General features: G+C 38.3%; 4 protein-coding genes across 7 annotated transcripts; 3 read left to right on the forward strand and 1 right to left on the reverse strand.

Annotated features, from left to right (window-relative positions):
* The first annotated feature begins 4,163 nt into the window (after nt 1–4,163).
* On the forward strand, nt 4,164–12,235 carry LOC143881845 (uncharacterized). The gene is made up of 5 exons (XM_077385151.1): nt 4,164–4,337; nt 5,905–6,158; nt 6,261–6,472; nt 8,364–8,628; nt 11,749–12,235. The coding sequence occupies exons 1-5, from the start codon at nt 4,247–4,249 to the stop codon at nt 12,043–12,045; spliced, it is 1,119 nt and encodes a 372-aa protein (XP_077241266.1). The 5' UTR covers nt 4,164–4,246; the 3' UTR covers nt 12,046–12,235.
* Nucleotides 12,236–15,946: 3,711 nt separating this feature from the next.
* On the forward strand, nt 15,947–27,984 carry LOC143881846 (uncharacterized). Of its 2 annotated transcripts, none has more exons than XM_077385152.1 (5): nt 15,947–16,150; nt 18,319–18,572; nt 18,675–18,886; nt 19,497–19,761; nt 27,419–27,984. In XM_077385152.1, exons 1-5 carry the CDS (start codon nt 16,090–16,092, stop codon nt 27,713–27,715), a joined length of 1,089 nt encoding a protein of 362 aa, XP_077241267.1. In that variant the 5' UTR covers nt 15,947–16,089; the 3' UTR covers nt 27,716–27,984. The 2 variants fall into 2 exon arrangements, with proteins under 2 accessions (XP_077241267.1, XP_077241268.1); XM_077385153.1 differs by lacking the exon at nt 15,947–16,150 and adding an exon at nt 17,151–17,286.
* A 1,445-nt stretch (nt 27,985–29,429) lies between these two features.
* Nucleotides 29,430–42,062, reverse strand: ACR12 (ACT domain-containing protein). Of its 2 annotated transcripts, none has more exons than XM_077385155.1 (10): nt 41,856–42,062; nt 37,457–37,511; nt 36,460–36,579; nt 34,394–34,488; nt 33,878–33,962; nt 33,720–33,779; nt 31,036–31,091; nt 30,343–30,448; nt 30,205–30,273; nt 29,430–29,750 (listed from the first exon to the last, which is right to left on the reverse strand). In XM_077385155.1, the coding sequence occupies exons 1-10, from the start codon at nt 42,008–42,010 to the stop codon at nt 29,688–29,690; spliced, it is 864 nt and encodes a 287-aa protein (XP_077241270.1). In that variant the 5' UTR covers nt 42,011–42,062; the 3' UTR covers nt 29,430–29,687. The 2 variants fall into 2 exon arrangements, with proteins under 2 accessions (XP_077241270.1, XP_077241269.1); XM_077385154.1 differs by having other exon boundaries at nt 36,460–36,582.
* A 5,409-nt stretch (nt 42,063–47,471) lies between these two features.
* Nucleotides 47,472–59,606, forward strand: LOC143881849 (uncharacterized). 2 transcript variants are annotated; one of them, XM_077385156.1, is made up of 16 exons: nt 47,472–47,704; nt 48,875–49,394; nt 50,284–50,527; nt 50,949–51,226; nt 51,954–52,139; nt 52,371–53,144; nt 53,459–53,553; nt 53,656–53,718; nt 53,801–53,889; nt 54,020–54,085; nt 54,609–55,316; nt 55,816–55,890; nt 56,198–56,268; nt 56,348–56,405; nt 57,770–58,043; nt 58,586–59,606. In XM_077385156.1, exons 2-16 carry the CDS (start codon nt 48,976–48,978, stop codon nt 59,284–59,286), a joined length of 4,101 nt encoding a protein of 1,366 aa, XP_077241271.1. In that variant the 5' UTR covers nt 47,472–47,704; nt 48,875–48,975; the 3' UTR covers nt 59,287–59,606. The 2 variants fall into 2 exon arrangements, with proteins under 2 accessions (XP_077241271.1, XP_077241272.1); XM_077385157.1 differs by having other exon boundaries at nt 50,284–50,521.
* The last annotated feature ends 265 nt before the right edge of the window (nt 59,607–59,871 follow it).

Consider the following 59,871-nt stretch of genomic DNA (forward strand, 5'->3'; position numbering starts at 1 on the left):
TCCGAGGGCGAAAGAGAAACAGACAAACTTGTCTCCTTTTCATCTAGAAGTTCCACCTGTCTCACCCATAATGCTAAATGCATTACAAAGCGATTACGTGATTAAAATGCAAATAAAATTATTAGACACAACTTTAAGACTATTCGGGATCGCAAATATCTAATGCTCGCAATCATAAATTTTAGTTTCACTCAAATATATGAGATTCACGACACTGACTGCATGACTGCGCGTGCGCTCGTGTGTGAAAAGTGTCATAAATGTTGGGCAGTGATGAATCAACCCCCAAATATCTTAAATCGACCCCTATGTGTCTATCTTAAATCGACCCCCAATTATCTTAATCCAAAGGAGAGAGATAGACACATAGTGGGTCGATTTAACATATATGGGGGTCAATTTATCACTCCCCTAAATTTTATGTTCACTGAAATGAGGAATGATAGAATGAAGGGCGCCCTTGCAAAAACCAACTTCATGCTCAATTTCAGGCCACGACAGTCCCTCTTCAGTGCCCTTGATTCTATCATTCCTCTCGCTGAAATAAATGAGATCTAGCACGACTAGATGTGCGTGTGAAAATTGTCTTTCCAAGCGTGTCTTAGTCTTCTTTAGATTCCATCTCTTGAGAATCAACTTATCTATATACATGTTTTGTGCACAACCAATATTGGATTAGAGATTTTCATTGAGACCGTGTTTGGATTGCAGGAATTTTCAGAAAAAGTATGGAGAGGGAAAATTTCCTACTTTTGTTACACATGAAAAAATGACTTGAACCTGCATCAGATTAGAACTTTTGACCATATTCATATCATTTCATTCTAAATCTTGGAAAGAATAGAACTTTTGAAGAAAAATTTCCCTTCATAAATGTTTTTTCTTGCAATCCAAACGGGGACTAAATACAGTATTTTGTCCTACATAAAGGACAAAATCAAACAAAGAATTTGAAATTTATCACTTAAAAAAGGGAAATGATATCACCACTACCGCACTCCTCACTTTATTAAAAAGTACGGTATGGCCCGCACCATAGGATGATCCAAACCGTCCATTAGATGGGCCACATCCTAAATAGGTTGTGCCTGAAAAATCATTTCAATAGGTTGATCCTAACCATCCGATCTATATAGGGTTAGGATCAACCCTCTAATATAACCCTCTGTAGGTTGATCCTACCAAAGTGAGGAGTGCAATCATCAATACGGTAGTGGAGATATCATTTCCCTTAAAAAATTATTAAAAGATCTATAACCCATGTGCCTTTTCACCTGAATTTCTTCTTTAGTGAGTCAAAAGTTTTGACATCCAAAAACTATTAGGAAGGGGTTGAGATTATGAGGCTACCAATTTGAACATCTGAAGAAAGAATTTTCTTCTACCGAAAAATTGAGCATGGATCCATCTGAGGCCATAAAATCTTTTAGAAATGAGAATTGTGATTTTGTGAGAAGATCAAGCAAATAAGCAATTCATTCGCCCAATTTGTCTGCTCTTAGCTGCAATCATTTTTTAAGGGAAATGATAAATTCAACCCTTTTCTTTCCCGGGCCACCCCCTTTCATATAAAAGAGTCATAAATTCACTAAAGGGTGGTCCGGAATGAAAAGGGAAGTGATATATCTGCCCCCTTTTTTACTTGGGACAGCCAGCTGCAGTGTATCTACGATTGTAGAGAGGCTGATGTACTTCACATGGGAAGGATTCAACGGCTGATTGCCATGTGCACTGCAGCTGGCTGTCCCATGTAAAGAAAAGGGGTGCATTTATCATTTCCCTTTTTAAAATATGGTAGAGCCCACCTTGTTCAAAGATCTAAATCATCCATTGGGAACAACATCATGTATAAACCTAAATAGATCGGACAGTTATGATCATCCTACGGAGATGATTTTTAAGGCACAATCTATTTACATTGACGTCCAACAAATGAATGGTTTGGAACTTTAAACAAAGGTCGCAACATTTTTTAACTCATTTCCAAGATCACTTTTTTTTTTTTCAATTTTTAAGAAACAAATCATGTTCTCCCATCCATGGTTTAAAATTTCGACCGAAATCCGAAATTTTGGATACCGGTCGGGACCGAAACTGAAAAATTCCGAAATTCAATTTTTCGCCATTTACCAAATTTCGAACCGAAATTTCGGTTTTTGGTGGGGTCCGAAACGGTTACCAAAACCGAAATTTTAAACCTTGCTCCCATCATCGAAAAAAATTAATTCTAGAATGCTAATTTGTAGAATATGCATGCCAAACATTTTGTAAATAGGAATTTATGTCTCAGTAGCGTGCGACATATAGAATAGACGGATCGGGCAAATCAAAGGTCGGCCCTTATATGGCATAGTCAATGCCATGCATTGCATTAACATGATGTTGTGCTCAAATGAAGCACACCGGGTTTAGTCTAATTGGGCAATGATTGTATGAATACATATTGTAAAAAAAGTCTTGATTCAACATTGGACGTCAATGGTACGCATAAAAAATTATCAATCAAACTGAAATGATTTTGTGAGCCAATCAAAATAAAAGTGGGTTTTGAAAATTATCAGATTTATGCCATGTTTCAACATTAATAAATGTTACAATACAGAGTGAAGAGGGAGGAAGAAAGAAACCAATAAAGAAAGAGGATATGAACAAACCTGTTTCGATTGCAGGAATTTTCTAGAAAAGTTTGAAAAGGGAAAATATTTGCAAAATTACCTACTTTATGTACACATATAAATGATGAATTAAACCAATCCTATTCAATTTTTTACTTAGAGGGAACCTCAATTTATGATGATATCCTTCTAATTAACCATAATCATATTATTTCTCTCTAAACTGTGAAAAGAAAAAAAAAATCCTAAGAATTTTTTTTCCATTAGAGGTGCTTTTCTTGCAATCCAAAAGGGGCATAATATAGCTCGAAAAACCTGTCTCACGCAGCAACAAAAAGAATGAGAGAGACGTGCAGTCAGCGGAAGAGGCATTGAGTTCAGATGGTCCTCTTCTTGAGGAAAAAAATGCAAAACAGGGTTGTTCTTCATTATAGTCCTAAGTGGGGGCCTGCCTAGGTGTGGGACTAGGTGGGACCTGGCTTGGTATGAGACAGGATCCTAGTGGATTCAGCACGGCACGGCTGAGCAATCGATTAACACATTCAAATACTTATAGCGAAAGGAGTTTTGATTGACTTTGTAGGGTAAAATGCGGACTCAAAAACAAGGCCAAGATTAAAGTAAGTCGACTCGGGCAAGTCAACGATGACGCGTGGGAGTTTTGGAACTATGGTAAAAGAGCATATCGTAATGCTTTCCATCAATGCTTTTTTTTGTATGAGTAAGCTGGGTTTTGGCGGTGACCTGTACCGGTTTATTAGACAAAGATAAAGATCTTACATTTATGGGTACAGGGCGAAATTCCCAACTCGGAAAATATGAGAGAGGGAGCTCCAAAAACTCGGGTTAGATAAAGACTAAATATTAAACTAAAGAGTTAGAAGTGCTCGATGCTCTCGAGTTACATAATCAGCTAGCTTGATGGGAGCATGTTGGGATCTTTGGAAGCCTCTAGTTCACCTTCGAAGAGCAATACATTTGATTCCTCCTACTTCTGGGCCCTCTCCTTCACCGTCCTCTTGCTCAACTGCTTTCTATCAATGCTAGTGCTTTTGGTGTGTCTAATACTTGGTATTCAAGTCAAGAAAGAGACCATCTGTAGAGAGGATTACTTAGAAAAGGTTACCTCTTAAAAAAACCAGAGTGAAAGCCATCATAGTAAAAAAAAAGCCACTGAATATGCCATACGTGCACATGGGATGCAGAAATGCGGTGGAATGTTACAAAGGATTAGGTGGACAGTCTCGGGCTTTGGGGGATTGATTAGGTAAATGCATTATAAAATGTAATAGGTTCGAGCTCCACGATTCATGTAATCTATAACAAGTTTGTTCACGTCAGATAGTAAACTCTAGAATGAATCGTGACAAACGTTTTTTTATGACAGGCGAAATTTTTTAATCCCTTTATCTTTTTTCCCCCTCAGAAGATCATATTCCTATCTATATAGGGGCCAAACAGAGTGAAAATCTAGAACGTGACAGTACAGAAATACAGGGACTGAAAATTTCTAACTGGGTCCACCTGATTGGATGATCTAAACTTAACATCTGTCTCTCTATCTCTCTCTGGTCTGTTTACATTTCCCTTTGTGGGTTTTCTCTACAACACCCGCAAAAAGTTCTGCAATCATGGCAGGAGTAAATAGAAAGATCTCAGCTTCATCAGCTAGGGCTCACACAAGAAAAGCTAAGCAGAACAGCTCTTTCTCTTTTTCTTCAGGTGGGTCATATTTCTCCTTTTATGTTATGGGTTATAGAAATATGAATGGTCATTGTTGACTTCTAGTCTTAGACATTTTCAAGCCATAGTTTAGAGTTATTTTTTATGTAAATTAGATAAATTTCTCCCAGTTAAGAAACCTAAGGCCCTGTTTGGATTGCAAGACAAAAAAATTGGCTGAATTTTATTTTTTCTTTCCTGAATTTAGAGGGAAATGATATGATTATGGTTAATTTAGAGGAATATTGTCATAAATTGAAGGTCCCTTTTAAGTAAAAATTTTTAAAAAAAAAATTATGGGTTATAGAAATGAATTGTCATTGTTGACTTCTACTGTTAGACATTTTCAAGCCATAGTTTAGAGTTATTTTATATGTAAATCTGATAAATTTTGATCATGTTGGGAAACCTAAGGCCCTGTTTGGATTGCAAAAAAAAAAAAAAAATTGGCCGAAAATTTTCTTGGGAATTTTTTTATCCTGAATTTAGAGGGAAATGATATGATTATGGTTAATTTAGAGGAATATTATCATAAATTGAAGGTCCCTTGAATAAAATTTAAAAAGAAAAAATGGTTCAAGTTATATTTTTTTATGTGTAAAATAATAAGAAAATTTAGAAATATTTTTCCTTTCCATACTTTTCCAAAAATATCCTGCAATCCAAACAGGGCCTAAATGATTTTTTATCTTTCTATGCATTTTTTGCATTTCATTTCTTTCATTGTAATTAGTTTCTGTACATTGCTGCTATAACCATTCAAGATTTTTTTTTTCATTCTTGCAACCTAGCTCTCATTTTTTTGTTTCTCCTTACATATATGCTTTGTTTTAACCTTTTTTTGGGATTGATTTTGATTTATCCTTCACTTATGTGTTCGAAAAAACTTATGAGTTTGATTCTTGTTTTTATTGTTTTTCACATATTTTCGGCCTTAGTTTCATATGAGCAAACCTTTGTTGCTTCTCTTCTTCTTTTTCTTTTTTGTTAGCCTTTCCTAGAGTCGATTGTGATGTAAGTCTGAAATATTTTCAGCAATGTAGTTTCAACATGCTACAAAATGAATGATTTGGATCCAACTTCGTAGTTTGTCAGACTAATCAACCCCCCAATTTCATGTTTCTCATCTATCCTTTATAGCTTTTTTTACTTAGTAATTTTGATATGAACTTCACTTATTTTTAGCCATGATAATGATTTTAGATTTACTCACATAAGAGTAGTCCTAGTTTTTCTAAAAAGTTCCATTATTTGTATTTATTAGAAGCTTTTTCTGGAGATGAACTTGATGTGAACTTCAAACAGATTCAGCCATGTAAAACCTGTCTTCAAAAATATTCAGCCATGTAAAACCTGTGCAGCCTTACTTTCGTATTCTTTGTCGTTTACTCGTTTTCTATCCACCATTTGCTTTACCTTGTGGGAATTATTTTGTTGCAATTATATGAGTATTAGTCATGGTAGGTAAGTGCACAGATTATCTAACATGTAACCTTAGTTCTGTGTTAGCTGTATTTATGTTTCCCCATTTTAAGGAGATGGATATGATGTAAATTTGACATTTCAGGGATGCTTAGAAAAGTATCAGTGGTTTTGTTGATGGGTTTACTAGCATGGGCATACCAGTCCATTCAACCTCCCCCTCCTAAGATTTGTGGATCTCCAAATGGCCTTCCTGTTACATCACCTAGAATCAAGCTCAGGGATGGAAGGCATCTGGCCTACAAAGAACATGGTGTCCCAAAAGAAAAAGCCAAGTATATGATTGTTTATGTTCATGGTTTTGCCTCTTGCAGACATGAAACATTACTATTATCTCCGGTATTGGCTGTTTTATTGTAATCACTTTTATTCATTCTCTTTGTGTTTTTATTTCTCACTCGCCGACTGGAGGGTGTTGGCTAATTGTGTGGTGGATTTCAGGAAGTGGTCGAGGAATTAGGAATCTATTTGGTGTCGTTTGACAGAGCAGGGTATGGAGAGAGTGATCCAAATTTGAAAAGGACTTTGAGAAGCACAGCTTCGGATATTGAGGACCTTGCTGACCAATTAGAGCTTGGCCCAAAATTCTATGTCATTGGGAATTCTATGGGCGGACAGGTTGTTTGGACCTGCCTCAAATATATCCCTGACCGGTATGATGTAGCTGATTTTCTTTTCTTTCCTACATTCCCATTTCTGTTAAGCTTCTCAAGTACTCCAAATTTGACCTTGTGCTTTAGTAATTTTGAGATAGAAATATGAAAATGTAAGGATTTTTTTTTTCTTTTGTTTGTTAGTTTTCTCTGTGTGTGTGTGTGCGTGCTTGTGGTGTGTCCGTGTGTGTGAGTTCATTAGAACAGTCCTAGGCATCAGTTATAGTATAACTGGTATGACCTGCCCTTGCATCTGTGTGTGTGTGTGTGTGAGAGAGAGAGAGAGAGAGAGTGTGGCATAAGTATCTTGATTTTCAGAATTGGCAGAACCCACTTTGAGAAGCTCCTCCGATTAAATCAATAATTACAGAAAAATCACTAATGTTTGGTTTATAGTAGTAGTCGTAACATTTCCATTTTATGAAAGAATAAGGTACTTCGTGTTGGAGATGATCTGTGTAGTGGTTGAGAATGAAATGAGAAGATGCTTCAAGGCGCGTAAACGCTCTCCTTAAGACGATATTCGCCCCCACCAGTAGTGTGCAAAGGGGACCACGAACTCGCCTCCAAGATACAATGAAGCCCGGTTCCAAACCGATTGCTTGACGACGTTCTGCACTGAACGGAATCAAGCCCTGAATCACCTTTGAATTTTGCAAGTATTTGAGACACAAGAGTTCTGTTTCTGCAGAAAACAGAATACTTGAAATGATTTCTAAAAACAGTAAAACAGTAACTTTGCAGGGGATTAAAGAGAGAATTGTGCTGGAAATAGTAATTTTCGGTATGCCAAAGTAGAAATCCGAATTCTGTTTAGAATGAGAATTTTCTACTATTTTTATACAGCTTCTGGTAACTTTTCCCTTTGGAAAACACCCTTTCAGCGGGTTTGAATTCTGACCGTTAGATCGTGTCTAATAACGACTCTACGATTCAGATCAATCTTGGAGTGACCGTTGGCTTATGTAAAAACCATTCCAACTCTGTAACCGCTAGATCTCCCATCCACGGTGCAGATTGCACCCTTTAGGAACTTGACCGTTGTGTAGAAGAGACACAATCCAATGGTCATCATCCACTAGCTGTTACACCACGATCCGACGGTTCGGATCGCACCCGCTTACGCACTATCCATTGGAGCCCCTAGGCCTGCTCGGCCAACCGTTGGGCCCGAACTCAAGCCCAACCTGACCGAACCATTTGGTCTACCCACTTGACCGATCCAAGTCGATCTTGATCCAACGGTCCGGATCAAATCGGAAAAAATGAAAGGCTCCAATGAAGTGCCCTATAGCCCATTGCCCATTGCCCACGCCGCGCACGTGCGCGTGTGCGAACGGTGCAACAAAAAAAGGTAAAGCTTTATAAGCCCAATTTTTCTTTTCTTATGAGTCGGTACGGGACTATCTTTTTCACACTATTTTTGCACTCTTCTCTTTCTTTTGCAAAAAGCAAATCTTTCCAAAGAAAAGTTTTTCCTTTTCCAAAACACACATAGAAAACATTTTTCAAACGCTTTCTTTTGACCAAAAAATCAGATTTTGAAAATCAAAATCTAACACTTCGGAATATTGGAATGGTGTTTTTCGTTGATTTCCTTGTTCTGGCAAGTGACTCATTTAACGAGATAACAAGTGCTGAAAGTTCATTTTTTAACATGAGATTGCATCATACCCCTTCTTTAAATGGTATATCCCGTAAAAACAACACAAGTATCTGTGCCAATTTCAAGACTATCATGTTCATCCATAAGAAATGCATGTTATTTAGTCTTTATGGATATGTCAAGTTTGTTGTTCACATATGAAAGGTCTATTGTTGTATCAACATCCTCCTTTTAGGGTTTCTTTTATTTTGTCTCATCTCATATCGGGAATTTTAATACTGACAGGCTTGCAGGAGCAGCACTGATAGCCCCAGTCATCAACTACTGGTGGCCAGGTTTTCCTGCCAATTTATCTAGAGAAGGATACAACCGGCAACCTGTTGCTGACCAATGGGCAGTTCGAGTTGCTCACTACGCTCCTTGGCTAACATACTGGTGGAATACTCAAAAGTGGTTTCCGTCTTCTTCAGTCATAGCTCATAACCCTGAGCTTTTTTCTCCCCAAGATAGGGAGCTGTTTCGCCAGCTTATGGGAAGAAGACACTATGAGGTATCTGGTTTCCCCAAAGACCCACATATTTTTCTCTCATTAAGTTGAAGATGTTATAATGCGGAAGCAAAATAATAAGCTAGCAACCTCTGATTTGTGGACACGGACACGAGTGTCGCGTGTCGACACGGACACGAGTGTCGCGTGTCGACACGGACAAGGAGTGTCGGACACGGCAAACTCCCAAAAATTAGAAACGGAGACACGGTTAAAATGGAAAGTACATGTAATCATTATTTGGGGACACAGATTCATGTGCTGAATTTCCACACGGCACAGATACAAGGTATCTGACATGGCAACCCCTAAAAAGCTAGAAATAGTGACACTCATACACATACATACATATAAAGTTACTGACACTTATAGCTGTGCATTTAAAATTGTCTAAAGGAGTGTCGACAGGTGTGGACATGGGTGTCGTGTCGGACACGATACGCGTGTCAGCAAATTCAAAGTGTCGGCTAAATCATAGCTAGCAACTAATAACATAAATGAATAATTATGAGTACTAATATAGTTGACAAACTTCCTTTAAAGAAGAGTGCTTGGCTGGAGAATATGTTTCATGCTTGAATTGTTCTTCATTGTGACATGTATATGGCTTGTCTTGATGAATGAATTGAGTTTTTTATTCCATAAGATTTCTCTCCTTGCTATCTATTTCTACTCTATTTGATTACTCAATAATTTACACAAAATGCCCTTACATGTATGAGCAACTTCTAACACTCCGCCTCAAGCTGACATGTGTCTTGCTATGACGTGTTCAGCTTGCTACCAAGTGGTGGCGATGTTCGGCCATGAGTCCTTTAGTGAAAATGTCAGCAACTTGCTCTTGACTTGTAACATGACAAGGATAAGTGTCATCATCTACTTACCATTCAAAAAAAAAAGGTCACCATCTACTTCTCATGAACAAAATTGTAGACAATTTCAACATGCTTAGTTCTAGCATGGAAAAGGAGATTTTGTGACAATTTAATGGCATTATGATTGTCACGGTCTAGGGTAGGAGTTATGACCTCATATGAATCTTCTGGAATAGATGTCTTAGTCACACCAACTCAACCGATGACCCAATAAATGAGCTTCTGCCCTTGATCTAGCCACATTCTTCTCCTTGTTGTTCCGTGAGATTAGAAATCAACTTAGAAAGACACACATCCTATCACGGACCTGCGCATGTTTGGGTCTCTTGCCCAATCAATGTCGGAGTACCTAGACACCTCGATAGACCTATTAGTCAGTGCTCTATAGTATATGCCATGATGATGACATTCAGTTCACAAGTGTTTTGTAGCACCGTAGTGGAATGGTGATTTTTCTATTCTGCTAACCCATTTTGAGCTGGAGTATGCAGACAGGGAATCTGCTGATGAATACCCTGCTCATGGCAAAATTGTTACAGTAACCTAGATGTGTCTTAACCCCATCCATCACATCTAATTTATTGTGAATAAAATAAATCTATGTATACCTAGAATAATCATCGACAAAGATAACAACATGAACAAGATTTAGAAAAAACAGATGCAAGACCCTATATATCAGAATGCACAAGTTAAAAAGGAAATGCGATCTTTATATTATTAGATGAAGCAAAAGTAGGGTGTTCATTCGGTTATAACCGAACCGTACAAACTGAACGAACTAACCAAACATATTTCGGTTACCTATTTTCAGAAACCAAAACCAAATTCTGTAAAAACCGAAATAACCGAAACCGAATAATGATTTCGGTTAAAACCGAATAATGAACACCCCTAGTTCAATAGACTAAGACAATGGATTGAAGCATTGATTGGAGCATGACGTGTATACAGGCCCCGCACATATAAAAAGGGAAATGATAATTCACACCCCCCTATAGGATAATTCACACCCACTTGTTTTTATCTCTCGTTCGGTTGTTTGGTAAAGCCAAATTATTATTTTTACGAAAACCGAACCCGAACGAATTCGGTTCGGTCGGTTATTTCGGGTATAACTGAATAAAGAACACCCTTAAGCAAAAGAAAGTTCACAATATTTGCCAAGTTGACAACTGGGGACACAATTGCGAGTCGGCCAACTTATTACACATAGAAATAATAGACTTTTATGCAGGACCAGTTATAACACCTTTGAAGGACTAGTCTTATTTATATTTCTTACCATAAAAAAGTTCTTTTATTTAGTGGGGGTTTATGTTTTTATTTTATTCACGTGGTTTCCTCTTTAAATTCGTTTTTTTTTTTTTATTATTGACTTAATATGGTGGGAACCACCCACTTATGCCATTGCAACTTTGAGTGGGGACTATCATTTTAAGTTTGTGTTTTATGTTTACTTCACACAACAATTTCCAACCGATGACAAACCCACATGACCCAGAATGGAAAACCCAAGAGCCGGAAATAAAATGCAAGGCTATCTTCACTATAGGTGTTATGGACAAAGTTCTTATAAGTTGCTTGCAGCTTGTCATGGATGATTTCATTTTAAAAAAACAGCTCCATTCGCTTGCTTTTTTCTTTTTTTTGATGAATTCTCTTGTTTGTTATTACTTATTTGTTATTTCTCATTCTCCTTGGATGCACCAGTCATTCTCATCACAATCAGTGGGCCCATATCAGCTCCCTATAGAATATAACATTAGCATATACCTATTTGACACAGAGGGCGCTTATCATGTGTTTCTTGACAGTTGTCACTAACTTGTATATGTCCAAGTTACATAAGCTATACTATTTATATAAGAAATTCCAGGTATTCCTCACTTTCCTTATGAGTAAACATTCTTCCCTCAATTATTAATGTAAAACATTTTCATAGAACAACTGCTAGCACAATGTGAACCAATTATTTGAATCATAATGTTGCTGTGTATGTGATACTTTGTCATCTGGTTTCACTCTCTTTTATGGTTTTGGCAATGATTGTCTACCTTTAAGAAAGCTCGAAACCGTGAAGTTATTTATGAAATAATGCTTGCTGTTATCCAATTGGCACGCTAGAAAAAAGTGTTGGCAGTTCCCAAGCACATCCAGCCCACACCCATACCTCAGCCTTCAAACTAAATTATTTATGACTTTCACTTAGGTTGTGATACTCATCACTTGGTTTTCACATTCTCAGGCACAGGTAAGACAGCAAGGTGATTTTGTGAGCCTTCATCTAGACATGATTATTGGTTTTGGGAAATGGGAGTTTGATCCAATGGATCTTGAGAACCCATTTCCTAATAATGAAGGTTCTGTCCACCTATGGCATGGTTATCAGGATTGGGTAGTGCCGGTTACCCTGCAGAGTTACATTGCCCAAAAGCTCCCTTGGATTCATTACCATGAGCTTCCTGGTGTTGGTCACCTGGTCCCAGTGGCAGATGGTTTTAGTGATGCTATAGTTAAGGCACTTTTACTTGGAGAGCAGTAGCTCTATGAAGATAATTAGGTGAGGTCAGTTAAAGTTTTTGTTTTCTGTTCATCATTTTAGTTTTTTCTTCCTTTTGGGGCCTCTTATTTTTTGGTTTTGCTTTGAACTTTCTTTCAGCTAGTGTAACTTCACATAATAATTTTTAATGATGATAGAATTTAAATAAAAATGGACAATATGAATTTTGATTGTTGAGATTCTCAGATTATGTTCTCTGGGCCAAAATGCCTGGGGGAGATGAGATGGTTTTGATATATTATCTTTGCATGCTTTTCATGAGTCATAAGAATTGAACATATTTCTTTCTCCAGAGAGGTATGGAATGATGGGTTCATAGGTGTTATAGCTTTTCATAATCTCCAAATGCTCCACGCCAGTTGAATTATGTGGGCCCTCATGCATTTCCCCTCTTTTATTGACCCGTATTTGCCTTCCCATTGAGTACTACTGCAACACATTGCATCTCTAGCCCAAAGTGGCCAGTAATTTGGGGGGTCAACGGACCCAGACAGATGAAGTGGATCCACAGGGTCCATAGGTTAATGGACATAATTTGGGCACAACAGTTGGGACCGACCCGTGTCCAATGGATCCTAAGGTCCGGAATTATTTCTGATCGTGACCCAGAGCGGCTTAGATCCGAGTGGAGGGTGCTGATGTATGAAAATACCCTTTATATTTGCCTTGATTTATGTCTACTAATTGAGAAAAGTGTAGCTACACACTCGTGTAGCTAACTTAGCTACACCCCGGCTTAAAATACACTTTTCTCAGTTGAGGAAAGTGAAGCTACACAAGGTGAGGCGTTAATAGAGAGGATCTTCTACAACTACTTCCAACGCACTGCCATGAAATTATTGACTAGCGCTAGTGATCTCTTTATGGGGGCCTCTGTTCTCATTAATGAGTATGGTAACTCTGTACACGAATGAATCCATTCAAGTCTACTTTGTTCTCCCTTACACTCGTAACATGGCACTATTGTTCTCCGGTGCAAGCATATTCCAAGGGAAATGATATATTTGCCCCCTTTCGTTCCCCGGGCCATCCCTTTTGGCATAAAAATTTAGTCATAAATACACTAAATGGGGGTTGCCCGGGTATGAAAAAGGGTGGATGAATATATCACTTCCTTTTTTTTAAAATATAGTATAGCCCACCTTGTTCGAGATCCAAATCATCTCCATAGAAAGATCCTAACCCTCCGATCCATTGGGAACAGAACAATATATAAACCTCAATAGATCGGACGGTTATGATTATCTTATGGAGATAATTTTTGGAGCACAATCTATTTACGTTGAGGTACAACAAATGAAAGGTTTGGAAGTTGGAATCTCAAACAAGGTAGGTCCTACTTTTTGTTACAAAACAAATTACTTACTCAATTTTCTATTTTTCTAAGCACAATGAATTTCTGGATGTGGTTTACTTCATGTGACACTTCCGTTCCATGGCAAACCCACATGGCCCAGAGAAGAAAACCTTGGACCCAAAAATTAAATGCATATGTAAGTAAAGATTTTAAAATAGTATATATAGATGGAAAAAAAGGAAAAAGAAATTTCAATTTCTGTCATGAGGGAAATGTTATCAATACTACTGTAATTTGATGAGGGCACTCCTCACTTTATTAAAAGTACAGTATGGCCCGCACCATAGGATGATCCAAACCGTCCATTAGATGGGCCACAGCCTAAATAGGTTTTGCCCCAAAATTTATTTCCATAGGTTGATCCTAACCCTCCGATATGTAGAGGGTTAGGATCAACCCTCTAACATTAAGATTGGAGGGTTAAGATCAACCTATGGAAATGATTTTTGGGGCACAACCTATTTAGGATGTGGCCCATCTAATGGGAGGTTTGGATCATTCTATGGTGCGGGCCATACCGTACTTTTAATAAAGTGAGGAGTGCCCTCATCAAAATACAGTAGTGTTGATAACATTTCCCTATTCTAATTGTGGAAATCAGAATCAATTCCCATCCTTTTTCCCTATTCTAATTGTGGAAATCATAATCAATTCCCATCCTTTAGAATTCTTTTAGAATCTGAATCACATTTTCAACTCATTTCTAAGATCATTTTTTTGCTTTTTTAGAACCGAATTATGTTCTCCTGTCAATAGGGCTGCAAACGAGCCGAGCTGAGCTGAACATTGGGTTGTTCGTGCTCGGCTCGGGTCGTGTTCAGCTCAGCTCGTGACTAGCTTGTTTTTTTTGGGCTCGTGCTCGTGTTCGGCTCGCCAAAATTCCACAAAGCTCGAGCACGGCTCCTTTTTCCCTATTCTATTTTTTGGAATATATATTTCAAGGGAAATGGTTTCAGCACAACCAAGTTTTAATACATGTGTTCACCTTGCTTGTGTTGTAGAATTTTATTGGCTTGAAAGTGCTTTTTGGGAACCGTAATAACCTTTTTACAGCTCTTTAAATACTAAAAGACAAGCAAGTGAGTATGTTTGTGCTGAAATCATTTCTCAATTCTCATAGTGCAAACATAATTTAATAGGAATTGATGTCTCAGTAATGTGAGACATACAGAATAGACAGATATGGCATAGTCAATGCCGTGCATTGTATTACAATGATGTCGTGCTAAAATGAAGCACACTGGTCTGTTTCTAATTGGGCAAAGATTGTATGAATACACAGTCTTTGGATATTCTAAACTCTATAAAAATGAATAGTACAAAACTCTTGATTCAACCCAGGCGTCAATGTCATGTATAAAAAATTACCAATCAAACTGGAATGGTTTTTTGTAGGCCAATCGAGATAAAACTGGGTTGAAGTGAAATTTTTCAAATTGTTTTCCATGTTTCAAAGTTAATAGATGTTACAACTTACAACACAGAGTGAAAAGGGAGGAAGAAAGAAACCAATAAAGAAGGCTTTTAAAACTAGATGAAGGCTAGACTCACAGGCACCCTTGCAAAAAAGGGGCCAAAGGGTGCCCCCATTGGTCACAATCAATTTAAGATGGCACAAAAAAGTACAATCATAACTCTCTTAAATAGATTTTGACCAATGGGGCGCCCTTTGCCCCTTTTTTTTTTCAAGGGCGCATCATGTGAATCTAGCGTTCCTAATATGCCTTCTTTAATCTTTTGATCTTACGCATCTTTAATGAAAACAAAAAAAGGGAAGTGATAAATCCGCCCCTTTTGATCACCAGGAACACCCCTGTCAGTGTTTGTGGCAATCAGGGGCATTGAATTCTTCTGACATAAGTATAACAGCCCCTCTTAGTCATTGATACACTGACAGCGGGTGTTCCTGGTGATAAAAGGGGCGGATATATCCTTTCCCCAAAAAAATGGGGAGTGATAAATCGACCCGATGTTTCTTGCTATCTCCACTTTCTCTCTCTAACTCTGAGGAGAGAGAAGGACGCATAGGTGTCAATTTAAGATATTTGGGGGTTGATTTATCACTGCCCAAAAAGATTCCCCTCAGTACACAATTTCTTGTTACAATTCCTTCATCTCATGTTAGTGACCATGAAAAACTGTAAAAGGAAATATGATTAGACATAGGAAAAATTGCCAATGGGGACATCAAAATACGAGAATTGCCAACGGAAGACACTTATGAAAAATTGTTAAAGAGAGTTGATAACCCCCTTTTGAGAGTTGGATAACCCCATTTAGACCTTTTAGAGACTTGATAACCCCATGTCGTCCTTCTCTAACAATTTTTCAGAAGTGTGACCCCCAGTTGGCAATTCATGTATTTTGATGGCCCCCATTGGCAAGCTTGAAAATCCCAACCCTGGCAAAAACGAAAAGAATGAGAAAGACGTGGGCAGAAGAGGCATTGGACTTCGGATGATTCTCTTCTAAGTGGGCCCTCCCTAGGCATTGGAGTACTAGGTGGAACGCGTTCCACTCGTTCTGTACATTTGGCGTATTGGTTTAGATCATGCAAATAGGCCGGACTGAATATCTCTCTCTCTCTCTCTCTCTCTCTCTCTCTCTCTCTCTCAGAGCATTTTCCCTTGTGGGTTTACTCTAAAACACCCACAGGAAGCTCTGCAGTAATGGAAGCAGTAAATAGAAAGATCAAAGCTAAGCAGAGCAGCTCCTTCTCTTTTTCTTCAGGTGCTTCCACCTTTACTCCTTCATATTTCTTTTTATAAGAACTCTTCTCTTTATGACATTATTATTCTAGTTTACTATCACATTCCATCTTGCCCATTTCTTTGTCTATGCTTTTGCCTTTCTCTTGTATGGTTCACATTTTATCACATGGTTTATAGAAAGAGAAAACATTTCCTACACACTTGTGTTGGGATGATGAATGGTCCTCACAGAGATAGGGTGTCCACAAAAAATCAGATCCATAGGATCATCCCAACCCTACGATTTGTGGAGGTAAAATGGACGTGTATAAACCTTCACAAATTAGTCCATTTTTTGCCTCCATAGTTTGAATGGTTGGGATGATCCTATGGATCTGATTTTTTGTGGACACCCTATCTATGTGAGGACCATTCAAATGAATGGTTTGGATCACCCAAACAATGTGGGCCCCCACTGTATTTTAAGCTAGTGTGTAGGTAACTTACCTACACAAGTGTGTAGGAAATGTTTTCTCTTATAGAAATGCATGGTCATTGTTGACTTTTAGTGTTACTCAGACATTTTTCAAGCCATAGTTTTAGTTAGCCTTCTCTTTCTTTTGTTTGTCAGCTTTCTTAAAGTTAGTTTTTATGTAAATTCGATTTTTAGACCATTTTTCAAGCCTAAATGATTTTTTTTTAAATCTTTTTATGCATTTTTTCCATTCAATTTCTTTCTATTGTAATTGGATTCTTTACAGTGGTGCTATTATAGTTCAAGATTACTTTTCTCATGGTCATTGCTTTTGATTTTAACCTTTTTGGGATTGATTTTAATTTAACCTTCACTTTATTTATATCTATTCAAACTTTGAAAAAACATATGAATTTCATTCTAGTTTTTAGTGTTTTTTCACACATTTCCAGCCTTAGTTTCAAATTAGCAACCTTTATTGTTTCTCATCTCACCAACCCCCCCAACTTCCCCCCCCCCCCCCCCCCCCCTCTCTGTGTTAGCATTTTATAAAGTCAATTGTGATGTAAGTCTGAAATATTTTAGTTTCAAGTTTCAGCCATGCTACAAAATGAATGATTTGATGCCAACTTTGTAGCTTGTCAGCCTAATCAACCCTCAATTTCATGCTTGTCAGCTGTCTTTTACAGTTTGTTTACTTGGTAATTTTGATATGAACTTCACTATTCTTGGCCATGATATTGATTTTAGTTTAAGCTTCAGATTTAGTCACATAAAGATTAGTCCTAGTTTTATGCTTCCTAGTTTTTCTAAAAAGTTAGATTTTTTGTATTTTTATTAAAAGCTTTTCTAGAGATGAACTCGATTTGAACTTCAAACATATTCAACCATGTAAGACCTGTGCAGCCCTAGTTCCGTACTTTGTCGTTTTCTATTCACCATTTGATTTACCTTGTGGGAATTATTTTGGTGCAAGTATTTGAGTATTATTCTTGGTAGGAAAAGTGAATGATTTTGATGGAAAGTACACTGATTATCTAACATGTAACCCTGGTTTTGTGTTAGCCATATTTATGTTTTGACCACAGTAGCGAAGAGTTCTTGGGCGGGTGGGAAACTCTTTTCCCCTAAAACACATTTTGGAAACGTTTCCGAAACATAATAGGAAAAATGGGAGAAATGTTACCGAAACACATGGGAAACATATGAGAAACTTATGTGAAACATGTGTGAAACCTTGAGAAACGTATGGAAAACTCGTAGAAAACATATGTAAAACGTGTGGGAACATGTGTGAAACTTCTGAAAATCTTTTTGAAAAAAAAAAACCAAAAAATTGTGGAATAGATATTAAAAAGGAAAACAATAGCAAATATTGTAATAAAAAATAAAAATAAGATAGATTCAAATAGAAATTTTAAATTTACAAGAACATATATTTTGTATTTTCCTTGTGTTTTATGGGTTTTTATTTGTATTTCTCTATCGTTTCTAAAATGTTTCTAATGTGTTTCCTAAGACGTTTCTCAAATGTGTTTCTCATGCGATTTTCAATTGTTTTCCCATTTCTCGTTTTCTCTCTATTTTTTCTCTTTGTTTCCCATTTTTATTTCACATTTCACTTCCCGAATTCATTTCCCTCCCTTGTAACTATGGTTTCGCCATTTCCCTCCCTTGTAACTATGGTTTCGCCATTTTAAGGAGATGGATTTGATGTAAAGTTGACATTTCAGGGATGCTTCGAAAAGTATCAGTGGTTTTGCTGATGGGTTTACTTGCATGGGCATATCAGACCATTCAACCTCCCCCTCCTAAGATCTGCGGATCTCCAAATGGCCCTCCTGTTACAGCACCTAGAGTCAAGCTCAGAGATGGAAGGCATCTGGCCTACAAAGAACATGGTGTCTCAAAAGACAAAGCCAAGTATAAGATTGTTTATGTTCATGGCTTTGGCTCTTGCAGACATGAACCATTGCTATTTTCCCCGGTATGAGCTGTTTTATAGTAATCAATTTTATTCATTATCAGGGTGTTTTGATTTCTCTCTTGTCAGTTGGAGTGTGTTGGCTAATTGTGTCGTGGATTTCAGGAAGTGATCGAGGAATTAGGAATCTATTTGGTGTCTTTTGACAGAGCAGGGTATGGAGAGAGCGATCCAAATTTGAAAAGGACTCTGAAAAGCACGGCTTTGGATATTGAGGACCTTGCTGACCAGTTAGAGCTTGGATCCAAATTCTATGTCATTGGGTTTTCTATGGGAGGACAGGTTGTTTGGACCTGCCTCAAATATATCCCTCACCGGTATGATGTGGCTGACAATTTTCTATTTTTCCTTCATCCCTATTTTTGTTAAGAGTCTCAAGTACTGCGAACTTGACCGTTTGCTTAGTAATTTTGAACTAGAAGTGCGAAAATGTACGGGTTTTCTTCTGTTGTTCTCTCTCTCTCTCTCTCTCTCTCTCTCTCTCTCTCTCTCTCTCTCATTCATTAAGAGTGTGAGTGGCACAAGTACCTTGATTTTCAGAATTGGCAGAACCCACTGAGAAGCTCCTCCAATTAAATCACTAATTGCAGAAAAGTAATTAATGTTTGGTTTATAGTAGTAGTTGTAACATTTCCATTTTATGAAAGAATGAGGTAATTCCGAATCTTGGAATGGTGTTTTTCGGTGATTTCCATGTTCTGGCAATTGACTCATTTAACAGAGCACCCAACGCTGAAAGTTCATTTTTTAACATGAGATAGCAACATATCTTTCTTTTAAGAAATACAAGATATTTGGTCTTTATAGAGTTTTCAAGTTTGTTGTTCGGTTGTTCCCATATGAAAGGGTTATTCTCATATCAAAATCCTCCTTTTAAGGTTTCTTTTATTTTGTCTCATCTCATGTTGGATATTTTAATACTGACAGGCTTGCAGGAGCAGCACTGATAGCCCCTGTTATCAACTATTGGTGGCCTGGTTTTCCTGCCAATTTATCTAGAGAAGCATACAACCAGCAACCAGTTTCTGACCAATGGGCAGTTCGAGTTGTTCACTACGCTCCTTGGCTAACATACTGGTGGAATACTCAAAAGTGGTTTCCGTGTTCTTCAGTCATATCTCATAAGCCTGAGATTTTTTCCCCCCAAGATAAAGAGCTGCTTCTCCAGTTCATGGAAAGAAGACACTATGAGGTATCTAATTTCCCCAAAGACCCACATATTTTTGTATCATTAGGTTGAATATATTATAATGTGGAAACAAAATAATGAACTAGCAACTAATAACATCAATGAATAATTATGAGTAATACAGATGACAAACTTCCTTCAAAGGAACAGTGCTTGGTTGGAGAATATGTTTCATGCTCATTGTAACGAGTAACTCTTAGAATTCTCATAATATGCTTGGTTTCATTGAAATGTTCCTCTCTGGTTTCATGTATCGGCATGCCTGATTCACCGCATAGGTGATATCTGGCCTGGTAAGAGTCAGGTTCTGAAGTGCTCCTTCCACACTTTGAGAAGTGAGAATGTATTAGACCTTGTTGCCCTCTTTTGGGTTTGCCTTCATGTTGTACATTGCTAGTGCCTTAATAGGTTTGCAATTCGTCATATGAAACTTGTTGAGTAGATCGGTGTCATACTTCTTATATGACAACTTCATTCCTTCTTTAGTTCTCTCAATCTCCACACTCTGGGAAATATTGAAGTTGTCTTAGCTCCTTCATATCAAAGGTCCCTTTAGGGTATTTCGATACCATGTATCTCAGAACTGTCACTTTTTTATAATGATAATATCATCCACATACACCACATACACCAAAATCAGCACCATTCCTGTCCAAGTTGTTTGATTAAAGGGGAGTTTATCAGTTTCATTTCTCTTGTAGCCACTGTTCCTAAGAGCTTGCTGGAGCTTATTAAACCATGCTCTAGGAGCCTGCTTGAGTCCATAAATCTCTTCGGTAAGTCTACAAACAAAATTACGTCAATCTGCAACTTTGAACCCTTTTGTTTGCTCCATGTATGCCTCTTCTTTTAGTGACTTGTGAAGGAAAGCATTTTTCACATCCATCTGATTGGCGGTCTAGTTGTGCAAGTTAGCTAGTGCAAGAATAAATATGATGATGGTGTTCTTAATTACAGGGGTAAAGGTTTCATCATAATCAATACATGATTATATCCTTATGCGACTAGTGTGGCCTTATATCTATAAATTGTTCCATCTGGCTTTTGCTTTACCTTGAACACCCAGTTGAAACCAATTACATTTCTGTCGCCTTTTTTTCACTATGGCTTCTTCCCATCTATCATTAGTAGATGCCTCAGAAAATGTCAATGGCTCATCAATGGTCTTGCCTACATGAAAAGTTAAAGCATACTTCGGCCATGTTGGCACTGACAGATAATGTTTAGCACATGGTTGGATAAGATAAGTGTAAATGTGAACTCAATGTGGCAGTAGATGGTATGTTGGATCCTGCATCTCTAGATGAACTACTCTTCCTCTTGAATTCACATCGAATCTTCGGTGGGCCGTTGAAATGACTCAATAGAGGAAACATGACGAAAGATTAGTATCTTTTCTGTGGAGAGATCATAACATTTGCATCCTTTATAATCATTGCTATATCCCACAAAGATGCACCTAACTGACTTAGGGGATGGAACATGCACTTTCTGCTGTTGGAAGGATGGAACATGCACATAGAAGATGCAACCCCATGAATGAAGCCAAGTAATCAAGATATATACTAAAGAGAATCTGTGTAGAACCACACACATATAGACCTAAGAATAACCAGGATCTATACCGAATAGAAACCTATGTAGGAGAGGGGTGGTCAACCACGACTGAAGATAGTATGTTTATGACATGTACGGATGTATGAAAAGCTTCAGTTAACAAGTTTTTTGGAGACCCGGAGTAGAAAATCATGGAAAGGCCAGCCTTGATAATGTGGCGATTTTTCTATCCTGCTAACCCATTCTAAGATGGAGTATGCAGATTGCAGACAGGGAAAGTGCTGATAAATGCCCTTCTCATGGCAAAATTGTCGCAGTAGCCGAGATGTGTATTAATTCCCATGTCAGATCTAATTTATTATGAATAAAATAAATTTAAGTATACCTAGAATAATCATTAACAAAGATAACAACATGAACAAGATTTAGAACCAATGTGTGTAAGGTCACATTAGAATGCACAAGCTAAAAAAGGAAATGAGGTCTTTATATTATATATTATTGGCATGTATTTTCATTTCAGCAGAAACATTTCGTTTCGGCCGAATTCGGCTGCTAACGAAACAAAATCCACCTGGAATCGGAAAAGTACCAGATTCTGTCTGAAATTTCAGGATTTCGCAACTTTTCAGATAAAAAAATAAAGTTTCTGACATATGACAAAAATCAACTCCACTCGCAGAAAAGAGAACATTGAGATTCCTTTAAAATATTTCTAAAAAGACAAAAAATAGAAGGAAAAAATCAGTGGTGAAGAATCTTGCTTAGATTTCGGTCGTGATTTCGTACCGAAATGTTTATGCCATTTTACAAGATTTTGGCTGAAATTTCATGCAGAAACCAAAATGTTTCTGTTTCACTGATGACTGAAACCGTAATTTAAAACCTTGAGTATTAGATGAAGCAAAAGAAATTTCACAAAGTTTGCCAAGTTGACAATTAGGACACAATTGTAACTCGGCTGACTTATTACATGTAGAAATAAGAAACTTCTATGCAGGACCAGTTATAGCACCTATGAAGAGGGAATAGTCTTTCCTTTTCTTATCATTAAAAAAAACGAGTACAAGGGGGTTTGTGCTTTTGTTTTAGGACCAATTATCAATGGGGGACAAACATTAGGCAAAATTATCAACAGGACCCATGCTTTTCAAAAATTATCAACGGGGGACAAAAGAGGTCTTGTCGGTAAAAGCTGGACGAAAATACCCTTTGGCATTTACAACACGTTTTGACCTTGTTTTCTCCTTCTTCCCTCTTCTTTTACTTTTCCATTATCACCTTTTTTATTTTTTACCCTACTAGTCATCTTCCTCCTTATTCAGCCACCATTGTTGCTTGCAAATCTTGAAAACTTGAATGTTGAGTTCGTACCATCTATCTCTTTGTATTTAGGTTTTGTTTTTCTTTTCTTTTTTAGGGTTTTGCACTATTTTTCACTCCTTTGTTTCTGATTTATCTTGTTTAAGGTTTAAGCGATTTGTTTTTTAGGGTGAGTTCTGGAGATAATGCATGGATCGCTTCACTCACTTTTTTGGAAGACAAGTGGTTGTATAAGAAAAAGTTGATGTAATACATGAATGGATGGCTACACATTTTTTGATTAACTTAAAATTTTTTTTTTTTGTAATACACAAATTGGGATGTAATAAATGAAGCACATTTAATGAAAACAACATCCATTTCTTTTGTTATTTCTATCATGAGCAGAATTATAATGCCATTAGAAGAGTTGCTATAGGCAAGAGGTTTTGTAGCAGAAGGGGTTTATCAATTCTCTGGAAGGGGGTTACTAACTCTCAAAAGTAGGGTTACCAATTTTCGAATGGGCTTATCAAGTGCTTGAAAATTGACCAAGGGTACTGAAGTTTTGGAAGAGGGTTTTCAAGTCTCTAGAATTGGGGTTATCTAGTATAAAAAATGGGGTCACCAATTTCCGAATGGGGTGATCAAGTCCCTAAAAATTGGCCAAGGGTACTAGAGTTTTGGAAGGGGGTTTTCAAGTCTCTGGGATTGGGGTTATCTAGTATAAAAAATGGGGTTACCAATTTCTGAATGGGCTTATCAAGTCCTTGAAAATTGGCCGAGGGTACTAGAGTTTTGGAAGGGGGTTTTCAAGTCTCTAGGATTGGGGTTATCAAGTATCAAAATGGGGTTACCAATTTCCGAATGGGCTTATCGAGTCCCTAAACATTGGCCGAGGGTACTTGTGGACCCCGATCCGAGAGAGGCGGGGGGACGAGCCCCCATGCGAGTCTCAGGATCATCCACGTGAAGGAGAGATCCACCAAGGAACTCACGAAAGAGTGCCCCTCACAGCATGAGCGGCGATGTAAAGTGAGATACCTCTCGATTCGAGGACTAGCCCGGATTCGAGACGCACCTTAAACAAAGAAAGAGTCGTCATCCAAGGAAGTGGGCCTTGGATCCCATGCTGTGCTCTGTCGCAACAGATAACCAGAGATACAAAAGGTCCGTGCCTGATGACGAATGGGGAAGGGGTTAGGCGCCCCCAATTCGCCCAAGTGCAAGCACCTGGTCTCTTATGCCATTTATTATAAACTTTGAAGAGTTTTGGGCAAAAATCATGTGAAATGGGAACAATCATCCCCGAGAAAACGTCTATCTAAGCATGCATGACCCGGGGATGGGCAAAGAAAATGAACATCCAAATCCTAACTCATCGCATCTAATCCTAACTCATCACATCTAAGAAAGCAATAAACAATCGCATGCATAGCTACAGCTAAGCAGATAATGATAGATATAATGAGATAAGGAAATCAAATATCTAAGTTTAGACAGATAATCAAGCTAAGATGAATGGATAAACGCTATAGCTAAGCAATCAAAGCAGTAAAGTAAACGCACTAGCATGCGAGCCTATGCAAGAGATAAGACTAAGAAAATGGCAATCAATCACACGCTAGAAGAACAAACAAACTAGAATGCATGAGAAATCTAAGATAAGCACACAACAAGTTAAAAGGTGTAAGAAGAGAAAGAAATCGGAAAATCAACGGCATGTGAGAACCAAAAATGCCAGAGGAAAGAAGATGGAACACACGATAGGCTCAGAGGGCAATTCAAAAGGAATCAAGCCCAGCGATCCTAATCTGCTGAAGATCGGACAAGTCTCGCGATCGTCATGACCTATCGTTGGGCTTAGCGAGGACAATCCCTGTAAAGGGACCACGCTACGTCATCGCCCGTCCCAAAACCTAATAAAACGTCAAAAAACCGATGGAAACCGGAAAATCACGATGTAAATCGAAAATGGAATGAAAAGAGGGCTCCGAGTGACCTGGCAATCACCATCCTTGCCCATTTTAGCTTTTGTTTTGAAATCTTTGAAAATATTTATTAAAAAGGTTTGACTGAACTTGGGTGGACCCAAGCTACCTACGTACCCTGCGGAGAGGGATCAAGCCAACGTAGTTCGGACGGAACTGGAGAAAAATATTTGTAAAATGGTGTAAAAAAAAAGGGTGACTGGACTCAGGATGCCAGCTACACGCCTGAGCTGCCTACGTACCCCTCAGCTAGGGATCAAGTCATCCGTAGTTCGGACCAGATTTTCCTAGCTACTCCTAATGACTCGAGATTTTTGAGATTTTTTTTGTTTTTTCAGATGTTTTTAATGTTTTTGACTTAAGATGATAGAATCCTATCATCATAAGGGTAGGATAGACTCCAGATATCCCGCAAAGGTTGGACAGCATCCTATACTCTGCGGGAGAAATGAACAGAATCACAACTTTGCAAGGGTTGGACAGCATCCTATACCTTGCAGGAGCGGATAAAGTCACATGACTTGATGAGGGGATGGACAAAATCCTAACCCTTATGATGATAGGACAGACTCCTGAAAGACTGAAGGACTGACTCATATGCTGAAGACTGACTCTGAAAGATGGAAGGACGGAATCCTAAACTTTATGAAGGGATAGGACAGAATCCCAAACTCTACAAGGGTAGGACAGACTCCTAAACCCTAGGATAGTAGGACAGATTCCTAAACTCTCTATGACTGGCTCTAAAGAGGAAGAAATCCCTTAACCTGCTAAGACTCTAAGGCAGGAAGGGAAAAGGTTGGCTCAAGATATATTCCGTCATAGCCTAAACCCGGCAGAATGCTCCTAAAATCAATGGATCGCCCTAGACTCGAAGAAGATCATAGAAAAAGAGTAAAAGAGTAATCTCGAAGAACTGGTGTAGATCTCGAAAGACAAAGATTATTCTGAAATTCCTAAGGAACCATGAGCAGATGAAGATCACAGAAATCCTACAAAAATCTTGAACACTGAAGCATAGTCGGGAGGAGAAACGAAAGGAAACCAGTGGGGGCTTGAAATCACAAACCTAAGCAAGAAAACTAATTCCCAAAACAAAACCCCATATTCCCCTTTACTACCAAGGGACCAAAATGGTTCCCCTAGGAGGAGCTGAACCAACTAACCAAAGAAAAGACCAAGGAGGAACACGATGGCTGGTTTTGCAAAACAAATGAAATAGGTCAAGCTTTAATTGAACAGAATCTGTTTGTAGAAGAGAATGCAAAGGAGATATAAATGCATAAATGAAATTGTTAAAATATAAAAGATAAATAATGCCTTTCTCCAACAGCTTAAGCTATTGGAGAAGTTGGTAAGTTAACATGGTATCAAAGCCAAAGGTCTTGAGTTCAAACCTCCCGGATAGCAAAAATCCACATGCGATGGTCGGCCCAAAGTGAGACCACATGTGCCACATGTTTGCCAAGTGGGCCACACGTGCGGGGGAGTGTTAAAATATAAAAAATAAATAATGCCTTTCTCCAACAGCTTAAGCTATCGGAGAAGTTGGTAAGTTAACAGAAATCAACGGCCCAAGCCATAAGTTTCTTTAAAATGACAAAGGGGGAGCATTATACACAGTCAACAAGAACATACCAGCAAAGCATGGACAATTTCTTCCTCCCTCTGCAACTCCCCTTTCTCCCTCTGTCATTTCAGCAAAATGAAAACACCTCCCCTCTTGAAAACCTCAATCCCTTTTGTAGCTCTTTCTCTGATTTTTCCTTGGAAAAATCCCTTTCTCTAAATATTGGGTGAAGTGATTTGGGTGTAGATGGTGGCTGAAGATCAGAGGATTGGGGTTTCCGTAAAAAAAACTTAGCAGAAATCAAATGGGTTTTGAAGTGGTATTGGCTGAAACAAATGGAAATAAATGAAGATAGTGATGGAGATGGCCATGATCGGAGATGGAGGTGGCTGGTGGTGGAGGTTGAAAAATGGGTTTGATGGTAGAAAATGGTGGATCGTGGTGGAGATGAAGATGGAGTAGGGTCTGAGCTTGGGAGTGGGTTTCGAGGGGAGTAAGAGTAGAGGGGATGAAGTGGGGGATGGACAGAGGAGGTGGTGGTGGGTGGATTTTGGGTTTTTTTTCGAAGTGGGTTTGGCTCGAAAATGGGTTTTGGGTAGAGATGGGGGTGGAGAGGGGTTTGGAGGTAAAAATAGGGGGGATAGAACGGAGGAGGTGGCGGCTCGGATTCCGGTGGGTTGCTGGCCGGAGATGGGGTCGGAGGTGTAGTTGCAGAGGTGGCGGTTTGGGTGGGTTGTGGTGGAGTTGCAGAGGTGGCGGTTTGGGTGGGTTGTGCTGGAGATGGGTTTTGGGTTTCGGGTTTGAGGTTGATGATGGTGGCTGCAATGGTGGAGGTCGCGGCCGATGGAGGTGGTGGCTCGGTGGAGTGGCTTGGGGGTAGAAGAAGGTGGGTTGTGGGTAAAATGGGTTTTGGGTGGCTGCAATGGTGGAGGTCGCGGCCGATGGAGGTGGCGGCTCGGTGGAGTGGGTTGGAGGTAGAAGAAGGTGGGTTGTGGTGGAGGATGGCCGGAGTTGGGAGAGGTGGTGGTGGAGGCAGCAGCTCAAGCTTCTTCCCTCTCTCCCCTTTTTTTTTTTTTTTTTTCTTTAATGAGGGTGAAATGAAAAAATTAGGGATGTTCATCTATTAAAAAAACAAGTATCAATAACTCCCAGGATGGACACCCATACTGCATCCTCTTTCTTCAAACTGTGACATTCACTTTGGTTGTGATAACTCATCACTTGGTTTTCACATTCTCAGGAACAGATAAGACAGCAAGGTGATTTTGTGAGCCTTCATCTAGACATGATTATTGGTTTTGGGAAATGGGAGTTTGATCCAATGGATCTAGAGAACCCATTCCCTAACAATGAAGGTTCTGTCCACCTATGGCATGGTGATCAGGATTGGATCGTGCCGGTTACCCCGCAGCGTTACATTGCCAAAAACCTCCCCTGGATTCAGTATCACGAGCTTCCTGGTGTTGGCCACATGGTCACAATTGCAGATGGTCTGAGTGATGTTATAGTTAAGGCACTTTTACTTGGAGAACAGTAGCTTTATACAGATAACTAGCTGAGGTCAGTTAATGTTTTTGTTTTCTAGTCCTTTCTTCATCTTAGTAGTTTTTTCTTCCTTTTGGAGCCTTTTATTTTTGGGTTTTGCTTTGAAATTTCTCTCTGCTGCTGTAACTTTACAGACTAATTCTTAATGGTGGTAGAATTTAAATAATTATGGACAAAGTGGATTTTGTGTACTCTAATTAGGTTCTCTGGGCCAAAATGCCTTGGGGAAATAAGATGATTTTGATGTATTATTATGTCTTTCACGAGTCATCAGCATTTAACATCTTTTCTCTCTCCACAAAGAGGTATGGAATGATGGTTCATAGGTATTATAGCTTTTCATAATCACCAAATGCTTTACCCCAGTTGAGCTGAGTTTGTTGGCTCTCTCTCTCTCTCTCTCTCTCTCTCTCATATTCCATACCCCTCTCTTTTATTGACAGCATTTTGCCTGCGATCCATAGCCTGCGATCCATACCCCTCTCTTTTATTGACAGCATTTTGCCTGCGACCCATTGCCTTTCTAGCAGTGGCTGTGAGTTTTTAGTTTATAATAGTCTAAATGGCCTGTAATTTGGGCTGTCAATGGATCCAAATTCCGAAGGTTAATGGACATAATCTGGACACAACAGCTGGATCAGATCCGTGTCCATTGGATCCATATGCTAAGGTCCGAAATTATTTATGATAGTCTTAGATCCGAGCGGAGGGCACTAATGTATGAAAACACCCTACATATTTTCGTTCATTTATGTCTACAGTCTAACTGCCCAACAAAAGGACCTAGGACACTCGGATGTACTGTCCAATTCGAAATGTATTAGAACCCAGACTAGAAAGTAGGATCTGAAAACAAACTCTGCAAAAGGATCCAACCTTTGAGGCATATGAATGGAGCTTGACCTAGACATTGGTTGATCCAAGACTACTTTTCTTTTGCCAATGGGTAGGCCTTGACCAGATTTAAATAGAGAGCATTTGTTATGAGTGTAGCATGGCTCTGGATTAACCCATTCGAGTTGGGTTAGGGTTGGGAAAAGTCATCGCAATTTAATTTTGGATTGGGCTCGGGATGAGGCCTTAGGCCCGACCCAAACCCGACCCGTCCTAATTTTATCATGATTGTCACACGATAGCAATGTTTTTCCTTCTTTTTTTTGCCTTTTTCCTTAAAAGGGCAGATTTACCCTGCCAACCACGGGGCAGGGGGGAATTTGTTCGGTTTCAAGACGGCAATTTCAAAATCTTAGGGTATGGTTTTTTTTTTTTCATGGCAACCCGAACCTAACCTGACTCGACCTGATTTGGAAAAATGGGGTAGAGATGCTAAGGGTTAGGTTAGCATTGACCCTTCTCAACCTGACACTCGGATTTTGCTGGGTTAGGGTTGAGGGAATGCTACCCCAGCTTGGGCTAGGGTTGGCCCCAACCCGACCCAACCCAGCCTGACTTGCACCCCTAGCACCCGTGGCATCTAACATTCCCTTATGCAGTGGTCTTAGTCAAGCTTTATGAGTCTTGCAAGTAAGTAAGTAACCATTGGCCAAATCTTAGGGCATGTTTATTTGGATTTTGAGAATCAATTAAGTCCTAAACTGATTATTGGACTCAAAATTGCCCAATAATCAGTTTTTATCCATTCTCAAACAACTGCTTCAAAACAATCCTTTCCTTTTTTTGCAGCTTGGTTCTTTCAAAGGATGGAATATCTAAACACCGTTTTTTTGTTGATTCTCAAACAACTGCTTCACAATCCATCAGGAGAACCTCTTCCTTTTTAAGGAGTCCAAGGAAGAAGGTAAAGTGATAATATGTACAGATTGGGCAAAGAACAGAGTAATGCCTTTATGCTGGAAAGTGTTTGGTAATAAGTGAAATTGCCAGAGTAATTACCCAAAATCAGTGTCGTGGATTGAGTAATGGTGTAAGCAGGTCTCCAGCAATGTACACCTTCTTTTGGGTCTTCAGTAACTATCATCATCTGTTTCAGGTCTTCGAAGGTAGTAACGCAGGCAGTTCGTTAAGACCTGCATTTTTATAGTTCAAAATTTGAGATGATTATTGAGAACTATCAGTATTACAAAATTTGACAATTCTAAGGCCCTGTTAGTTTTGGATTTTGAGAACAGATTGTGGTCCAAAACTGATTATTGGCATAGAAATGCAGTAACACCCCCACCCCCCCCCCCCCCCCCCCCCCGGGTTCCCTATGTTTTCAGCTTTTTACCTCTTATTGCAAATTTCTGCAGCTCAGCATTATGGTGGGGACCACTATTTTACATGCTATGATGGGGTGAGTCCGACCATTTAACACCTCATGTTTTGATTGGGTGGGCCCCACCACTCTACCAAACCCATGCATAGATTGGGACCCACCATTTTAGCTCTAATGTTTTGAACTCACAATCGGTACTCAAATTCCAAAACAAACAGGGCCTAGGTATTTCTTTCTGATAATTCAATTGGTTGCAAAATAGTTACCTGTGATAAGGAACTGTTTAATGCTGCACCTCTGTAGCTGACATGGAACTTATCTTTGGCAACCAAACCCTGTTATAAAACAGAAATAAGGATTAATGAGACAATTAAAAATGATAATAAGAAGCTTTGCAGACATACTTCAGTGTCGATCTCAGCTGATTCCACATTGATATTGATATCTGCCATAATCTGGATGATTTCCATCAGTAGTCCCGGTCGATCTGCTGTCTCTATATAAAGCAAGCTGGCAAAAATAAAAGCCAATAAATGGAAGCATAGGCCTAGCTATCAAATATTTTGCTCATGGGTGCAGAAATCAATGCATTTCCTTTTATTAACTAGACTAGATGTATGATTCACAGGAAACAAAAAGAGGAATAGTGTTTATTCGATGAACAAACTGGGTTATTTATGATACGTGGATATTGCTACTTCCAAACGACCACCCCCCCGCGGCGGCGGACCGCCAGCTACTGCACTTCCATGATGAATATAATAATATTGTAAAATGGAAAGAAAAAAAAAATCAGAGGTCAGTTTAAGCTTAATGCTTACCTGTCTTAAAAGTACAGAAGAAAAACAAAGAGGAAACCAGTGAAACATTTATTTGTTTGAAGCAAGGGGAGACCATTTATAAGATTGTATGGACATTTTTTGACAAAAATAATGTACAAAGATCCATCTAATATAGAATAAGTTCATCTAATATAGAACAAGTTACTCCCATTCAATTCATCATGCCACTAAAAATAATGCACGATCAGCAGTGGAATTAAATGGGCATAAGCAATTTAGTTAGGTAACACATAATCATCATTAACAATTGCAGACCTTCTCTTAGGTCCGTCATCTTTAACCTCTATATGTGTTGCAATGTCAACATCAAGCTGTTCATAGCAAGATACGAAAGTCAGGATCCCGTTTGGTGCCAAACACAAGGTAAAAGAAGTTAAAACAATGTGCAGAAAATGCTAGTGTATAATAAAGACTTGAGACATTCCACTCAGAAACCATTGTTACAATATATAAATTAAACTACATGACAAATAAAGACATCATCAGGTATCTAAATAAGTTAAACACAGTATCCATTTTATATTATCGCTGAAAAGGGGAAGACTGCAAAGGTTGCAGGTTCCATTTTATCGCTGAAAAAGGGAAGATTGCAAAGGCGGCAACTTGGATCAGAATCTAGAACTAGCAGGAATGTTATTGATCAGACAGAAGCCTCCTTAATTCTACTGGTGTGGATTAGATTTCTTTCATAGTCCTAATCCACGTTTTATTTCTCAAGTGGTTCTCTTTCCAACTGGGATACACTATCCTTGCCACCTCAATTCCAGAACATATCATCGATCATCAACAGCATGCATAGAAGAACCCAATCTAGGGAATCTTATTCATAAGATGTTAGCCTCCAAACAACATGACGACTGGTAAAAAGATGTACTTAATCATTTCCAGAAAGCTTTCAATGTTTGATCATGGTGGCAGATGACTGGCATTCTCTCAGTGGGTTCAAGCACAAATGCAGGTAGTGACAAGAACCAAGTACTGTTTCAAGATCAAGGCAGACAAAAATTGGCCCCCAAGGGATTGAGCCTCTAGCTCAATGGTCAAGGCTTTGGTATTCAACCTGGAGGTCGGAGGTTCAATCCCAGCTTACCTACCATACAACTTTGTGATTTTACACGATTTCCACCAAAATTCCCATCCAAAACTGGCAGTCCATTCCCGCCGCGACTGAGATGCATACCGAAACTGAAATCTGAAACCTTGCATGTAGCCAAGCATATCATGAGGTGTCTAAGAAGTACTCTTCATCATGGACTTCACTATAAAGCACCCTCTAAGAGGTCTATCGAGGTGTCTGACATTGATTGGGCAGGACATCTAGACAAATGTAGGTCCATGACAAGATATTGTCTCTTTCTAAGTGGATGCCTAATCTCATGGAGCAGCAGATGCAGAAGGCAGTTGTCATGTCAAGTGCAGAAGCTAAGGACAAGGCTATGGAGTCTACTGCGGCTGAGCTGATGAGGATAAGACAACTATTCCAGCCTACTTATAGATAAGGCTTACACTATTTTGATTTGACGATGCGTGTGAATTTGAGTTTGTTAAAGTGGGTGTCAATGGAAGGTCAGGTTTACGTTTTCTATTTGATGAAGGGTGTGAATGGAAGGTCTGATTTACATTTTCTATTTGATGAAGGGTGTGAATGGAAGTGTGTTATAGAGATGTAATTTACCACATCATTAAAAGGGAAAAAGATGACTTGACGCCGAGGCAGATGGCGGCAATGCACTTCTTTGGTGGGATCTCTTCCCTTTATTATATTAAGGGAAAATGGAGAAGATAGAGGTGGCAATGGCGGAAAGAATTGGTGTTGCTGATTGGCATTTTGATGAAATGGCTGAGAGATGTGGTGAGTTGGAATGCAATGATCACTAGCTATGTAGGAATTGACATGTTAGAGACTGCAAAGGACTCATTTGTGATTATGACTTAGAGTTGTCCCTTCTGTTCCTTTCTCGCAGAGTCGATATGATTGATAAAGAATCTAGTCGGATTGCCATTACAGATATCCTATTTAACGTATTTCATGCTGTGGTTGTTTGTACACCTAGTAATCTGATTTCTATCGTGTTAGCTTTCTGCAAATAAAGATTGCACCTCTCAAGTGTCTGCTATTTGAGTGTGTATCCTGTATTCTTCATTTCATTGGTAACATGTCTTCTACTGGTTTATGTTGTGTGACACATGCACACAAAATTCTTCTCTAAATAGTACAACTGAATTTCAAGATGGTGATTATCCTTTCGGATGCTTCTAACATCAGTCCATTATCATCATGTTTTTATTGACTTAATGACTTCAATAAAAACATTCATCTAGAAAATGCTTAAAAGGAGAATAAAAATCAATTTATTATGATGTGGCAATTAAACTCCATTGAACAAACTTTCTCAACTAGTTAACTATTAAGGTATCTCTTGAAATCGATTTCCCATTAATTGATTACTACTAAAATTTATGTACACCTGAAACCCTTACCGGCATCCAAACAGACTACATTTGCGTAAAAGACATTTTTACTTGATCGAGGAAATTGAACATTAAAAGTCATTCAATAAGCTCTTCATTCAAACTATAGGGCTAGTACACTAGATGAGTTAAAATGTTGACAAAGGTTTCAGAGAACTGCAGCATCAGGCTATGTTGCTGCATTTTTTAAAATATCTTTTTTCTTCAAAGGGGATTCATCATTTTTTTTTTAAATATCTTTTTTTTAAAATATTCTTATTCTAGATGAACAAGTGCTTTGGAGCTGCCACATTTGTATAAAGACATCACTCTAGATGAGTGATTCGAGAAAAGACATTAAGTATAGATGCTTTGCTACAAGAAAAGCAATATGATAATCCACATCATGGAGCACAATTGAAGTTATGAGAAGTAGGCTTGGCATGAAAAGGAAAATGCGATACGAAAAATTTCATGAAGAGTCTGACCTTCTTCTGTGGTGCTTTTATTCCAAAAGCCTCACCCATTGCCAGCCGTTCGCTAGATTCCTAAGAAGAAAAAAGAGGATCGTAAAATTCAAATAAAATAAATGCATCGCTACCAGATAAGAATAGGAGAGTAAAGATACTAAATTGAGTGGTCATACTGGATGATACTTTAGCAGGTTGTTAATGATTGTAAGCCGAATTCTCTCTAACATATCAGGATCCTCAACCTTGCGCCCAGTGTCCCTAGCATGTAAATTAAATCCATCTTAAATAAGAATAAATAGCTGTAAGTACCTAAGATATAAAAAAAGACTAGATTATAAAATGGTGACCCAATGCATAAAGATTTCCACAACAATGTCACTTCGATGTCATATTTGTTCATCCAATATTTCAATAATTAATAATCAATATCATAAACACAAGCCCAGCCTAACAGCTAATGTATTTCCATGCCAGTACCAGCCACAAGATTTTCAGCAACTTGAGTGCATTTTTATTTTTGAAATGGTACTTGAGTGCATCTTATATCATTTATATTCTGAATTAGTGGTGTAGTGCCTAGGTCATCCAGATAAGCATGTCATATCTATATTATTGTGCCTTTAAGGCTCCATCAGATCATCGTTAGCTATAAAATGGGCACTAATAAAACTAATAAAATGGGCACTCACTGTTGTGTTATGAAAAATTTTGTTTTTGTCATTGATGCCTCAGTGGTAACGGTTCCTTTAACCACATCTAAGCCTAAATCTTTGAGGGCCTTCATCTGCAAGGTAAACCCAGAGACATCAAGAATTATTCCAACATGTAGATAGATGAAATAATTCAAACAATAACTAGTTTTAGAAACATTAATTCTGACATATAGATGCATGAAAGAATTCAACCAATAGCTAGTTTTAGAAACATAGCTAAGACAAGACAAGAAGCCTTCAAAAAGGCAACACTTTCTGTAAGCACATGATCAAAGTGTGAAACTGAGCGTCAATATTGAAGTGCAAACACAATGTACGAGCTGTTATCTTGTAAAGATCTACATTTCAAACAATTCTCGTTTCATTGAAAAATAATAATAATTAAAAAATCCTTTTGATGCATCCTGCAGGTGGATACCTAGTTGAGGATCTAAAATACAGAGCAGAGCACCCAAATGTTGTTGGTTATACATCAATCAATCATGCCCATCGCAAGAATGGTCACAATATGAAAAACCAAATAATGGCAGATTGAAGGAAATGTTAGAGAGGAAGGTCCATTATGTAGCGGAGCTCTTCAAGAAAAATTCCCCTTAGGGCCTTTTGGTTGACAGGAAAGGTTTTCTGGCAGAAAAGACTTTCCCGGAAAACATTTTCCTTCGTATAATTTATTGAGGAAAAAATTAGCAGTCTGGTTCACCAAACATGAAGAAAGAAAAAAAAGGAAAGGATTCACTCATTTGGATGGCAGTTGCCGGGAAAGGAAAATGAGCATTTATATAAATATAACATGGCTAGTGGGGCCCACATATATAGTAACAAGTGATCTACTAGTGGGGCCTACATAGAGGAGCTAAGTAGCTAACAGCCAAAAAATAATGGAGTCCGCATGGAAATCTTTTTTTTTCTTTTGAATGGTAATATAATAGTGAAGCCCACATGTATAATGACGAGTGATTCACTGGTGGAGCAAAGATATATGGGCCAAAGGCCAAAAACCAATGGAGCCAACAACTATAATAATGAGTGATCTATTAGTGGGGCCGATAGGGAGGACTCAGTGGTCACATGTATACTAAGTAATAACATATCATAGAAGTAAAATGGGGCCTAAATGAGGGCCCAATGGCCAAGAAAATCAACAGGGCTCGCATGTATACTAAGCAATAATATATCATATAAAGCCAAGTGGGGCCCACATATAGACCAATGATTGATCTACTAATAAGGCCTCGTAATCGTAGATCTAGTGATATCATGGCCTTCGCTTCCGAAAGTAGAGTTGACTGAACATTTGCATCGATATGAGCATCCATTTTAGATTGGATGGCAGTGATGCCACTTTGCATATCATAGATTGTAGTTCTAATAGGATTGATGTGCCTGTTGATTATAGATTTAATGATCTAACAGGCCTCTATCTAACAATCGTGGTTGACCGTCCATTTTGGAATGGATGTGGATGATGCCACCTTGCGTTGAATGATCTCGACTAGGGAAGATAGTGCCAACATGATGCCCATACAAGCTGGTGCAGAGAGAAGTCCATATGGCATCCCAATGTAACCTCAAAAGAAGGTTAAAAGTTGGACCTCGCATGTGCATCAAACAAGTGGCTTGCGAGCCACCAAGAAATCTTTGGGTGGCGTATATTGTACAAGTTCTCCTGGAAAACAAAACAACATCTTATAGGATGGGGAAAAAAGGCTTCGTCCCTAGGAGGAAAATATTTTCATCCGGATCCTTTTCCAGGCACAACTAAACAGTGAAAAATGGACGCAAGTTTTCCACCTTTTCTTTCTTTTCTTTTTTTTTGAAAATGAAGTTTTCCACCTTTTCCTTTCCACCGTTTTCCACCATTTTTCTGTCAACCAAACAGGCCCTAAAGTATTCAAGACTTACACCTTTGTTTAAGTGGTCCAGGTTATAATTGAAGATGTGATAACTACGACCACATAAACAGAGCCATTTAAATGCTACAACTTGCAAGTTCTATATTTTTCATAACAAGGAAATGAAAGGATTTTGCATAGTCAGTTCACCGTGTCAATAAGAGCCCCCAAGCGATCCCCAAAGCTTAGTTGTACAATCGTTGCGTCAGAATCTGAATCTTGGTCTATCACGATGATTGGCATGGGAACAGAATCAGCATCCTGGTCAGACTTCTGCCATTGAAATCACTTGTCAAACTTGAGGCAAATGAAATTATATCCATTAACAAATATTATTCATATTATTCACAAGCAATAAATGCCAGCACTGTGCAGACAAAAAAGTAGATGCGGGCACGCATCTTTCCGAGCTGCCCAAAATTAATACGAGAGATTAAGAAATTAGACATGCTTTGATCAGATGCAAATAATCATACTTCAAACTCCAAGGCATGCTCTTACACATAATGATGGGCTGTAGTACTACACTTCTAAGGCGAAGATTTTATTTTTATTTTATTTATTTTTGAATGGTTAAGGCTAAGATTCTCTAAGTAATATTACATTTATTCAAGCAAAGATTTTCAAATGACAATCATACTGGACACATCTATGAATGCCTTATGACTCAACATATTATAATTCATTGGAAATGCCCTGTAAGTCCTGAAATAATCTTTAAAAAAATGATTGGGATAATAAGGTTTGTACGCAAAGAAATTTTTCTTGCATATAGTGGTCATACAATGCCACCTGACTTGAGCAAAAACCATTTAACATATGAATGGTAAAGAAAGATAATATTTCATAACTGAATCCTGTTAACAGGAGTTATAGATGAGAATTTAGAAGATAGGGTAAAATGAAAGTATTATCTAGGTACAAGCCTCATGTGCAAATAATGTACCAGTTTGAAAGAGTGAGTGTATTAAAACTCTAACCTACAACACAGAAATATTATGGTAAGAAATACCAGAAGCCAAAAACCTTTTTTTCACCTTCCAGAAAAATACAACAGTATGAAAAATTTCATTAAAAAATAAAAACAAGAGTATGACAAATGATTCTCTCAATATGAATATGACCAAACGGACAAGCTGTCACTAACCATAGAGAACGATCCCACTGCACTTGCCGAATCAGTAGAAGCTTGGCAAATACTCCTGTAACATTGTTTAAGCAGATGCAGCAATGATAATTATAAGCACAAGTATATGGAAAAGATATTATTCCATTCAAAGAAGTAGAAATGATATAAAACCAGAATGCTGTCTACCGCAATTCACAGTGCATCTACAAAAAAAAACTGGAAGAGATCAGATGCTTTACAGAAGCTACCAGGTGATCACAATCCTATGTTTAAATATTATAAAAATCATCACAGATCCATCCAAAGTTCCAAACCCTTGGTGTTGCTCTTTCAAAATTTAAAAGGTCATACAAGAACGAGTGCATAATCTGAATGTCTATATAAAACTGAATCATAAGAAGTCAAAGCAAAAACATATGGCATTAGCATTAGTTTCAACATTATCACTTCGTAAGTTAAAAATTTAAAATGGAAATACTTTCTCAGATTACATACAGGTACAATATTACTAAATCAATAAGTATTCAATAATCAAAAGATAGTACATTGAATGCTAAAGAATGACTAATGGGGTCAGATAAAAGGAAAATATAAAAGATTGCCTGCCAAGAGGATCACGTGGCCATCAATAGATATTAGAATTTCTTTGAAGGTTGCATATGATCAGATGCACCAGTATCCATAAACTACTGGTTTAGTTGGTGGTGAACTAAACATCGAGAAGTAGTTGAGACTTGCCCTACCAGTTAACAAGTGAGGATCAAAAAATCAATCCCATGGGAAGTGTTCAGAAAAAGCTAAAGCAGGACTTCGAGTGACAAAATCTTAGCTTAAATGTTATAGCATGAGATTAGAAGCAAGGAAGCATGTGTTTTAAAAAATGGTGACAGAAGAGAAGGAAGATGAATAAAACATAGAAATTAAAGAACCTGAATCTAAACCAGTATTCATCTGGATCTCCTTATATTGATTGCATTTTTTAGGACAAAGTAAAATTATTCCGTGAAAAAAGGTATATATATATATATATATATATAATGAAAAATGCAACAAATGCATAATACAAACCAGTGTCAATTCTCCCTCATATTGTCATTGCCAATATGCAACTTAAGTTCAAGTTTCATGTACTTGTGCAATTCAGTGGATTACAGTGCTATTTTTAGCACATGTTTCCGAGGACCATGGCTACTTTAATAATATATTTTGTCTGTACGCATGCATGAGTTAAATTTTTTATTTTTATTTATTTTATTTTTTTTGAAAAAATAACAAGACGCTATTCAAGAAAGAGAGAAGATATGTATGTTGGTCATGGGCCTCTACTCGTGAGTTCATTTTGAAGGGCATGGGCCTTCAGGCAAACTGTATGCTGTATCTATATGTAATAAACGTAATCTATATGTAATAAACGTACTAGATGACATACAACATGTATGCAAGCGGGTCCCAATAGGTTCTTTGCTACACTCACATGTACGCAAGCTAGGCATATAACATGTCTTCTACTAGTGTCTGCTACTCAGTAGAAGACATGCAACATGTTACATGAATGAATATTGGTCAACACCCAATATTTTATTTGAAGTTATGTTGTTCTCAAAATTTAATTTTACTGCATTTTTGTTGTTATTAACAAAAAGGAAACACCAACCTCCCTATCTTGTATTTGTATATGTGGGCGTGTCCCTATTTCTAAATTTTGGGGGGTTGCCCTGTCCAACACTCCGTATATGTGTCAGCACGCGTATAACGTGTCTGTGTCCACAAATCATAGGTTTTCATGCCAAGAACAAGAAAAAGGAACTTGGGCCAGAAACAGTTTTCCTTTGTGAGTATATATGGACATACTAAGCATGATTTTTTTATGGATTTAAATACCCTATCCTTCTTCCTCTTTTGCCATCCAATTTGACCAATGTAGGAGTAAGATGGTGTAGAGCCCCAACTACCTCTACAGCCATGTTTTATTTTGAATGAAAGAGCCAAGTTAACTACGAGTAATGTGCGCATTCATGGGTACTTTAATATCCGTCTCCCTCTGTCTTTGCATGGTTACATGGTTGGTTTCAAGACTTCATTTAGCTCAAACACAAGTTGTATAGGTTGAAACGAATTTGAAACCAAGTTGTATCTGTCCTAAATCAGTAAGCCTTTGGCGCTTGGAGCTTAGTTGGCAACCTTGAAGTGAGCTTCAACCCGAAGTTTTTGGGATGTATCCTATTCTCTGTGAAGATGTAGTTAGTACAACTACTCTCAAAAAGATTTTAAAGTCATTGGTATGGTTTAGATGCAGGCTTACCAACTAAAACAAGAAATGAAAAACTACTTTCACTCCAAAGAGGAAACATAAATCTAGGGTTTCGGAAAACAAGCTAGGGTTTTCCCTTCTCCCTGGAGAGATGATCTCTTTCATGACATTCCTACAAGCAGGAAACTCTATTCTCGCTGCTCTCTGCAAGGTAAGTTCCTCGAATCCCTCTCTCTCCCTCTTCAAATCACACAAAACCCTTAAAATTGTATATGTTGACATGCCTCTAAATCTCCCCATGAGCACCTTTGTCATCCCAATTAGCTATCAGCGGCCCTATCCCTTTGAGGCTATGACCCTAGGGTTTTCCAACGTGACTCCTTCCCCGACAGTGGTGTCGCTCAACACGGAAATCAAAACCAGTGGAATCCCCGAGACCCTAGCCGAATGACTATCCCCAATAATCGAACTGGAGGCATTGCCACAAGCGACAATCAAAACCAATGGCTCAAGACCAGAACCGCAAGCCCAAAGTCGAGAGTCCAACCCCTTATCTTCTCGCCCCTAGAGAAGATCTGATAAGGTTATGTAGAGAGGGGAAGATTAAGGAAGCCATCGATGTCTTGGGTCAAGGTTTTCGTGCCGGAGCTCACGCACTCTTCGCACTCTTGAATGCCTGTGCTGAATCAGAGATTTCGGAAGAAGGGAAGATTCATGACTTTGTAACATGGTCTCTGTTTAGGGCCGATGTTCAGATTAATAATAAAATGATTGAGATGTGTTGGGGTAAAACCGGACTTCCAACCGCGTGGTGACAAGTGGCTACACCCATGAGGGTGAGACGAAGCCACTCGGCTAGTTATAACGTCGAGTACCGCCAGTCCCAACAGAGCAAGGAGCCGCATGGCTGGCTGGGCAAAGGACCCTCGGAGCTGAAGGCTTACGCCCAGGTAACACCTCATGAGGATTACCTCCCGACAGGCGGAGAACCCCCGAGGCTCCTTCATGATGTCGCCACCTGGCGAGATCACCCGTATTAACCTAGAAGATCACGTAACGTCCCATCACGCCACTCTTAGCAACAAACCGTACAGGATCCAGATACTCTTCAGAGGATCCAGGTGCTTTCCAGGTGCTTTCCAACCCCGTCGTACGAGATCACGGCATCTCCCTCCCGCCATAGGAGAGGGCGCCTCTCATTCGTCAACATCACATCACGGGCTTGCAATTCCACCTTGCAGTACCACGCTAATGTCGAGGCCTACACCAGATGCATTATCACGTCACTATCATATCACGCCCAGGAACACGGAGCTCCACCTATAAAAGGGAACCCTCCACTCCATGTCCAAGGCTTTTGGGCTAACTCCCCTCCTCTCCAAACCATCATGATCAGAGCACAAACACCAGCCCCCAAGTGACTCTCTCTCTCTTCTGTGTTCAGCTGTGTTCAGCTCTTATTCTGGTGTCTCCGCCTAACTTGAGTCTCAAAGGGTTCCTCAGGAGACCGGAGTTCCTACTCTTTCCTACTCTGGGTGGTCCTTAACATTTGTATGTGAGCACAGGTCACAGGCCAAGGTGATCTCCTTGCTGTCAGAACCAGATAGAAGGCGGGACCTAGCGCATCTTAGCCCTTCAAACCCTCAGTTGCATTGTATAGTTTCCCAACCATACAATCATCTAATTTCACCCCAAAGAGGAAACATAAATCAAAATATCCAGTTTCCAAATGCAATATCTCACAGCAGCAAGATCATGCAAAATTACTACACTACTAATTTTTCATTGCCTTATATAGATGATCAGTAAAATTCACTTCAAACCAAAAGAAAAACAATAACAATTTAAATACCCGAAAATATCAAAACATATAAATTGAAATTTCAAGAAACATCTCATGTCACAGGATCACGTCAGTTAGTCATCACAAAACGTCTTCGATTTACAAAACGTCTTCGATTTACAAAAAAAATAGCAATCATCAGGATTATTTTCGCAATTCAAACTTAACCGGCCAAATTTATTTGAATCCCCAAAAAAATCGCAAACATGGATGCATCTAATCCTCAATTTCAATTGAAACGTAGTTTATCGAACAACAGCATCATCAGCAAAAACGGGAAAAGCATTCTAGAAGAAACAACATAAATCAGAAAGTTGTCTTGCCTCTCTCTGGAGAATCTGAATCCCGAAGCAGCATAAACATGACGCACGTTGTAGATCTTGCAGAATTCCAAAGAAGGAACTTGAGAGAAAAACCCTAGGTCGGAAACCCTAGATCGGGGGAGAGTGTAAGCGGAAAAGGCGTTCGCGATGGCCATGGCAATTGCTCCCCCCTCTCTGTCTCTCTCTCTCTCTCTCTCTGAAACTTGTTGATTTATGTAGAGATTGTATCCTTTTATACCCACTCTCACCTCAACCGTCGGATGATCCATCCAAATGCCATCATGTGGTGGGTCCCAAGTGTCGTCGCGTGGATGCCACGTTAGACGCATTTGGAGTAGTGGACTTATGCATCCGTCCGATTTGGAGCCATTTGGAAGATGAGATTCCGTTTTGGTCGAAATGACGGAAATACCCTTGTCCAAAGTTTAATGACGAAAATATCCTTAGCTAGTGTCAAATTTTCACACAAACACCTGCGCTGAAGAACTGGGAACTAATAGACGAACGGAGATTGGATATTGCCCCTATCGAAGATTTAGCCCCGCATTAAGAGTATTTTCGTCATTCTATTCTAAGAAAGATGAGGCCCGATTGATCTAGTCATCTTTCTTGTCTTCTTTGTAGCTATCATATACTCCGTTTTTTAACCAGATAGAATCCATTTTTTAACAAAGTAGTTGAAAGGCAATTTCATGATACCTTTTATGGGCCCGCAGGGGTATATATGTCAAATCAAGATCATTGATTTTGCGGAGCACCATGAAGCGGCCCTCATGGTTTTTTTATACCATCCCAAGCAACCACATGGAGACAAATGTATCCATAAAATCATCAATTGGACTATTTCAGTTATTGATATAATGAACCACACTTCGCTTCCTTAGGGCTATTTACTACTAGCCAGTTTCAAATTCTCGTATGAATACTAGTAGTGCATCAAACATGCAATCATCGATTCTCCCAAGAGGCCACAATTACCGTGCGGGCAACACATATTAACGACGATGAATGCATTTTTGCTTTGTTGTGCCATTAATATTTGTATTTGCTCTGTTATTCTGGCAAAGCCTTCCGAAGAAGAGTTAGGGATGGTATGCAATACCAGTCAGCCATGAATCATAAACTCCTATTACTAGATTTAGTTGTCCACAAAAAGTAAGAAATTTTGTATATTTTGACCAATTCAAGGTGAAAATGGGATAATACCATTTTATTTTATTTTTGTTGGGGGACTTTTGGACTTAAAATGGGAGAGTTATGGAGGTTTTAATTTTGGGTGACATTTCGCTCGGTCTTTAAAAAAGGACCGTAACTCTCTCATCGCAATGAGTTTTTGGGTGCCATTTCTTGGGTGGGTATACATGTCAAATAAATATCGTCAATTTCTGAAGAGCATCATGAAGCATCCCTTGTGGTTTTGATATCACCCCGAGAGGACATCCAACACAGAGATATATAATAATAATAAAAAATCGTGAATAAAACCTAAAAAAGGCTTGATGGATCAATGGCTTAGGATCATCCCAGCAAGGTGTTGTCATTCGTGTTCGGATGGCCATTCAGTTCAATGGATCTCATCACATACACAAGACATAAGTGGGGCTAAAAATATATATTTTAGGAAAGAGCATTGCAAATTTTGAGCCATTTTAAGAATGTACATTGATTTAGTTTTGGATACTCTTGTCATTTCATTGTTAGGTTAGCATAGTATATATGCTAACCTCTCTAGAAACCCTAATACGTCTGTATATATATGCTAACCTCTCTCGAAACCCTAATACATCAATCTCTTTCTCCCTCTTTCAGCCGCTTAGGCCCTGCGTCTCTCTCAACCTTTCTTCCTTTCTCTTTCAGTTTACATGGTATTAGAGCCATAAGGTTCTTGATCCTTATTGATTTCCTTTCCTTTTTCTTCTTTCTGTTATCTTCGTACATGTTTCCCTGAGATCTGCATCCCAAGTACTTGAGAAAAGGAGGTGCTCTTCAATACGCCGCCATCTGCCAAAGTTTTGTTTGGGGTGATTAGCGATATCTTTGGGTGCACCTTGGTACTGCAGTGGTATTTCGATCAATGGCATGAGGACTTGAAGCCGTCTTTAATACCCCATCCTCTATTTTATGTGGTTCTTTTTCGGTAAGATCTGATTCCTCCTCTTTCGTGCATATATATGGTACATCTTGATTGTGTCTAGGTAGATATTATGACTATTGTGGTATAAGTATAACACCTACGCTTTTTGTGTGATTATGATGCATAATACCTGCCTAGCCTGTTTGCACCGTTTTAGTTTTTTGCGTGAGTAAAGGAAGAGATTGTGTGGAGCGAGCCAGAGTCGCTTCCGTAGATTCTCATTAATCCATTTCCGTCCGATTTTACCAGAGAGGGTGAGAAGCGTTACCGAACATGTCCTTAGGATGACATGGATGGTGATATCGGGATGGATGATCTCATGAAGGAGTAGAGAACTTGAGATTCATGGGGCTGTAATGAGTCTTTGAAGAGACATTACCCTGGAAAATGGAAGGGTATCGCCCATTGGGTTGGATAGTACATGCTCTAGTGAATTCTACTAACGATATAGGATGAACAAAGAAATTAGTCGCATGCAAAGGTTGTGTTTTAGCGACTTTGAGGCATTGCCACTTTGGATCGGATCCTCCCTCCTATGTCTTGATCACGATTTGTTTTGATACCTCAATGGCCATATCCTATTTTTTTTCGAAGTGATTTCATCCCACTCCGACCATGATATATTTCGAATTGGACCATCCCATCAAAATGCCCTCTATCTTACTCATGTTGTATAGAGTTAGGGCTTTAGGTTATTGAAGGGAAGATGGAAGAAACACGACACGAGGGGAAACAGTCAATGAAAATAAAAATAAGAAAATAAAAATGTTGTTTTCATTTTAAGTGGGTTTTTTTAAAATATTATGAAAATATTTCTCGTGAATAGACAGATGAACTGGAAATACGAGGTGCATTTATGTACATCAGGAGAGTTATTATCACCGGACCAAAGCTTCACATACTTTCGTACATTCTCTTTCTCTACCGAGCAACCAACACAGTCGTTGTAGTTTTAGCTAGCAGGGTTAGATATCCATGCTACAACGTTTTGATAAATGTGGTGAACTCTCCTAGTTTTACGTTGTTTAACTAGTTCTCAAAGGCTATTACAATTCCCGAAAACTCTGAGGAGCCAATTAAAAAGGTAAAACAAGTTGAGTTCGCCCCGTCATAAAAAATGATTGTGCACCTATAACCAAGGTTTTAAATTTCGGTTCCAATTTTAGCTAGCACAAAAAAAAAATACTATGGTTTCAGTTGGACTCAGCAAAAGTATCTTGTAAAATGACAAAAACATATGGAAACATATGCAAATGATGAAATTTAAAAACAAAACTTTGGAAAATGTCATAATAAACACGAATGCATACTTAGAAATCATCGCATTGCAAGAAAGCCATCCATAATGTCTTAATCACATCGACACCTGGCGACATGTGTTGTTGCACATATTGGAACACTAAAGTTAATAAAAAATTATAATGCAATGAAGTATAAGAAAGTACAATGACCAATCTTCCCTTCAAGGACTTCAACCCTATGTCAATACCACGTGGAGTTACGAGGTATTATTGGTCTCACGTCGATTTGACATCTCATGTATAAGATACGATTACTTTTTGTGTTGTTCAATGATGCTACCTACCACATATCATTCTCTGCAATAACAAAGTGAAATGGAATGTAAAGTAAAATGGCTTACAAAAAGCACATCCCATTTATGTGCTTAGTCAAGGACTCTTCATTTGTATGGTACTTAGCTTTTGAAATTTGAAATTTTTGCTAATCTTCACCCTGAAATGAAAAGTGGGCCCATCTTCGATTCAATCAGGATGAGCCCACAAACCATATTGACAAAAAATAAAAATCTTAAACGTTTTTCTACCATTGCAATAGGTATTGGAACTACTGTTTGCACCATTTACATCCGAATGGGAACTTATCCATAAATACAATATATCAATGGTTGAAAAACAGGACCTTAGTAAAAACTGGAAATATTATAAATTGAAAAATATGGCGTGTTATAAACAAATTAAAGAAACACTTTTTAAAGAAAAAATCCCAAACTGTATAGAGTTTTCCAAAACAGAATTATTCAAATAAAATTCCAAACTTTTTAGGATTTTTCAAAACTGGGTTTTGTAGAAAAAATACATGGAAAAGTAGGAAGAAACACCTGGATTATGATTTTTTTTTCCAGTAAATCATAACATCTTTCCATTTTCGTCGTTTCTACTATTTCGTTCGAATTTTGGAAATTTCGATTGAAATTCCAACGGAAATAATGAAGCGTAACGAAACCATCGAGATTTCATTTCGGGGAGGATGGTAACAGAAATATTTTAGTCATTTCTTATTGGTTTCGATGGAAATTTAAAACCATGCCCATAACATTTTATGGTTAAAATTTTGTTCTATGGAACATTTTTACTGGACATTTTATACATGGAAAATCTGATTAGAAATTCTTTCCGTAGGCTCCGATTCTTTCAACGTAAAATGGGCATAAAACAAAATTTATACCTACTTTAAAGTTATGGGTGCAAAATTTGCTCTACGCCAATTTTACGTTGAAAGAAACAGAGCTTTAGAATTTTTTATTGGAATTTTTTTACAGAGAATAGAAAACAAAGTTTTTAGCATTTTGCAAACTCATTTTCCATGGAAATTATTTTCAAAAATTGAAAAATTTCCTTGTTTTTAAGAAAAGTTGCTAGCCTACAGCCTACTAGACCTTGGATTTTTTTTTCCCATGGAGTTTTGTTACACCTCATGCATAGCATGAATGAGACCCACCATTTTACACCTCATGTTTTTCGATGGGACGGGGCCTACCATCTCCTACAAAACCCATGCATTAGATAGGGCCCACAATTTTTCCACATCATGTTTTGCTGGGTTGGGGCTTACCATTTTATACCCATGGATGGACCCACCATCTATACATAGGGTAGGGCCCACCATTGTACAACCACGGATAGCATGGATCAAATAGGAACTAGAAGTCACTTTTTAAGTTGTGGAGTGGTCAGAATCAGTGAAACAACAAAAAATCCAACGTTCCAGATGTAGTGATAGATTAGCCCTCCATTTTTTACTTGGGACAACCCCTTCTTTTGTATTTATGACTACTCTTTTACAGTAGAGGGGGCTGTCCCAAGTAAAAAAGCACAGAAGCCATACTCATTGCCAAGTCAAACATCTCAACAGGAGTCAACTCATGTTCAAAATTAGTCAACAATAGTCAAAATAGAACACCATTTTTGGCTATTATACGTTCATACATTTTTGTTCTTTAATTTCCATTTCCTACTTAGCTGATGAAATTAGATGGTCATTGTAACTTAATTAGTTCATTAATACCATCCAAAACTAGACCACAAACAAAGTGTAACACTAACAACTTCCTAGTCCTGACAATACCACAGCCCAAATTCGGCCCAAATAATCCCACGTGAAAGAATACATCCATTAACTACACCTTTGAATCCCCTGCTAAAATAGAGGAGATTGCCTATACAAGGAAAGAAAAGCCCCCCAAGGGCTAAAAAATTACCCCCAAATTTAGCGACTTTCATTTCACCCCTTTGATATTCTCTCTCTTCTTTTCGATGTTCAATTAGAACACTTTGCGACCTTTTTTTTTTTTTTTTCCACACCGAGAAAACCCCGCGGAGGAAAAAACAAAAAAAAAAGGGGGAAACTCTCAGATATTTTTTTTTTTCATTTTCGAACGTCTGATTTTCCGATCTGATCCGATCGGGTAATACGGGTAAGTTCGTTCCTTATTAACGGTTTCGTTCTTGAATTCGATCTTATTTTCTTGTGTTAGGGCGAAATTCCAGAGAGAAACCCTAGGGTTTTGAGAAATGCTAGGGTTTGGAAATTCTTCGAGCTTGTAGGCCATAATTCTCGAATTTCACTTCGTCTAGGTTGTTTTCATTCATCTGAACTCGTTTTTTAATTTAAATTTAGTGCTCTCTATTGTATGACGATTCTTGAGATTGACTTTGATTATTTGCCTTGATTTTTATTCGTTGAACTGTTTTATTTTTTAATTTGAAGAAGTTTCAGTAATTTCTGTTTTGTTTTGCTATTTTTGTTAAATTGTTTTCAGTTACTTTGGTCTGATTCTGCTTTAGATTTGTTTTTTGAATGGTCTGATTCTGCTTTACATTTGTTTAACTGAACCTTTTCTTTTTGTGGTTAATTTTTTAATCAATGTTGGAGTCTCATTTGCTATGTTTCATCTCGAAATCTGCACTGTCTTTGAGTTGATAATTCTCGCTTATTAGATACTTTTAGGCTTAGTTTGGATTGCTAGAATTTTGTGAAAAAGTTTGGAAAAGGAAAAAAAAATTTGTAAAATTGCTTACTTTTTTAACCTATGAAAAAATTAACTTGAATCAGCCTTGTTCATTTTTTATTTAGAGGGAACTTCAATTTATGATAATATTCCTCTATATTAACCATTATCATATTATTTCCCACTAAATTGTGGAAAGAAAAAAAATTTCCAGAGAAAAAATATTCCATCATAAATGTTTTCTTGCAATCCAAACAGGGCCTTACTGTTAGCATTGTGTGACTTTATTTTCTTTTTTCTTTCTTTCCCATTGCATCATTTAATTTATCCATTGGCTTCTGGGCTGGTGACTTTTATCTAGCTCTACAATCAGTAACACTAACTTTTGTGCGTATCATTTGCAATGAAAAAATTGGTTAGCAGATGAATGGCAATTAATGATCATTTTAATTGTTGGATGTTCTTTGTCGTATTGTTTGTTTATAGAATGTAAGGCGGTTAAATCACTATATCTGTCCCAAATTTCTTGTACTTAAGGTGCTTGTAGATCATTATGCCCTATATATAACGCATTAGTATATAGTGTGTCTCCCATGTTTTGTAGCTCATCTCTTCTTTGTGGGGTTTTTATGGCAGGGTTGCCATATCCAGGATAAATGCTTGAGCAATCTAGACGGATTGAGGTTGTAGCATAGAAGTCACACATGGTTATGAGTTGTTATGAATTGTTTTAAGCAATGGCAGGAAGCACAAGGTTTGAGTTGGCTTCGAGCAGTCCAGAGGGATCGTCTTTCACTGGCACCTATCCGAATGGGCAGCGGGGAACCCATGCCGGTGCTAATTTGGACAGGTCTGGAAGCTTTCGTGAGAGCACTGAGAATCGAATGCTAGTTTCTGGTTCAGGCACATCCCGAGGTGGGGCCCTGTCAATGGAAATGCCGCCCTTGGCCCAGAACCTAATGTTGGAGCAGTTCTCGATGAGTGATCAGAAGTTTACCCGTTCTGGAGAGCTAAGGAGGGCTTTAGGTGTTTCTCTTGGAACCACACTGGAAGATCATTCTTTCGGGGGTGTTCATTCAAAGCCTCTTCCCCCAGTGGCAACAGAGGATCTCAAACGCTTCAAAGCAAGTGTCTTAGACACCTCTATCAAGGCCAGGTAATTTTTCTTTTTTGTCATTTCTCATTGAATAGCATTTTGAATGTGTTCCTGACTTGTTAGATGAATTATATCTCTATAAGTTGCGGAAGTACCATGTACATATCACTTGCTTTGTATTTGTTCACAATTCACGGCACCAATGCCCATGCCATACCTGTTCCATTTTTTTTTACAAAAGAGGGCAGATTTTGGTTTTTCACACTTTTAAATACACCTAATCGTATTGAAATTCATATATTTGCCTGTAAACATATAAATACCGTAACCGGATATATTTTTCTTCCAAATTTCGGTCATTTCGTCCAAAACTTTTACAATTTCGGTCAAAATGACCAACATTCGGCCGAAATCCAAACCGCAATCGAAATTTTCAGAAATCCAAAAATTTCGGACCAAAATTTCGGATTTCGGCTGAAATTTAAAACCATGATTAAGGGCATATTTGGAAACAATGGAAAAATATTCCACGGAATATTAGTGGCTCCAGTTGTAAGAGATGGGTGGAGATGGAACGACTTGAGAGCGTGGGAGTGATGGGGGCATGAAAAGCCCCTGGAAAACAGGAAGAAGTAGCGTATTTTTCCACTCTTTTTATGTAATTCTCATGCTCTCTCCACGCCTGCCCTCTCAAGTCTCTCCCCCTCCCTCCGTTTCTCTGTCACAATTGGGCCCACAAATATTCCATGGAATGTTTATTCATGGTTGTCAAACATCCCCTAAATGTATAAATAATGTCAAGCAAATATAACCATTGCCTGAGCCCAGGCATATTGAATAAACCTATACTCCTAGATTCTCAAATGCTGGAATTAGTTTCTTATAGACTCACCAAAGCACTAATCACTCACCAATCTTGAGTCCTGAAGGTATAAATCTCTTTCATCAGGGATAGAGCAAAAATGTTGGATGAGTCCATAGGCAAATTGGATAAGTACCGCCACATCCTTTTATCAAGGAAGCGACAACGAAACGAGGTCCCATCAAGTGAAAGATCAACTGCGGCAAACATGTTGAAGATGGGAAGTCAGATTAATCAAAACCTTTCAGACCTTGTAACTCAAAGACTTGAGGACAGGACTAAGAATGCTGTTCCGAATAAGCGTGTTCGAACATCAGTGGCGGAAGTACGGGTTTGTATTTGAAAATTTCCTGAGGTTTGATCTTTAAAAAAATTCCTAATAATTGTATATGAGCATTTGACCAACTTTTTTTTTTGCTGATGTTCTTTAGTTTGTTCGGGAAGGATTTCCATGTTTAAGGATTTTATTTTACTTACTTTTGGCAGTCCTATATTTATTCCTCGTTTTGTTGTATTTTATATTTTATCTTTAATGCAAGAACACTACCTTATCTAATTTTGGGGATCAAAATTGGAAACTTTTCTATTAGTTCAATAGATTGAAACTGTAGTTGTACCTTTATTAGTTCAAATAGCAAGGAACAATTCCCGTTCCTTTTTAGTTGTCGTTTATTGATAGTTCAATGAAACCGTTTTGAATTTCTAATCATTTTTTTCATTGGAAGTGAATCTTTTTTTCTTATCTATTTCAGTCAGAAGGGCGTAGTGCTGCCTTGTCAAGGCCAGGGTTGCTCATAGACAAGGATAAAGATATGCCTAGGGCTAGCAATGGGGTTTCACTGCAGGTTGAAGACAAGATCCGCGGATTGCCTACTGGAGGTGATGGGTGGGAGAAAAAAATGACAAGGAAGCGTTCTGTGGGTGCAGTTGTTACTAGAACCATGGATGGTGATCGTGAGATCAAACGTGGAATGCAGCAGAGGCTTAATAATGAATCACGATCACGATCTTCTGAAGGCCATGGATTCAGGTAAACTTTTTTTCTTTTCTTTTCAATTTATTTGTGTGTTTATTTATTATTATTTTTAACACAGTTCCGTATCATGCGATTGCTGAAAGAAATCAGTAAGAATGTTCTATGAGTTTAGTGCATCAAAGTATGTTGAATACTAATTGATTCCAGATTAGCTTCTGTCTGTGGGCGATTGCGTGAAGGTGAAACTTGCCTGTTCTTGTCTTTATTCATAAGTTGCCGTTTTGTAACTTTGGAAATTGATTAACTATTTAAACTTTAGAGGAAACTTATGATATTTTGAGCAACATTGAATTAAGTCATTGAGTAATGTTGTTTGGCATAGATTGACTCGAGAGTTAGTTTGCCACCTTGAAAGATCAATATATATTTTTTATTACTATGGATTCTTACAGTTTTTGTAATATGTTTCAACCACTTTTGCCTATTATGGAAAACTGAAACATAGATCATTGAATGTTTTTGTTTTATCTGTTCTTTCTTTCTATTATTTCCTATTTCCCCTGTGAGATTATTAGAGAGCTTACAAACTTCTGAGATGAAATTAAGATCAAGTTTGTTACAAAAATTTGGGAAAACCAGGTCGTCATTTCCTTGTTGAAGCCCCAACGACCAAGATGGTCGAATTAAACAATTGAGTAGATCTTTTGATATACCTTTTCTTTTCTGGCTGTAGAAGTGAAACCTGATTTCACTGCTGTTATTTACTTTGCATCTCTTGCAGATCAGGAGCTTCCAATGGAACTATTGGAGCTGGAATTAACAAGTTGGATAGTAGTTCTCTACCTACTAGTTCAAGTGCTCGAGCTACACCCAGGAATGACCAGGACATCGTCTCTCTTCCTAATGACAGAAGGGATCGTGCTGCTGGATTCGATAAGGACAGAGCTATAACCAAGGGAAACAATAAGTATGTCTACACTTGTGGCCTTTTGGCATATTTTCGAGATTTTGTAGTGTTACTGTGGCTTATGTGGTAAAATAAGAATTTCATTGCAAGTGGGGTGAGTGAGATTATTGTTCAATCTGTTCACATTTTCATTTAGGGTGAATGATAATGGCATATCTATTACATCTAGTAACCACAGAGGCCAAAAGTTCCATCAACCCATAATGATATATCTGTCACCCTGATGTCCAGGATAAATCTCTGGGAGGACAACCAGGTAGGAGGTCCTACTCCGGTGATGAAAGGAAAGGCTTCTAGGGCCCCTCGAACTGGGTCAGGTATGCTGGTGAACTCATCGTCTAACTTCCCTAAAACATCGGGAACTCTTGATGGATGGGAGCAGGCTCCATGCTCAAATAAAATCCAGCCCGTGAGTGGGGCAAACAATCGCAAGCGTCCTATGCCTACAGGATCATCTTCACCCCCGGTAGCTCAGTGGGTTGGTCAGCGCCCACAAAAGATCTCTCGCACAAGACGAACAAATCTAGTTTCTCCTGTCTCTAACCATGAAGAAGCACATATACCATCCGAAGGCTTTCCAGCTTCCGATATTGGAGCTAGATTAACTGCCACTGAGGGACCCGGACATCTACTTTCCAGGGGTATCTCTAATAACACACAGCAGTTTAAACTGAAACTTGATAATGTTCCATCTCCAGCTGGATTATCAGAAAGTGAGGGATCAGGAGCTGGTGACTACAAGTCCAAGGATAAGGGGATGGATAATGGTGAGATAGAGGAGAGGGCTGTGAATGCAGTTCAGAAGGTTTCAACTTTTATGTTACCTAACAAGAAGAAATCCCTTATTAAAGATGAAATTGGAGATGGCGTGAGGAGGCAAGGAAGGAGTGGAAGAGTTTCAGCACAGTCAAGAGCATGTATGCCTTTACCAAGAGAAAAGTTGGAAAACTCCGCCACAACAAAGCCGCTTCGGAGCACTAAGCCTGGTTCTGATAAGAGTGAAAGGTGTTCAATCTAAAATGTTCTTCTAACTGAAATGTGGCTGTACCATGGTTTTAAATTTCCGCCGAAATACCGAAATTTATGATTTCGGTTGGGACTGAAACCGAAATCCTCCGAACTCGAAATTTCCGCTGAAATTTCAGGAAAATGATTTTTTTTTCAAAAATATACTATTTTCCTGAAATTTCGAAATAAAAAATTAATTCTTTTTTTCCCCGGCTTTCAGCCGAAACCAAAACCGAAATTTAAAACCTTGGGATGTACCTTCTGGCACAAACTCCACTAATGCTTGATCATATTTTGTTTCTTTGATTCAGTAAGTCTGGTCGGCCACCTGCAAAAAAGCTGTCGGACCGGAAGGCTTTTGCTCGGCCTGGACACGCTGTAAACAGTGTTTCCTCAGAATTCACTGGTACTGTTCTGATAACTTATCAATTTTCAACTGAATAAATTTGGTGACTTTCACTTACGCATAATTGAAAATATGTTTTTTTTCACTTATTTTTATTTTCAGGTGAATCGGACGATGATCATGAAGAACTATTAGCAGCTGCTAATTCTGCTCCTAATGCCAGTTGTGTGTATCTTTTTCTTTTCTGCCTTTTCATTCTGAGTATGTTTATTTATGATTGGAGTGAGAATTTTAGTTGTGCCTGCAGATGATGCCTGTTCTGGTTCTTTCTGGAAGAGAATGGAACCGATATTTGCTTTTGTCAACTCAGACGACATTGACTACTTGAAGCAACATGTAACGATCATGATCTACTTATACCATATACATGATTCCTGAGCTGCTCAAAACTTTTGTTGCATCACTATTTTTTTTCTAAAATCTTTCTTTCAGATGCTTAAATTTTTTTGTATTGACCTTTAATCAGATAAGTTTTGTGGAGGAGTTTGATAGAAGTTTATGTCACCTGTCTGGTGCTGATCACAATGAAACGGTATTGTATATTGGCTTTCTGCTGATTTAGCAACATCTGTTGGTTGTTTGGAACAGTTTGGTTTATCTTTCTGGGCCCTAGTATTATATCATCAGTGGAATTCGGATTTCTTGTAGTTTTGACCAAGGAAGCAGGAAACACCCCTTAGAAGTGGGAATCGCGTTTCCTCAAGACTTTCCGAATCGGGAATCGACTTGATTCCCCAATTGTTGGGAAATGCGTATCGGATTCGTGGGAAGCGCATTTTATGAAAATGGGAATCATGTTTTGTAATTACCTGGAATCGCGTTCTATGATATTGGGAAACACGTTTCCTGAGAATGGGAAGCGCGTTTCCCACCCTATGGGAAGCAAGCACGACTTCAGATTGTTCAAAAGTTTTTACCTATGTGAATGATACCAGTGTCACTTCTGATTGAATTTCAGAAGAAAAGCTTTACATAATTAAGCAATAGCTTCCTGTAATTGTAATATGGTCAATGGATGTTTCTCCTTAGTAATTTTGAATGTCCACTTTTTCCAGGGAGAATTTGTGCACAAAGCAATGCCATCAACTCAAGCTCCTCTTATTTGTGAAAGACAAGGAAGTCAACCAAATGGAATTGGACTAAACCAATCTGGTAGAACAGCGAGTTTAGTTGATGAGTCATGTGATGCTGAAATGTTATGTGGAAAGCTGGAATGTGAGAGATGGTTTGAGAAGATTATTCCTCTGTCCCAAAGACTATTAGAGGCATTCATTGTAGAAGATGAAACTGAAGAATTTGACCTCACAAGTGAACGAAAAGATGCCTTATTTCAGTATATGAGCGACGACTCTCCTTGTGGCACATCCAGTTACATTGATAATGACCCAAAAGATGCCGACAAGATGGAATCTGAGATCGAGTCAGAAGTGGATCTTAAGACTCAGAGGCATTGTCCTTTGGACAGTTTTTCTTGTGATGGAAGTATTGCCTCCAACAATTTTAGGAGTCCTAACAACAATTTTAGGAGTCCTAACATTCGTAATCTTTTGTATAGTGATGATCTGTGGCAAGAGGATGAGTCTTTGGGACACTCAGAAGTTGGGGTTGTTACTGAGTTTGGGCAGAACCATTTAGATCAGTCGCAACAGGTGCATAGCAATTTTTCTAGCATTTCATCTTCGACATGTCATTATGAGCAGATGTGTCTGGACGATAGGATCTTACTGGAGCTTCAAAGTATTGGCTTATTCCCGGAGACAGTGGTAGGGCTCTATATTAGATAATCATTCATATTATGAAGCCCGTGTTTATTTTCTTTTTACATGAGATGCCTTTTGTTTTCTTTAAAATATTTTTGCAGCTTTAATTGAATTGAATTTTTTTTATTGAAATGGTGGTAAAAAAAATCTACCATTAGCTTCTTGTTTATATTTTATATCTTATGTAACTCTTTAAATAGCTTTATAATCTGCATTCAACCTATGTTTCTTTGTTAGTTATGTTTAAATTTCATATACATCATTTAGATATGTTTCTTCATACTTGAGATATCATGCCTTATCTTTTCAGCACACCTGTCAATTTGATTGTGAATCCTTCTACCTATTTCTTAAAATTTTATCGCCTAAGTTTTTACTATCCATATTGTTGGACATTTAGCATTTAATGAAATGGCGATACACCTTTTCTGGACAATATCTCTCTTCAAGTTTTGAAGTGGCTCTTGCAGATTAATTCGATCTGTTTTTTGTCCTGTTCCAGCCCGATCTAACAGAGGGAGAAGATGAAGAGATCAATAAAGATATCTCAGAACTCAAGAAGAGGCTCTACCAACAGGTTTTGTAATATTTCTTTTCCACAGTTTATTGGGTAAACTCTTTCAGGAAACAAATTCGGTAGTTAAAAGGAATGTCTGATCCTCCCAAAAATTGCTTCCATTATCAGATCATTTAAGGTTGAGTAGTTTGCCACTCCAATCCATTCATTTGATATCATCCAACAATTATGTCATAGATTTAAGGAAATATTTGCTTATTTCTTTTGAGCGACTGTAATGTTTTGACATTATATTGGATATTTTTCCTTTTTTTCCCCTCTCTTGGAGAAACTTTTGTAGTTTATTGATCCTCTACTGATTTGATAGGTGAGCAAAAAGAAAGTGCAGTTATGCAAATTAGAGAAAGCCGTTAAAAAAGGAAGAGAGATGGAAGAAAGGTAGAATTTTCCACATGTTTCTCAAGTTAGATGTTTTAACTTAATAATATAGACATACCTTAAGCAGTTTAATTTTCAGGTATCTTGAGCAGCTTGCTATGAACAAACTTGTTGAGATGGCTTACAAAAAGTATATGGTAAATATTTCTTTCATCATGCATTATTTACATTTTTAAAAGTTGAATGCTGATTAGGCAGAGAATTGATGTTTTTTGGTCTAAATATTGATCATGATCGGTGCTTATTTAACTGTGTCTACCAAATTTCAATATGGTCAACTTCTTTTATTTAGTAAGTAAGCTATTACTTGTATGGCATAAAAGCAATGTAGAATATAACCATTTATTAAAAAAATAAAATAGAATGCACAGGTCATGAAGGGCATTTTACCCATGGGGTGGAATGATTAGCCAATCAATTATTTTGGTCTTTTTTTTATAATGAAATATTCTTCTAAGACTTATTTTGGAACTACTCAGAAGACACCTGGAATATGTAGTTTCTTTCTGTCTTTTTCCTTTTCCTTTTTTCCTTGGTGTTTATGGAAGCATCTAACATTTATGTAGAAACCATATAGTGGTTTGAAAAGAGTTCGTTACCCCAGAAGGTAGTGCACACCTAACACCATTTCCATAAGCTAATAACTTAATTGAACTTGTTTTACTATAATTTGGACATGTATCAGCTTACATTATTAGTCCCTATGAATATCTGGAGACCGTTATGACATTCTACACAATGTGATGAATTTCATCAAGTAAAAGTCCACTTGTTATTTGGTTGCTAAATTCATTAATTAATTAGGTCCACTGGCTAATGAAAAAACCTGCTAACTGGTTCGCGTTCAACATAAATCAACTTGCTATTTGGTAAAAATCAAGAAATTCATTACGCTGAGCCTGCTAAGATTTGGCGGTGGGTTTGTTAATTTTACTAGTTAGTTTGTAGTTTTTTTCTAAACTTGTTATTAGGTTGCTAAATTCATTAATTAATTAGGTCCACTGGCTAATGAAAAAAACCGGTTGCTGTATTTTTTTTTTCATTTGTTAAATGCTAATTTGCTACATGTATTCCAGCAAAGTCTTTTGGCCAAACTGATCTGGGACTAAAACCTAGGGATTATATCCATGAACTAATGAATTGTACTCATGAATGAATGAATAGAGCCTGTGAACTTGATGAATAAGTGCCTTGAATTTAACAAAATGACAGTGGACCAAACCTCATGAATTGGAATCACTGGGCACTCTTATGAACAAAAAATTGAACCCAAACAGACAGAATCATGTGTCTAACAACTTTAGCACCAATATCCAATTATGAATCTGTGGGGCAAGTTGTAGTTTTCATGTTGAGCACTCATACATACTTTTTAGCATTTGCAAATAAAGAGGAGCAAAATGATTATTGTTTTAGGTGGATGTTTTTGTTCGATGAATTCTTTAAATGTTTCAAATGGAATAAGCATGGTTACCCTTTAAGCACCTGTCTGTTTTGACAGGCTTGTAGAGGAAATAACGCTTCAAAGAATAAGAGTGGAGTCAATAAAGTCTCAAAACAAGCTGCCTTGGCTTTTGTTAAGCGGGCTCTTGCTAGATGTTGTAAGTTTGAGGATACCGGTAAGAGCTGTTTCAGTGAGCCTGCATTGTGGGATGTGATTTCCTCTGCACCTCTCTACGCCAGTGATTCGAAATTTGTTGATCGTATTGGTGCTGGGGAGGCTGCAAATCCCTATTCTGAAGTTCATAATTGCCAACCAGAATCAAGGGCATCAGGTATTCAACTTTCAATGCTCATGCACCACTATTTGTCCATTATCTCGCTGAATATCTCAGTAAGTTGGTTTTTTTGAATGCCTATCTTAGCAAGTTGATTACCATTTTTTTCTTACATGTATTCGTAATTTATTAGGGCTGCAACACGGGTCGGGTTGAGGCCAACCTGAACCCGACCCGAGGAACCATTTACTCAACCTGAACCTGACCCGACCTGAGATCCAACCCGATGAGGTTCAACCCGATCCAACCCAAGGAACCCTTTTTTCCAACCCGACCCAACCCGACTTTTTAGGGTTACAAAAACTAAAATAAAAAATTGTCGGGTTTCACTTGGGTCGGGTTGCGCAAATCCTCAACCCGACCCCGGCCTGAAGTCAACCCGGGTTAGGAAAACCCAAACCCGAACCCGAACCTGACCTGAACCACACCCAACCCGACCCGAGTTGCACCCCTATAATTTATCACATATGCTTGGTGTGGATCTCTGTTTTTACTCTTTTTAACTGTATAAATACACACTTTTCTATCTGCTGTGGCAGGTGGTGTTGTTTCAAGTGCAGTTGAGAGACATGGATCTATCAGTGGCAAATTTGAGAGGAGTTCATCAGATGCATTTCAGGCTGTCAGTCACTCATCAGACCAAACTTTTGCTAAACAAGAACCATTGTCAAACAGAGGGAAGAAAAGGGAAGTATTGCTTGATGATGTTGGCGTATCGGTTTCAAGGGTCACATCAACTCTTGTCGGCAACACACTCTCTGGTGGAGCGAAAGGAAAGAGGAGTGAGAGAGATAGGGATCAGAACAAAGATGTACCGGCAAGAAGTTCTGGTGCTAAAGCTGGCCGTCCAATAGGCAATTTCAAGGGTGAACGTAAAACTAAAACAAAGCCTAAGCAAAAGACAGCTCAACTGTCCACTTCAGGCAATGGTCTTCTTGGCAGGTTTTCAGAAGCAACAGATGCCATATTGCCTTCGGCGAGGGAATCCCGTGAAACAGGGACCCACTTAAGTAGCAAAGCAAATGGAAAAGTGGGTTTGGTGTCCTCTGGTAATGTTGCTCAGGGTTCATCTAAAGAAATTGAGGAACCCATTGACTTAACAAACTTGCCGTTGCCTGGAATAGATGGTCAAGATTTTAGTTCTTGGTTGAACTTTGATGATGATGGGTTGCAAGAGCAGGATTTGATGGGCGGCATGGGCCTAGAAATTCCTATGGACGACCTGAATATGATCATTTGAGGACAGCCTGCTTAAAATCCTGTGCGTGATTCAGAGCCTAGATAAGAATGCTAAAGCCGTTGTAAAGATACGGCTAAATGATCCATCTCTATCATGTGCGAGTTAGAACTTGTAATTAGAGTAGTCCATTCTTTTGTATGCTTCTTTAAAGAAATTATTGAAAGAGCCAACTTGTTTATACCATTTCATTTCTTGAGGAATCTTAAGGTCTGAGTGGTACAGCCACATGGTGGCAACATGTTGTAAATTGCAATTAATTGATGGGTTATTGCCTATTTGATCATTAATTTACACTAAATGCAATTGAGCAAGTTAATATTCCTTCTTTCTGATATAATTAAGTGCAGTTATGAAACTCTTGTTCGTATGTGCCGAAATCCACTTCTCTTGCACAGAAGTGTCTTTAGGACAATAGTCGAAGATATTTTACGTTTCTAAGATTTAGTGTGCTTCTTTTAATGTCTGAATGGTAGAGTTGAATTTCTGTAGGGATTTGTTTTTGTGTGTTCATTCTCTCCAGGTTTGATAGACTTAGTTTCACAGCAAGGCAACTTTGAGTTTCGTCATCTTATGATAAATAAGGCA

Source organism: Tasmannia lanceolata, unplaced genomic scaffold, assembly GCF_043159265.1.
Source record: "Tasmannia lanceolata isolate RefF3 unplaced genomic scaffold, GAP_Taslan_0.1 ptg000007l, whole genome shotgun sequence".
Classification (NCBI taxonomy): Eukaryota; Viridiplantae; Streptophyta; class Magnoliopsida; order Canellales; family Winteraceae; genus Tasmannia; species Tasmannia lanceolata.

Excerpts from the sequence above, each read along its gene's own strand:
- LOC143881846 (XM_077385152.1), top strand. The coding sequence starts at position 16,090 with ATGGAAGCAGTAAATAGAAAGATCAAAGCTAAGCAGAGCAGCTCCTTC. Across the intron at positions 16,151-18,318 it reads CTCCTTCTCTTTTTCTTCAG|GGATGCTTCGAAAAGTATCA; the intron begins GTGCTTCCACCT and ends TTGACATTTCAG. Across the intron at positions 18,887-19,496 it reads CTCAAATATATCCCTCACCG|GCTTGCAGGAGCAGCACTGA; the intron begins GTATGATGTGGC and ends TAATACTGACAG.
- LOC143881845 (XM_077385151.1), top strand. The coding sequence starts at position 4,247 with ATGGCAGGAGTAAATAGAAAGATCTCAGCTTCATCAGCTAGGGCTCAC. Across the intron at positions 6,473-8,363 it reads CTCAAATATATCCCTGACCG|GCTTGCAGGAGCAGCACTGA; the intron begins GTATGATGTAGC and ends TAATACTGACAG. Across the intron at positions 8,629-11,748 it reads TGGGAAGAAGACACTATGAG|GCACAGGTAAGACAGCAAGG; the intron begins GTATCTGGTTTC and ends TCACATTCTCAG.
- ACR12 (XM_077385154.1), bottom strand. The coding sequence starts at position 42,010 with ATGGCCATCGCGAACGCCTTTTCCGCTTACACTCTCCCCCGATCTAGG. Across the intron at positions 36,583-37,456 it reads CAGTGGGATCGTTCTCTATG|AAGTCTGACCAGGATGCTGA; the intron begins GTTAGTGACAGC and ends TTTCAATGGCAG. Across the intron at positions 31,092-33,719 it reads TAAAAGCACCACAGAAGAAG|CTTGATGTTGACATTGCAAC; the intron begins GTCAGACTCTTC and ends TGCTATGAACAG.
- LOC143881849 (XM_077385156.1), top strand. The coding sequence starts at position 48,976 with ATGGCAGGAAGCACAAGGTTTGAGTTGGCTTCGAGCAGTCCAGAGGGA. Across the intron at positions 53,719-53,800 it reads TTCTGCTCCTAATGCCAGTT|ATGATGCCTGTTCTGGTTCT; the intron begins GTGTGTATCTTT and ends TTGTGCCTGCAG. Across the intron at positions 58,044-58,585 it reads ACCAGAATCAAGGGCATCAG|GTGGTGTTGTTTCAAGTGCA; the intron begins GTATTCAACTTT and ends CTGCTGTGGCAG.